Source organism: Mchenga conophoros, linkage group LG18, assembly GCF_057382185.1.
Source record: "Mchenga conophoros isolate Kocher_MC1m ecotype Shallow Benthic linkage group LG18, M_conophoros_male_GT1.1, whole genome shotgun sequence".
Lineage (NCBI taxonomy): Eukaryota > Metazoa > Chordata > Actinopteri > Cichliformes > Cichlidae > Mchenga > Mchenga conophoros.
Window position 1 is genome coordinate 2,361,651 of NC_140543.1, and position 72,089 is coordinate 2,433,739.

General features: G+C 42.5%; 2 protein-coding genes and 2 long non-coding RNA genes across 6 annotated transcripts; 2 read left to right on the forward strand and 2 right to left on the reverse strand.

Annotated features, from left to right (window-relative positions):
• Window positions 1-12,130: 12,130 nt before the first annotated feature.
• Window positions 12,131-44,467, reverse strand: LOC146552848 (uncharacterized). Of its 3 annotated transcripts, none has more exons than XM_085254148.1 (4): window positions 44,330-44,467; window positions 39,271-39,405; window positions 16,661-16,773; window positions 12,131-16,053 (listed from the first exon to the last, which is right to left on the reverse strand). In XM_085254148.1, the coding sequence occupies exons 3-4, from the start codon at window positions 16,758-16,760 to the stop codon at window positions 12,449-12,451; spliced, it is 3,705 nt and encodes a 1,234-aa protein (XP_085110274.1). In that variant the 5' UTR covers window positions 16,761-16,773; window positions 39,271-39,405; window positions 44,330-44,467; the 3' UTR covers window positions 12,131-12,448. The 3 variants fall into 3 exon arrangements, with proteins under 3 accessions (XP_085110274.1, XP_085110275.1, XP_085110276.1); XM_085254149.1 differs by lacking the exon at window positions 44,330-44,467 and adding an exon at window positions 41,530-41,579; XM_085254150.1 differs by lacking the exon at window positions 39,271-39,405.
• LOC146552849 (uncharacterized) lies at window positions 18,628-21,808 on the forward strand. Its single transcript, XR_014889477.1, has 4 exons — window positions 18,628-19,786; window positions 21,279-21,410; window positions 21,528-21,627; window positions 21,746-21,808. It is a non-coding gene; the product is annotated as an uncharacterized LOC146552849 (long non-coding RNA).
• Window positions 21,866-23,507, forward strand: LOC146552850 (uncharacterized). Its single transcript, XR_014889478.1, has 3 exons — window positions 21,866-21,985; window positions 22,152-22,309; window positions 22,986-23,507. It is a non-coding gene; the product is annotated as an uncharacterized LOC146552850 (long non-coding RNA).
• Window positions 44,468-46,760: 2,293 nt separating the features above from the next.
• LOC146552851 (uncharacterized) lies at window positions 46,761-56,092 on the reverse strand. The gene is made up of 3 exons (XM_085254444.1): window positions 55,387-56,092; window positions 49,419-50,615; window positions 46,761-49,341 (listed from the first exon to the last, which is right to left on the reverse strand). Exons 1-3 carry the CDS (start codon window positions 55,484-55,486, stop codon window positions 47,243-47,245), a joined length of 3,396 nt encoding a protein of 1,131 aa, XP_085110570.1. The 5' UTR covers window positions 55,487-56,092; the 3' UTR covers window positions 46,761-47,242.
• Between the last annotated feature and the right edge of the window lie 15,997 nt (window positions 56,093-72,089).

Sequence of the window (72,089 nt, forward strand, 5' to 3'; positions counted from 1 at the left end):
TCACCCCCTTATGCTCTGTAACATACTTCAATTCAGCATAAAACATAACCCCCTTTGTCATATGGCTTCTTCTATTCCTCAATTACAAACACAAATGTATTTTATTAAACATTCACACCATTGTATCATTCATACAAAATAGCAAGCTGTTCTTCATTGCATATGTTTGTGTTCTTAGCCAGGTTTAATCTCTATCTCTGCATTAAACTCCATGAGCTTGTCTTGTCTTTATAAGGTTAATGCATTTTCTGTTTGTGTATGTGAATTTGCATATGGTGCTTTTGCAGTGTGTCAGACTCCTTCATAATTTTGCCTTTAAACAGTCAATTTTCTCCTCCCCAAATTTACTAACCCAAATTCTGATTTCCTACCTTAAATAGCAGCATTCCTTGTCCTCAGCCAGAAGGTAGGGCTCCACTTGCCACTTACCCCCTCTGCCTCAGCCCAGCGGCCTTACCCGTCAGGTCCCGTCTTCTTACTGAAGCCGAGTAATCGTGACTGTGCCTGCCTTAGGTTGTCCCAGGGTTTCGAGGTGGGATCTTACCCGTCATGGGCTATCCAGCCTTCCATACTCGCCTGATACGGGGCCCAAGTGGGCAGGGGAGGGAACACACTGGCTCTGGAAATTAAAGGAGTGTAAGCTGCTTCCTTCATTGCATCTTATATTAAACTATCTCACTTCTGACTCCTTCCTAGAATAATTTCACATATGGCACTTTGTGTATGTGTGTTTTCTATTCATTAATGTAATTGTCAGTTATTTTCTCTCCCGGTCAGGGAACCACATTATTTTCTCTCTTCATTTTACCTTCTTTTGTTTGTTTGTAACGTTCTACTTTAGTTCTACTAAACCTTGATGTAAAAACAATACTCCCTTATTTCACGCACACACTCTGCATTTTGCCTACGCACACACTTCTCTCTCAGACTTCCTCTGTTCACACATCACCTTGCACTCACTCTACTATCAACTTTCATAGTGTTATTATTATTTAGTATTTTGTACACCTCACACAGAATCATTCAAATCGAGTACTCACAGCATTCACATCACAACCTTCAACTTTCACTTTCGATCCTGCAAGACGCAGAGATGGACATCTCCTTCACCTAACATAAAACTAAATTACCATATCAACATACAATTACTGAAATTCAAACTCAAATACACCGTTTGTTTTAATAAAGTCAAAGAGTAAACAGGTGTACCAAGTGTATGTACTTATGTGTTTTAAACTGAAAGAAAAAGAAACTCAAACTCTTATAACATCACTCATGCCTCTCTCAAATTAAAAACACTTTCAAACTTTAAAACATCCTACTTTACATCACCCAAGAAATACCTCTCACACCTTTATTCATCATGTCAAAGCTTTCTCCATTTTGCACAGCCTGCCACATGTTTAACAAAAAAATCGCTGCCCGAGAAGGCTCCCACATATCAAGGTGGTCGTTCTTACAAATTTCCAGCAGACCCTCAAATAAACAAAAACAACGACCCAGTCAGGCTTCCAGTTCAGCCTCCTCAATTTCTATGCACACCGAAAACTCATGGGGAGATTCTTCTGTCTCCCCGTGTCCTACACAATTCACCTCCAAATGATCCCCTACAATTGAAATTTCAGTGTGGAATGACGCAGAGATTAACATTCCCTTATTTATTTACTATATGTAACCTGAATTTTTCTCTCTCTTATCAAATAACAAAGGTTATCTTTAAAATTTGTTATTGAACTACTAATTAAGTTGCTTTTTATGGTATCAATGGTAAACTACCCCTAAAAAGTCCACTTCATTGCGTGTTCATTGAGATACTTCTATTAAGGCTATTTAACAAGTTCAATTTACACATATTCATTAATCTGTCACGCTTATTAGTGGCTCATGGTTACTTAAAACCTATGTCTGACTTGACCACAGAGTTAGAGTATCATTCAATCCTCTCAGGATGACCACTCCACTTACTCTGCATCCAGTCAGCTCATGAATTAACAACACTTGCAGACTGTAACCCTTTTATTTTTTGTTTATGCCTTCAAATCCACCTTAAATCTTCTTACCTAAACGTTGGTTTTAAACACAAACAATTCTTATATTCTATTTTGAAACGCTGTCACCATTCATATATTTACAATGTTATTATTTACTAAGCCAGCATTTTAATCGCAGACATTTATCCACATTTGCAAACAATAGTTATAGGGCTGAATAATCACACAAAACCGAAAGCATAGTCCTCTCATGCGCTCTGCATCAGCTGCCTCATTTGCATGCACACACACTCTTCATCTAAGAATAGCAGCAGGAAGTCAGTGCATTGCTGACTCGACCCACAGAGATCTTTTTTATTACAGAGACGTCTTATATTTACAACTGCACAGATTTTAAACCTTTTAACACCTATCGAATTTCGACAAATTTAACATAACAGTCTAACCGATAAACTCCCTGAGTTTTTTGCGATCAATTAACCAGTATCAAGACTTTAACTGTTTCTGGCCTCATTTCTAAAATCCCTAACTCAATTTAAAAGTGTCCAACACCCAAGGTCCAACCTTTGCTGCCCAAAAAAGCGCAGGTACCGTTCCAAACGGTAAGGAGACTCTAACTCCTAGCTTAATTCCAGGATGCCCTGTACCCCACAGTTAAGCCACACTGAACTATCCCTCTTCGCCGAGAGGTCAATGTCGCGCGTCCACGACAAGGAGGGAGCGTAACCTCTGGGCTCTGCGCTTCCTAGCAGACTCGAACTGCCGTTCTAGAATAATTTATAATACTTTGAAACAACAATCAACACCCAAAACAAGTGTATAACTGAGGCAGGTGCAACCTAGTGGTCAATGGAGACTCCAACTCACAAAATGACCGCTCAGGTCCACTCTTATGACCAAATTTGGACTCTAACCAACACAATAACCAATTCCCTACCAAACTACTTGAGACTCTAACTCAATTTCTTTGGGACTTCAACCCAGTATTTAAACTTTTCTTATCAGACTCTTAACTGCTTTCATTTCTTCTTAGCAGAACTCTAACTGCATCAACTCATGAAATTTTCATCAAAATCAAAACAGACATCCACCAGTAACTTCAGTGAGTAGACTTAAATTTTATCATGTCCAATTTGGCACACTTTGGAAATAATTCAACAGGTAGTGCCTTACCTTTTGGATAAGCCGGCTTATGCCCACTCACTTCGACCACTGGAATTCATGTCTGCCCGTCAGACCACCTCAGAGACCACCAAATTTCTCCATCTAAACCTCCAATTCTCCCTCCTCAACCACCGGACGAAGCCCCCAAATGTTAAGATTCAAAATTGAGGAGGGAGAGTACAAACCACTCTTGGTCCAGTAGGTCTTGGTCAAACAATGATTTTAATGAATACACGCGTGGGAAGACACTCTGTACGCAGACAGCCAGTAGTCCTCGACTCAATCAAAGCATGAACAGATATTTTATAGCATCAGGGTTTGTTTACTGACGCCCCTTCATACGTCACAGACAGGATATATACATACGTCAAATCAAAACCACAATGACCTTTTAACACAGTTTAAAAGAACATCGTCTTCCATCTTCATAACAGGTGCATCCTGTCACTGCCGGATGCTCGCTTGTCATCTTGACACCTCAGCAGCAGTTCTGCGACAAACTGCTCTTTGCAACATCAGCAAAACATAATTAAACTTTCCCCCATAAATGAATCTAACTAAAAGTGTGTGTGTGTCTGCGTCTGTGTGCTAACCACAATTGCACCCTGTTTCACCTCGCGACTAGCTCCTGACCCCTCACCAGACAGAGAGACAGAAACCACTCTCGTATGTGTAATAATCGAACTGAAACTATGGATATGACTTTTACTAAATAAATGTTTTAATCAAGAACCTCTACTAAACATAATAACTGTGTGCATAAGCATCTTAAGGCCTTCTTCCTGTGACTTTTAGCCTTTCTGAAAGACACACACTGTTCAACCCCTGAATGCAATATAAACTCCAGATTATATTATTAATGCAATGGTAATAATGACAATTATTTAACAATAGCAGTAAAATAATTTCCCTGCTCCACAATGGCCAGTGCTCACTTTTTGTGACTGGCGTTGAAGGGATTTACACAGATGATGACATTGCTAGTGTTTTTTCAGTAAATGGTAAAGTTTCTCGGATAGTTCGAATTCCAGATGAATCAAACCAGCCAGAGGGTAGAGTCCTGATACAATATTTGTCCGATCAAGCCATTTCCAAGATCAACCCCCAGATCTTAGGCGACTTGCCGAGCCCCAAGGATCCTGCTATCGGTTGGTCTGTCAAAACCATTCGAGATGTTGCTCAGGAAGAGGTAGGCAAGGAGTTAGCTCGTAGATATTTAGAAGAACTGAAGGCTGTTGGAGATAGTGGTAAAGCAGGTTTCTTGAGTGTTATTCAGAGTGAGGTCAAAGAAGTTCGACATAACTCTGAGATTCCTGACACACAGCCACACACAGCTCAGGATGGTGACACATCCCTCCATGACATTGTAGCTAGTGATCATGATGAACCTAATCACTACACACAGACCCACAATGCACCTGATAGTGCTGTGGTGAACCCTGTTAATATCGACCGCAGTCTCCTTAACCCACCTCAGATTCAAAAAGTTGTCGTTGAGCACGTTATCAGAAATGACTCAACAGCCCCGTGGTCTACACAAACCAGACTGCGCACCTTTTCTGGCCGTGCTCCTAGGCCCAATGGTGAGGTAGACTATGAAACATGGCGCACACAAGTGGACCTTCTTGTCAGTGATTGCTCTCTTAGTGATGTGCAAAAGGTTAGGAAAATACTTGAAAGTTTGCTAAGTCCAGCAGCCGATGTTGTTAAGTTGCTTGGTGTGAGTTCACCACCCAGGGCTTATGTTAGGCAGCTCGATTCCGCTTTCAGTGTTGTAGAGGACGGAGAAGAGTTATTTGCAACCTTTCTCAGCTCCAACCAGAATAGCGGAGAAAAGCCCTCAGCATATTTGAACAGACTCCATAGCCTCCTTACTCGAGCTATTTCTAGAGGGGGAGTCTCTGTCGAAACTTTGAGCGAACACCTACTCAGACAGTTTATTAGAGGCTGCTGGGACCAGAGTCTCATTATAGCTCTCCAACTAGAAAACAAAAAGAACAGTCCACCAACATTCCCAGATCTACTCCTGATGTTGAGGACCGAGGAAGGTCGTAGATCTGCAAAGCTAGACAGGATGAAAAAACATCTGGGTGCTACAAAAGCAGCTGTACATGCCCACTCCATTTTTGATGTACCCTCCTATGATGATGAGCCCGTTCCAACACAGACTGCAAAGCAGAGCGAAGCATCTAAGCTTGAGAGGAGAATGGATGAGCTTTCAAAGCAGGTAGAGAAACTGAGTCAAAGGTCCAAGAATTCTCCTTTTGACAGTGAGCTTAGTGCAGCGTTAAAACAGAGACAAGAAGAAACTGTTAAACTTGAAAGCAAAATAGATGAGTTGTCTAAACAACTCAGAGAGCTCACTCAGAACCAAAAATGTCCTAAAGAGAATAATAGTGGCAAAGACTTCCTTACGGCAAGAAATAGCAGCGCCAGGAGACCAGTTAAGGTTCCCTCTATGCCAAAAGCATGGTTCTGCTTTAGATGTGGTGAAGATAACCACATTGCCGCTCGATGCCCAAATGAACCCAACCAGGCACTAGTCCGCCAGAAGAATGCTGAGTTAAAGGAAAAGCAAGGAAGGTTCCAAGCCCAACAGGTTACTGAGCCTTTTGCTTTAAACTTGTAGCGGCTCCTGCTGTGGGACGTCCAGGAGCTGAGACCAGCATTAGTCCCGCCTCAAGTGACCAAAGAATTGGTGTTCAGAGCAAAATAAAGACCCAGACAACGGTTCAAGATTTCAGTTCCCAATCCCGCTTGCCACCCGGTCTGATAGGTCCTCGTTGTTCAGCTTCTGTTTTGGTTGAGGGTGTGCAATGCAACTCTATCATGGATAGTGGTTCACAAGTCACTACAATCTCCGAATCATTTCACAAGGATAAGCTGGCACATCTCCCCATTCAGCCCATTCAAGCATTGCTTGAGATTGAGGGTGCAGGTGGACAGCACGTTCCCTACCTTGGTTATGTTGAGACCCACATCACTTTTCCTCACAACATTACAGGCAAAGAGGAAGAGTTTGTTGTTTTGGCTCTTGTTGTGCCTGAGTGCCATTTTAACAGCAGAATACCAGTTTTGATTGGTACCAATGCACTGTTAAGACTCCATGATAAGTTATCTGAACGTGACGGTCCAGATTTCCTTCACAGACTGTGTTCCAGAGATGTAGCACTGGTTCTCCAGCACTTGGCTAAACAAATGGATGATTGCCACATACACCCAGTGAGGTTGCACGGGAAAGTACCAGTCACCATCCCTGCTAACCACAAGTGCTGTTTAATGGGCGATGTTAGGCTGAGAAAGAACACTCCTAACGTAAGTTTCGTCCTTGAACCAAATGAACACGACAAGTTACCTGGTGGTTTATTTCTTGAAACTGCTTTGATAGACATCCCTTACAAAGCTAAGAGTAAGGTTCCAGTCGTCTTGCAGAACTTGAGTGGGCATAGTATTGTATTGCAACCAGGAAGTACAGTTGCCCAAGTATGTGTAGCCCAGCACATTTCACCCCTGGTGCCTGTTTCAAATGCTTCTTCTCATGACAAGTTTGATGGAGAGAAGCTTAAGTTTAATCTTGATGAGTCACCCATCTCTGAAGAATGGAAAGAGCGCATCACCACCAAGCTCAAGTCTATTTCAGAAGTGTTTGCGGTTGATGATCTGTCTTATGGTCACACCACTGTGGTAAAACACCACATTCGGCTGAACGATGACACGCCGTTTAAGGAACGGTCGAGGCCCATCCATCCAAGTGACAGAGAAGCTGTCAAGCAACACCTCAAAGAACTGCTTAATGCAGGGGTTATTAGGGAGTCAGAGAGCCCCTACGCATCTCCAATAGTAGTTGTGCGTAAAAAGGATGGTTCAATCAGGTTGTGCGTTGATTACCGCAAGTTGAACGCACGGACCATTAGGGATGCTTATGCCCTCCCAAACATTGAGGAGACCTTCACGGCCCTTAGTGGTGCCAAGTGGTTCTCGGTCATGGACCTCAAATCAGGCTATTATCAGGTTGAGATGGCCGAGGAAGATAAAGCTAAAACTGCTTTTGTCTGTCCTCTTGGGTTTTATGAGTTTAATCGCCTGCCTCAGGGCGTTACAAATGCCCCAAGTACGTTTCAACGACTGATGGAGAAGTGTGTTGGGGATTTGAACTTGAGTGAGGTACTTGTGTTTTTGGATGATCTGATTGTGTTTTCAGACACCCTGGAGGAACATGAGGTGAGACTCATGAGGGTGCTGAACCGGTTGAGGGACTTTGGGTTGAAGCTGTCCCCAGAAAAATGTCATTTCTTTAGGCCCTCGGTGAAGTACCTTGGCCATGTGGTTGATGCCCAAGGAGTTCACACAGATCCTGATAAGATCTCAGCTTTGAAAACATGGCCTCGTCCTACAAACAAGAGAGAGTTAAAATGTTTCCTAGGCTTTGCCGGTTATTACCGGAGATTCATTGATGGATACTCAAAGATCGCAAAGCCTTTAAATAGTCTCACGGCTGGTTACTACTCACCCAAAAAGAGGGGTAAAGTGTATCTTGGAGAACATTTCAAACAACCATCAAACATTAACTTACCTTTTGGAGAGGAGTGGACACCTGAATGTGAGAATGCGTTTAAGACTTTGATTGAGAGACTGACATCGGCACCTGTCCTTGCTTTTGCCAACCCACAGCTACCATATGTCCTGCACACTGATGCCAGTCGTGAAGGCTTGGGTGCAGCGCTCTACCAAGAGCAGGACGGGAAGCTGAGAGCTGTGGCTTATGCAAGCAGAGGACTTTCCAAAAGTGAGAGAAACTATCCCACTCACAAGCTTGAATTTCTAGCTTTGAAGTGGGCAGTTTGTGAGAAGTTTAACAGCTACCTTTATGGCGCTAACTTCACCATTGTGACAGATAACAATCCTCTCACGTATGTACTGACATCTGCAAAGTTAGATGCTGCTGGTCATCGCTGGTTAGCTGCGCTGTCTACTTATCAGTTCACCGTTAAGTACAGGGCCGGTCATGCCAATCGCGATGCAGACGGGCTGTCCCGACGACCACAAGCTCCTCCTTTTGAAGATGAGGATTTCATCAAAGAAAGGGAGAGAGTTGATGACATGAAAAACCGTCTTCTAGAGGTGAGCAACGAGATGAGTCACGAGGTGGTATCTGCCTTATGTCACCGCCATCTTGTGGTGTCAAAGATCGAGCACTGTTCAAATCTAGAACAACCTTTGGCTGTAGAGTCTCTTGCTGTTGATCCCTCAACAGTTGCGGATGTATTTGGAGAAGACACATTACCATCTATGACAAGCTCTGACTGGTATAAAGCTCAGAGGGATGACCCGGTTGTCTCACGTGTCATTACCTTCGTTGAAAGAGCTCAAAAGCCCAGCTTCAGAGAAACAAACCTTGAAGTTCCTGATGTTAGGCTCCTTCTCAAGGAGTGGAGAAGACTCGAAATGAGAGATGGAGTATTGTACAGGAAATGGACAAATAGAGACAACACTGTATGGCAGTTAGTCCTACCTGAACAGTTCAGAGGGAAAGCGTTGCGTGGAGTGCATGATGAAGTTGGTCATCTTGGTTTTCAACGAGCACTGCATCTTGCCCGTTCCAGATTCTATTGGCCAATGATGACAAAGTCTGTAGAAGAGAAGTGCAGACAGTGTCCACGCTGTGTCAGGAGGAAAGCAGTGCCTCAGAAGGCAGCGCCTCTTGAAAATATTATAGCAACTTACCCGCTTGAACTCGTCTGTATGGACTATTTGTCAGTTGAGCCAGACAACAGAGACACCCGGAACATATTAGTTATCACTGACCATTTTACGAAGTTTGCTGTGGCAGTGCCAACTAAAGATCAGAAGTCCAGGACCATTGCAAAAGCTCTGTGGGAGAACTTCATAGTTCATTATGGGTTTCCCAGTCGTCTACTCAGTGATCAGGGTAGAGACTTTGAATCTCACACAATCAAAGAGCTATGTGCGTTGATAGGAGCAGACAAAATCCGCACTACACCTTATCATCCTCGCGGAAACCCGGTGGAAAGGTTTAACCGGACGCTTCTTGATATGTTGGGTACGTTGGAAGAGGAAGACAAATCTCACTGGAGGGACTTTGTTAAACCCTTAGTTCATGCGTATAACTGCACGAGGAACGACACAACTGGTTTCTCTCCTTATGAACTGATGTTTGGCAGACAACCCCGACTACCCATTGATTTAGTCTTAGGTATCCAACCTGAAAATGCCAACCATAAGTCTCATTCAGAGTATGTGAACAACCTTCGTCAACGTCTGGAGGAGAGCTACACCCTAGCTGCAAAAAACTCCCAGAAGATCGGAGAAAGGAATAAAGTTAGGTTTGACAAGAGGATTAGAGTGGCCGAGCTCTGTGCAGGTGACAGGGTTTTGGTTAGGAACATGAGTGTCAGAGGTAAACACAAAATCTCAGACAGGTGGGAACAGAAAGTACATGTTGTGGTTAAACGAATCAATGATGGCCCTGTCTATGTTGTGGAACCCGAGTTGGGAGACGGACCAAAACGCACCTTACACAGGGATCTCCTTCTACCGTGTGGGTTCTTACCTGTGGAAGAAATAGCAGGGAGCAGATCTCATGGGTCCTCTAAAGGGAAGAAACTGAGAAACAAAGCCGAAAGAGAAGTACAATCTTCTGATGACCCTGATGGTCAGGAAGATGAGGTATACAGTGATGAGGACGAAGTGTGTCCAGCTTTTGCGGTTCCAGAAATAATAACCAGAGGTCCTTTTATCCAGACTGAAAGGCAGGTTATCACACCTCAGCTGTCCACTGGGGATGTGCATTCTAGGTTGCCCCGTGCAGAGCCACAAGACGAGTCACACGCACGAGAAACACCCAGTCATGTTTCTGAACCTGAGCCTTTGTTACACTCAGAAAGCAATGAGGTGACCACATCTCCCATTCCATCTGATGAAGGTCCAGGTTGGGTTGTTATTGACATTCCTGAACAAACAGAACCTGTTGAAATGAATCAAGAAAGCAGCGACACTGCTGAGCAGAGTTCAGAGCCAGAGACAGTAGAGTTGCGGCGTTCTGGGAGAGAGAGACGCCAACCTCGTAAACTAACTTATGATGAGTTAGGTGAGCCTTTAATTTTGGCTCTCAGTTCCTTTTTGTCAGAGTTTCGCAATTGTATTCTCTCAGAGCACTTTCCTTCACACACCTGTTAAGTCAAGTGTGCATGCAGAGACTCATGCACTTTAGAGGGGGAGAGTGTAACCCAGATCATTGGTTGAGTATGGGATTTCTGATTATTTGTGGTCACTGAACGCACCACTGTGCCGTGCGCATAGCCACTCTCTAGTCCAGCTACAGAGTTTTTCCTTCCGTTCATCCGATGAGGCGCATGCTGCTCTCGTGCCCTCTACGAGCTGGAAATTCGGGAAAAAGTCTTGTAGCGGTTACAAACGTGAAGCGGAGCTGAGTCCGACAGCATTCGCCATTACACGAACTCCTCTGGCTGGTTTGTTTGCCCTTTTGGTGCCCTGGATCCTACTGGATGAACTGCCTTGTGGAAGTCCTCATCTGATGACTCTGCCGAACCGTCCTGGCAAATAGATGGTCGTTGCTGCTTGCTGGATGCTATTATTGGATGCTACACCGTTCCAACAGAGCGGTAGGAACAATTCAAAGGGCCCCAACGATGCGCTTTATTTTTCCCTGAGCTCAGGTGATTTTCTTTTGGCCAAAGGACCTTAAAGGATACATATTTGTTTTTATTTATTTATTTTATTTTTCTTATGACACTGAGTGGAAAGACACTACAAAAAAAAGGGGTTTATTATTTAAAATTGTGTCTAATAAATGTGTTTATGCTAAGTAAGTGTGGTGTCCATTGTGTGCTGGAAGCCTTATTGTTCCTGTGGTGGAGCAGCTACTACCAATCTCCTTTACGAAACTAGCTTCTGACAGGATATAGATATTTGGGATACATTTGATTTCTTGTAACCTATTTTTAGAGAAACTGTGATTCTGGGTTAAACATCGGGGTGAAATTGATGACACCGACACCTAGTGAACTGCCCAAGGTCAACAGTCCTGATTTCCACGCATTAAAGGTTTGGCGTAAGTACAGATTGCGTTACACATGCAGGCATTATCTGATGAGCTGACATGTTTAAGATGAAGAACAAAAATCTTCAGGTTCGGCTTTTTTCCAGCTCAGCAGTCAGACTGAAGCAGATCAGTGATGCTGACTGAGAGGCCTGTTCACCAAAATCATCCTGCAGGTCAGCTTTTTATGTTAATGAGAACATTACACTCACAAACTCATGATCATGTGACCATGATCTTAAAGCTAATCCAGCAGGTTCGAGTAATTATTAATGAATCAGAGCTCAAATTATATTATTTAAAAACATCAGGACACCTGCTAACAAATGAGAGAATATGGACCAATCAGCTTGCTGAATTCTGATCTTAATAAAGTGACGCTGTGTCAGAGTGAGATTTTAGAATTGACATTTGTACTTATAGACTCTAAGCATATATGATTGTGTTTCTAACTGTTTACATACTGATAGAAGGTCTCATCCTTAGTAAGACTCTGTGTGCTATGAGATGGGAGGACGTTCACTCCTTTTTCCAGAGTGTTCTGGCATACCTCACATACATCCGAGGGTCATGAGAGAGGTTGTATCTTCTGTTTCTGATATATGGTACGGCAGACACATCTGTATCTGTTTGAGTATAAGAGCCTTTTCTTTAGGTGGACCGCTGTTTTGCCCCTGCAGTGGATCGTCTCTTTGTTCCAGTAAAGGGTTTTACTTAGATAAAGCTAACACACCGGCAGCACGAGTGCTCAGGAAGCAAATGAAAATGAAGCTGTAAATGTGTAAATGACACGTGTGAGTTAGTAAAACTACGTCCCCTCACACAGAGGATAAAACAGCTGCTCTCATATGTGTTATATAAACATTTGCTGTGTTTTATGAAGCAACAGAAAAATCCAGGAAAGGAAACAAAAAGTAAAATTACACTTTTTTAATAAAAGCATAAAAATCAACACAATAAAAAGTCCATTAACATCAACATCAGGAGTCACTGAGAAAATAAACTTAATATTAGATCAAACGTAAAGAATATAAAGAAGCTGAAAGGAAAAAGTCAAAAGTTGAACATTTTAATGTCCAATAAAATATAATTACACTTCTATGTTAAAGATAAATCAGTTTTAAAATGAGATTTTATCAGGAAGCAAACAGTAAATATGAGGTTTTTTTTTTACATGTGTCGTTTGTCTTCATCGACTGAGTTCAGATCTTTATCATCTCAGTTCAAAGTGGTGAAGGAGTTTCTCGCCTTGCTCTATTTTAGCCATGAGCTCTGCTTTTTCCTTCATGGACCTCAGAGACTGAACTCGTTGCTTCCAGCCTGATTTGCCCTCAGATTTCTCTTCTTCAATAAGCATGTCGATGTACTCTGGAGTGGACAGAGGGTTTGGCTTCAGTGCTATCTCTTTAAGTCTGTTCAGACACTTGGAAGATCTCTCCATCAGTTTCACTACGTCAGCCTGCAAACTTTTATACTCAGCATTCAGTTTATCAATCACTTTCTGAACAGTCATCTTCTCTCCTGTGGCTTTGAGATATTTTTCTTGCAGATCTTTTTTTGTTACTTTTTCTTTAACATCTTCATACTCCCATCTGTACTTCTGACTAAAGTGTACATTCCAAATACATTTGCCTGGACACTGAGTACAGTATCCTCCTGGTCCCATTGCTGTGCACTTTTTATATGCATCCTTTGGACAGGGACAGGGATAGTGACAGGTGACATGACACTGCTGACAGTTGGTGATGTAGTTTCCAGTCCCAGAAAGGTCCACATAAACAGGCTTTTTGACAGTAACTTCAAATTCAAAGTTCTCATTTCTGCTCATCTCTGCTTCATATTCTTTAAGTTTTTCACTCGTCTCTTTTATCTCCTCAAGCTTGGCTAACCCAGGTTTCACCTGTTCCTGCAGATTCTCAACTGAAATCTCGAGCTGCTTTCTTTCTCTGAGGACTTCCTTTGTCAGTGTCAAGCTTTTAGGTTCTATTTTATTCAGAGTGGCAAAAAACCTTTTCATGCTTTTTGTCCCCATCTCCCAAAACATCTGATCAAAGTCTCCTTCATCATCATCATCACTCATTCTGTCTCCTTCAGCTGATTTGTTATTTGCAAACAGCGCTGAGTTATTGAATTTGAAGTGAGCCGGCAGCCCGTCTTTTGTTTTAGGACATGGGACTCCTGCAGCATTGATCACCTCGAGAACTGGAGGTCGCTGACCGTCTGCAAATGTCACCACAATGCCAATGTTTTCTGCCACATCTTTGCCAAAGATTGAGAGCACTGAATCAAACACATAGTTCTGTGTTGGTGTGAGTCGTGCTAAAGCAGCCTGAGCTACAAAACACACAGCATCGATTTCACTGACACCATGTGAGGAAGTGAAGAGATTATGTAGCTGCTCTGTGATCTCTCCGTCTCTTTCTATGCCTCTTGCATCTCCAAAGCCTGGAGTGTCAATAATGGTCAGAGAGAACGGGATTTGAAATCCATCCTGGTGGTTGATTTTGTAAACAGTGACTTCAGAGGTCTGACTGTGAGCTCGTGATGTTGGCTGATCCTCATTAATTAATTTAAACCTGAAACTGTCCTCCCACTCTACACCAACAATGTAGTTGATCATCCCATCGATCAGAGTGGACTTTCCTGATCCTGTCGCTCCAAAAAGCATTATTGTACGATTCTGCCTCGTGCTTTCCTCTCCAAAGTTAAACTTCCTGCATCCATCTATGTACATGTGTTCTTCTGTCAGAGGCAGTTTGTAAACTGAGGGGGAATCTGATTTGATCTTATTACTTTTACGTCTGAGAAGTTCTGTGAGGCGGTTAAATGTTGTGCAGACTTTAACAGTGATGCTTTCTTTGCTTCTTCCAGCTGAACCACAATCACATCTGACCCTGACTGCATATTCTGTCTCTGTCTGGAGACCTGAAAGGATCACCTTTTCACCTGCTGACTGTGTTTGGTTCCACTGCAGAGCTTCCTCATTATCATCTGTTTTTGAATACTCCACAATGTAACCATGTATCTGCACATCCTCTCCGAGCTCAGCTGGTTTCTCCCAGCTCACTGATATCTCAGTTAAATTTGGTTCAAGTCTAAGTTTTGCAGGAGGGCTGCAGGGTAAGGTTTTAATAGAAACTTGATTATCCGGCCCGACACCTGCTGAGGTCACTGCTCTGCATCTGAACACATACTCTGTGTTTGGCTTCAGATCTCTCACTGTGACTTCTTCAGCCTTTGCTTCTGTCTTCTGCTGCCATCCATCCTCTCCACTGACACAGTACTCAACAGAGTAGGAGGTGATGTTCTCTGCTCCAAATCTGGGTGGAGAAATCTTCAGTGTCACACTGTTGTGGTTTATGTCAGCTGCTGTCACAGTTTCAGGCTTTGAAGGAGGCTCAAAGTTCTCACTGACAGCAAATCCACCTTCATAAAGGTGGATGCTGGAACCTTCCTGTGTCTCATTAGTTAACCCCACTGTCAGGAACCTAATGTTCTTGTTCTCCTTGTTGGCCTCTGCAAAATCACTGAAGAGTTTTGCTTTTCTCCTCATTTCAGCCGTTACTTCTTTTGAGGCGTACCATTGTTCCTTCTCTACATCATGAGTGTGAGGATCTTGAAGGTCTGGGTTGGTTTTTCCTCTTAAGTATCTTGATAAACCTGAGAGGTACGGTTCATCCTTTCCCAGAGAGGTGAAAACAAAACACACAACATGCTCTGCACTCAGACTTTCCTTGTACAGATCATTTTGAGACGAGATGATTTTGGTGTTTTTCATCATCCTGGTAAAAGACATTAAAGTGTAGATTTCTCTCTCTTTACAATCCATCCACTCGTTCAGGCTTTTGCTGCTGAAAGGTGAAGAATGTCTCTTCTTCAGGATCTCTGCAAGCTCAGCTTCCTCTTCTCCTCCTCCTCCTCGGATTGATGGAAGCTTCTTGGCCAAAGTCTGTTGGAATTCCAGCTTGAACTCAGAGCACATTTCTTTGAAACTTTTAAGCTTTTTACCAATCTGTGGGAACTGCTGTGCAGAGCTGGTTCCCAGTACATCATTGTTCCTCATTTCCACCTCACTGAAGTCCTCCAGGACTGTCTGTGCTTCTTGAACTAATCCTGTACTGATCTGACGGACGAGTTTAGCAGCAGAAGAATCTAAAGCTGTCAGTGGCAGCAGCCAGACCTTCACTGGTACAGCTTTGTCTCCCAGTAATCCTGGCAGGCTTTGGTAGACTTCTACTGCATCTTGAAAGGTTGTTGGTGGTTTTGGAAGACAGAAGTCTCCATAAAATTTACAGGAGAATTTATGAACACTTTCTTTGTCCTTCTCTTCCATCTTCAGGGAACCTTCACCCTCTACAGAAAGTAAGGGAATCTTCTTGATGGTCACCTTCAAGTTGCCCTGAACATCTTGATGATTTTCCTGTTCAGAAACTTCACGGTCAAACACAAAGAAAGCTTGTGCTCCATAAAGAATAGCTGTGACTACATGTGTTGCTAAGCCTTGATCAAAAACATATGGATGCTTCACGTTTCCTCTTCCAAGATGATTCATGGACAGCTCCTGGATCTTTGTGGTTGCCTTGTACTTCAGTGTTACTCTGGCCTGATTTCTGGAAGATTTACTATCATTCAGATATTTGGCAGATCCATCAACCTGAACCAGTCCACCTAAGAAACTTGCCTTCAGTGAAGCATCAACATTCAGAGCTGAAGATTTGTCTGAAATTGATTCAGATGCAACAATTTCAAAATCATTAGAGGCCTGTGGTCTTTCTCCAACATCTTTCATCAGGTCATCACGATCCCACAGAGTCATTCCTGCAAAAGAAGAAGCAACAAAAGTACTACCAGGACTCCATCAATTAAATCACACTCTAAAATAAATGTTAAAAAATGATTTTAAAAAATGTGAATTTTAAAATAAATACACAGAGTGGTGTGTTTCTATGAGCAAACTTGTCAAACTTTTGCTGTTGATTTTTTCACGACTTTCCTTGTTGTGTTTTTTCATCTCTTTTTGTTTATTCACCAAAATGAAATAAAAAAAGTAAATGAAGCACAAATCTTTTGTTTGTCTGGATGTACCAGATTAACTGAGTTCTTCCAGATGAAGAGTTCAGGCTCTGCATCTGAGTTTTCAGTATTTAAGATAATGACAGTAATAATGTCAAAAATGGCAGTTTGGATTTTCTTGAGGGAAACGTTCTAATAACTAATTTAGTGACGCCGCTGTCAAAAGACTGCATGTCACTTTCATTTTTTAAAGCCAGTCGACTGTAGAATATATATATATATATATATATATATATATATATATATATATATATATATGTATATATATATATATATATATATATTATATTATATTATATTTAAAAAATGAAAGTTTGTGATGCATCAAGAATCTTTACATGTGAATTCTTACCAGGGACGAGCGCGTCACTACGACAGTCGTACAGCATCCCGACGCTGAAAGGCCGACCGAGCGCTGCCACCTCCATCGCACCGCCTGATGTACCGTCCATCCTTCAGTCTAACCTGGAAAACACAGAAAAAGATGAGGTGGTTTTTCCGATTCCTCTTCTATCCAGCTGTTTGTTTTTATACCCATTACTATAACTGACAACATCTGGAATAATTCCACCTGGCACCTCCTGGGTGAGACAGTGACAGTGTAGTAGGTTGTAAAATGCTGCACGTTCAGTTTTACGGAAACAAACTGTTTCTGTTTATAACTGTCAATAATACCTCTTATACATTTACATACTATGGTAAAACCTTATTACATCAGTAGATGGTGATCCTGCACAGCTGTGGATCCACTGGAAAGCAAACAGCTGCAGGTTCAGGCATTAAAACTCTTTATTGATCCACAGCTACTGCAAAGCTTCATTTGAAATGCTTCTAAACATATTTTTATTAGTTTTTCTTCATAAGTATCGTATCGTTGGCAGTAGGTCATTTCCAGAAAACTGTTAATCTAAATATTTTTAATTAAACTGAGTTTATTTTATATAGCACCAAATCACAACAACAGTTACTTCAAAGTGCTTTACATTGTACAGTAAAGACCAGAATAATACAGAGAAAACCCAACAATCAGACCCTCTGGTGTATAAACTATTGCTGTCAGCGTTGATCTCGCCAAAATGATGTAAACGCCATAATCGCATTAACGCAGAAAATATCCGTAAGAAAGTTGACGTGGATCGCCCCATGCGTAGGGCTGCACGGCGTGCACGTGTTTACGAGCTTCCGGAGATTTGCCGCGTTAATGTGGTTATGGGGTTAACGTCATTTTGACGAGATCAACGCTGACAGCACTGGTCACTTCATTGTCATTAGTATTTAAACAAATAAAAACCTTACTCTGTGCAATACTGTACTAACTGCCACTCAAAATTTTGTACTGTTCAGTTTGTACTGCTGTTCACTCATGCCACTTTATCTCATGTGCAATATCCCATTTGCCCCCCCCCCCCCCCAATAACATGTCAATGGTTACATTCCTATTTAAGATTTCCTTTATCTATTCACAAGTGTGTGTGTGTATTTCCTGTTAACTTTTTTCTTTTTACTATATTTTATAAACATTTTGCTCTTACTGTTTTTTACTTATTATACTGCTGAATTACTGTCTGCTGCTCGTCAAATAGATTTCATTGCAATGTTGACCCTGTGCTAACTTGCATATGACAAATAAAACTGAAACTGAAACTGATAAACACATAAAATGGTAACTGAAGAAAAAACACTCAACGCATCATGGGAATCCTCTTGCAGGTTAAGCCTATAGGAGTGTAACTAAGGGAGGATTCAGGGTCACCTGGTCCAGCCCTAACTATATGCTTTAGCAAAAAGGAAAGTTTGAAGCCTAATCTTAAAAGTAGAGATAGTGTCTGTCTCCTGAATCCAAACTGGGAAAAAATGATTGACAAAAATTCATTTTAACAATCAGATGAAACAAAACCTCTTTGTAGAACAAGCACAAATATATAATGTGCATTTCTTTTCAACACTGATGCGAACATATCATACACAATAATAGAAGAATAGAATAGAAGAATAGAATAGCCTTTATTGTCATTGTACAGAGTACAACGAAATTGGAGTGCCACTCCCTTGGTGCAAGTTTCAATAATAAATATAAATGTAAAATATAAAAAGTACAATAAAACAATCACAAGTACTCAAACAATAGTAAGTACGATATATACAGGATAGCAGCATTAATATAATGACAGTATGAATAGCAGCATAATATAATGGCAGTGATGGTATGGTATAGCTAAGCAGGTTCAATTGTTTTTGTGCTTATTTACTACGGTGATAGCTCTGGGAAAGAAGCTATCCCTGAATCTGTTTGTCCTGGTTTTATGTGACCTGTACCGTCGGCCTGACGGTAATAGTTCACTGTAAAAAAAGTCAGTAAAATATACAGCAAAACACCGTCAAATTCCAACGGTAATGGAGCGTAAAATCAAAAACTTCCTTTTACTGTATTAAATAGATTGAATAACCGTTAATTGTGAGACTGGATAAAACTTTGTTTTTTACTGTAATAAAATGTTGAAATTATAAATATTTTCTGTGAAAACAAATAAATATGCATACATTTTACAATTACATATTGTAATGTTGAAAATGTCTGAAAAACTTAGATTTTACGGTATTATTTGAGTAAAACTACATCTTTTGGGGTTGTGCACATTGGAATTCACAGTATAAAGCTGTAGATTTTTAAGCAAACAAAAACATTCATTTTTACAGAAACAAGATGTTAAAAAATAGGGTCCACCGTAATAATACAACCAGTACATACCATTAAAAAAAAAGCAAATATCAGCAGTGAAAGACAATAAAACTGATAGTATTTTTTTATTTTAAAATTCAGATACTGATATACAGATTAAAAGTTAGGCCTGCAGTATATCATTGTTAACCTTCTGATAAAAAAATCAACAGCAAAAGAAGATGTTAAAAATAAAGTTTATGGTTGTGAATAAAATTGATTTCAATAATCTTTTTTAATTATTATTTTAAAACAACTTTATGTTGTTGTGTTTCACGCCATATTATCAGACCACCTTAAGTGGGTCGGCCTTAAATTTTGAATTTGTGTGATCGCTGTTGATTGGTAGCTAAACTGCTGGTAAACTGTGTACAGACGTTTTACGTTCGAATTGCAGAGAAAAAAAATCTGGTAGCAACATTGTGCAGTATGAGCGAACCATTTCACCAAAAAAAGGGGAAGCAAGGTAAGACGTGGCTGCAGCGGTCTGCAGACGTGACTTCTGATCAAATTCGAACCTCCTAAAGAAACAAAGAGCGACGTTACATTGCGGGATGACGTCACCTGAAAATGACCAATAGCGCGGCGCGCTGCTGAGCTGTGTGCCAACCGCTCTTTTTTTCATGCAGGAGACTCAAGTTGGCTTCGCTAACGGACACAGTTTTGAACTCGTATATTAGCGCCATTTATTGCTGCTTGGACCACAGCATCTTCGGAATTTGTAGACATCCTGGCAGCTTACAATTAGTTCGAGGTGAGGTGAGTACATGCAACTTCAAGTTATCTCTGTTATAAAAATCCACCAGCCCAGCGTTTATAGATAATTTTAGCAGTTCGTTTTTTATGAGTGAGGTTGTGAATTTAGTTAGCATTTGTGAGTTGAGTTAGCATTACTGTTGCGAGGGAAGCATTGCTCTGGATTAGTTTCTGTATATGGCGTGCTTAATTCGCTAGGGAGGAATTACCAAAGTACATGGAGTTATGTTAACGTGTAATTTCTGTGGTAAGGTAGTTCAGTCATCAAGGGGCTACATGCTTTATTGTAAACTGCATCGGAATGAGCCACGTTGTTTCTTTCGGTGTATTGAAGCAGGCTGCAAGCAGACATACACCAGGTATGGCGCGTTTAAGGCTCATTTTTACCGAAGACACTGCCCCCACCCATGTCACTGGTGTGGTGGTGGTTTCTTCGTTTACATGTGCAATGGCGATGTGTGAACGTCAGTGTCAGAACTCTAAAGAGTTAATAGCTCATCTGAAGAGCCATATTGTGGAAGGACACGTGGTCACTTGTCCAGTAAGAGGATGCACAAATACCTTTAGAGTTAAATCATCTTTTACTGCTCACATGTCACGTAAACACAGAGTTTTCAGACAGCAGCATTGGTGATTTATATAGAGAGTCTGCATGTCAATCATCATCTGTTCCAACCACATCAGATGACTTTGTACCCTTGATTTCCGAGCCTGCTGCACAGTCTATTACACATGAAGATAACATGGAAATGCCCCCTGAATTCTGTGATCTTTTTCTGAGAAACGTTTCACTATTCTACTTAAAATTGCAGGGTCAGTTTCTACTGCCTGCTTCAACCATACAGAACATTGTAGAGGAAATGCAGAACATGCATGAGTTGGGACAGACATACAGTTTGGGTAAACTTGCATCACTGTTAAAAGATGACACATCATTATCAGAGGAGGACATCAACAAAGTCTGTGAGTCTGTCAAAAGCTATGATCTTTTTTCTGCATGTCATACCGGGCCATTGAGGACAGTGCACTCCAGAGCTCAGATCTTTAAAAAAGCCTTCAACTATGCGGAACCAAAGAAAATATTTTTAGGGAGAGATGAAAACAGAAAAGATAGGTTTGCCTATTATGTGCCTTTAAGAGAGACTTTGAGATGTCTGCTAGAGTCTGATCTGTGGCAGAAATCAGAAGAGCCCTCTACTGAGCCTCCTGCTGATGTTCTGTGTGACATAAGTGATAGTAAGCTGTTTTAAATAAAATGATTTTTTTGGTCAAAACCCATTGACTTAATTGATTTCTATCCATTAACATCTTACATGAAGTATGGGTACCAAATGGTTCCACTGAAACACAGTGTGCTGTCACAATAATGGTGCTGTTAGTTTGGTACTTACGAAACACTGTATAAAAGTGTAGTATCAAGCAAGATCAGCTTCATATTTTAAGACCAAAGGTACCACTTGGTGTAAATTGACCTTTATTCACATTCTTTTATCAGACATCTTGGAAATGGGGGACAGCATAAGGAGTTCCATTACTAAGGTGCTGCCGGACCTGTCTGCCTCAATCCTTGAAATTGTACTGGAGGCACTACAATCATTAGGAGTGGAGACATCTGAGAAACAAACCAGTAAGTATTATGATTTCATTGCACAATAGCCATGAAGGACTTTCTGTTTTTTCTATTATGCTTTGGCCAAGGTCCAAAAAGTACAATTAATCTATTGTTTGTGATATTGTTTTACAGCACCAAATATGGAAATTTCAAGCCAGGCCAGCATATCGTCTCCATCTGTTTTAAGGTTTAAGGGTGGTGGCACAGCTAAGACCCAAGAGTCTCTTTCAAGGTTAGTAAAGTAAACAGATTCAAGAAGATATTTTACACATTTCTTTGTCGTCTGTCTCTAAATCTTATTTTGTCTTTATTATGATTAAAAAGGTTTGTTTTGTTCCTGCCCTTTTCAGACACTGAATTTGAGCAGAAACCATAAGGATACTCAAAGGACCTGTGACTCTCAGGAAATGGTGAGATTTCAGGTCATAATCTTTTTTTTTCCATTAAATTAATTTTCCTTTTTCCCTTTACAATATTGCTGTTTTGTTTTTGTAAACAGCATCAAATGAGAGGGACCGATGAAGCAGTTTCAAGACAATGGCAGGAAAAAAATGCTGAAGATTGAAACAAACCTTGGCTGGAAATATTTGGTATGTGTTTTACCGTAAATCAAATTGTTGAAAAACATTCAGCTACACTGTAACACAGGGAAACTTGATTTGCACTTATTTTGTTACTTTAATTTCTTGTCTCATTATTTTTGTCAGTTATTATTGTTTATGGTGTATGCCCTTCTTGTTTTCCTTCTGAATGCAGAAGGTATCTAGCCAGTCCACAATGAAAGCTTCGTTGCACCCAATGAGTCTTCTGGCAGAAATGATGGCGGCTGTATTCTTTGGTTTCCCTAAACATCACACCCTGCCTGTTTATACGAGGCTCTTCAATTAAGTCTGCACCCAAAGATTCAATAAGAGGTAAGCAGTGGTATTATTCAAGTTTTGCTAAAGAAAGATGGACAGGAGACACTAATCTTAATCAGCCGAGCTCAGGTTCATGTCCAGGTGAGCAGTTTCATACGCTATAAAATGTAGATTGAATGATAGGTCTCATCACCATGCATTCAGCCATTAACTTCAAGTTCTATGATAAATCAATACGAAACTTAAATACGTTTTCCAACAAATTATGATTGTGATTAGGGCTGCGTTGTCTATGTATAACTTTTACATAAGTAGATTTAAAGTATAACTATTGCCAAAACGCAACCTGGGCTGTTTTTTTTTTTTTTTTTTTATTTTTATTTTTTTTTTTACTGTATCGATTTTGATGCGCTCAAATTTATGCCCCGGCCCCCTAGTATTCCCATTCACTGGCTATTGACCACAAAACAAAATCACGGTCAATCTCAAAAACGGCTTGTTTGTCATAATTATGCTTTTAGATATATGTTTGTCTTGTTTACAGTAAAAAAAAAACAAACTGAAAAAAACAGCCCAGGTTGCATTTTGACAATAGCTATCCTTTAAGAACTGTATATTTTACACTTAAGAAATCATTTATCATTAGATCTGGTTTTGGCAGCACGTTTTGTTCATTTCTGTGCATTTTGCTCAAGCACTGATCAAACTTTGTCCATTTTTTTTGCTGCAGAGGGGATCCTGCCAGTCCAAAGTGAACTCCTGATGGACATTGAAGTACTCCTGCAGAGCTTGTATCTTCAACACCATGCGCATTAGAAACTCCACCGAGTCCTTTCCTTCACCAAGGCAGGACCTAGTGACTCATTACTGTTGATAGGTCAGGGGCAGGTAATATTTTGTTTCATGTTTATTCATTCCTCCATGGATTACCAGCCATATATATGGACACATGCTGTATTCTCAAGATCTATGCTGTTTTGTAGGAATAGAGAAAATAATATGTTTAGTCTGTTTTCAAATGGTATGTCAAATTTTCTCATTGTTTATCAGTAATATTCTCTACCTTGGTTGTATATGAGCATCTTTAGATTTTTCTATATTTAGCGGTTGCAAATGTAAAATGTACGGTAAACCATTTATGTTCCTCATATTGTACTGTATTTTTAGCGGTAAAATACCGGCAGCTGTGGTTGCCAGGAATTTACCGTAAAATGTATCTGGTCAAAATAAAATGCTGTAATTTGTTATACAATTTCACTGTGTTTTTTACTGTCAAAGGTTTTAATAAGGTTTAACATATTTCTGTTATTTTTACAGTTATTTACAATAATAGGGTCTATCCTATTACTGTTAAATTAACAACAAATTACTGTAAATATTATTATATTATTACTTTTTTTTTTACTGCAAATATCCGTAAAAAGCTATGGAAAGTTGCATTTTTTACATTAAATTGCTGTATAATTGACAAATATATTTGGTTTTGTCTATCATGATTTTGGTAAAATAATACGTTGTCTACCTTAAAAATTAGGGTTACAAAACCAGTATACCGTATTGTCTTTTACAGATTCCACATTTTTTACACGGTATATTCCTGGCAACCACAGCTGCCGGTATTTTACCGTAAATTTGACAGATTTTTTTTTACAGTGTTCAAACAGTTGGTTGCTGGGGTGAGAGTAGTCCTTGATGATATTGCCAGCTCTGCTGAGGTACCGAGAGTTTGCAGTGACCTCCAGGATGTGATCAAGATGGCGCCGAGTATGGCAGCCTCGTCGCGAGCTCCCCCAAGCAACGGCTTTCTTCTGTGTTTAATTTTACTTTTCCTTTATTTTTTCACGAGCAGCACTTGTCTCCTTGTGTACGACCGACAAACCTTACTGGACATAAAAGACGGTCTTTCTTATAACTTTCCGGAGTTCAAGTTTTGCAACACGGATGCTCCGTTTGCAGACCCCCCATTCATCTCACCTGAGACGCCTTTGTTCTCTGGCCCTGGAGGCCGCAAACGCCGACGCAGAGGGAGAAGATCTGGCGTTCTGGTTCGACTGAGACGGCGCACTTACAGACCACCGTTACCCAGTTTATTACTGGCTAATATGCAGTCTCTGGAGAACAAGCTGTTCGAGCTTCGGGCACGGCTCTCATTCCAGCGAGAGATGCGGGACTGCTGCGTGATCTGCCTCACAGAAACCTGGCTATCGGACAAAGTACCGGACTCCGCAATACAACTACCGGGGTTCTCTGTGCACCGCGCGGACAGGTCACAGGATCTTACTGGGAAAAGCAGAGGCGGTGGTGTGTGTTTCATGATCAACAACAGCTGGTGTGATTATGCGAACGTGCACCCGGTCAAATCCTTCTGCTCACCGGACCTGGAGTACCTGATGATTAAGTGCCGGCCATTCTGGCTACCGAGGGAATTTACAGCAGTGATTATTACGGCTGTTTACATTCCCCCACAAGCCGACACTGACCGTGCACTCAGGGAACTGTACAGCGCGATCAGCAGCGAGGAAACCGCACACCCAGAGGCAGCGTTTATCACAGCCGGAGACTTTAATAAGGGAAACCTGAAGAAAGTCTCACCAAAACTCCATCAACACATCCTTTTCAACACACGTGGAAACTGGCTACTCGACCACTGTTACACCTCTTTCCGGGATGCGTACAAAGCCCTCCCCCGCGCCCCATTCGGCCAATCAGATCACTGCTCCATCCTGCTCCTGCCCGCCTACAGGCAGAAGCTGAAACAGGAAGCTCCAACCCGGAGGGCGGTGCACTGTTGGACGGACCAATCGGAGTCTGCGCTGCGGGACTGTTTTGATCACGCGGACTGGGAAATGTTTCACGTGGCCGCCAGAGACATTGATGAATACACAGACTCAGTCTGCGGATTTATCAGGAAATGCGTGGAAGATGTCGTCCCATCCAGAACAGTTAAATCCTTCCCAAATCAAAAACCCTGGATTAACGGAGATGTTCGCGCGGCACGGAGCACCGCCTTTGCCTCCGCGAACACATCGGACTACAAACACGCACATTACCAACTCCGGAAGACGATCAAAGCAGCCAAACGTGAGTACAGGGACAGGGTGGAGCAACAGTTTGACAACCCGCGGAGTATGTGGCAGGGACTAAACACGATCACAGACTTTAGAGGGAAAACCAGCACACCGCAGACCACGGCCTCTCTGTGTGAGGATCTAAACGTATTCTACGCTAGATTCGACGCAGCGAACACCATGAGACCGGACAGTGTGCGCACCGCGGATGACGTCAGTGCGCACACTGTGTCTGAGGAGGATGTGCGGAGGTGCTTCAGGAAGGTGAACGCACGCAAAGCTACTGGTCCGGACGGGATTCCCGGCCGCGTCCTCAGGTCATGCGCGGCTCAGCTGGCTGGAGTGTTCACGCACATCTTCAACCTTTCCCTCTCTCTGTCTGTAGTCCCAGCCTGCTTCAAAATGGCCACCGTCGTCCCTGTACCCAAATCCTCCACCATCTCCTCATTGAACGACTGGCGACCTGTAGCCCTGACCCCCATCGTAAGCAAATGCTTCGAGAAGCTGGTCAGGGACTTCATCTGCTCTGCACTACCCGACTCACTGGACCCTCTACAGTTTGCATACCGCCACAACAGGTCCACTGATGATGCCATAGCCCTGACACTACACACTGCCCTGTCACACCTGGAGAAGAGAGACACGTATGTGAGGATGCTGTTTGTAGATTACAGCTCAGCATTCAATACCATCGTTCCCTCGAAGCTGGACAGGAAACTGCAGGATCTAGGACTGAGCAGCTCCCTCTGCAGCTGGATCCTTAGCTTCCTGTCTGACAGACGCCAAGTGGTCAGACTGGGCAGCATCACCTCATCCCCCATCACACTGAACACTGGTGCTCCACAGGGGTGTGTACTGAGCCCTCTCCTGTACTCACTCTACACCTACGACTGCACAGCCACTAACAGCTCCAACATCATTGTGAAGTTTGCGGACGACACTACAGTGGTGGGTCTTATCACCAACGGTGATGAGACGGCTTACAGGGAGGAGGTCAGCGCCCTGACCCACTGGTGTCAAGACAACCATCTCACCCTCAACGTCGCAAAGACAAAGGAGTTGATAGTGGACTTCCGGAGGTGCAGAGAAGTACACACCCCCATCACCATCAACGGCGCTGCTGTGGAGAGAGTGAGCAGCTTCCGGTTCCTTGGTGTACATCTGGCTGAGGATCTTACGTGGTCAGTACACACAAACAAAACAGTGAAGAAGGCGCAGCAGCGCCTCTTCTTTCTCAGGAGACTGAAAAGATTCGGCATGAGCCCCCGCATCCTCAGGACCTTCTATCGCTGTGCCATTGAGAGCATCCTCACTGGATGCATCACCACCTGGTATGGCAACAGCACCGCCTACAACCGCAAAGCTCTCCAGCGAGTAGTGCGGTGCTCTGAACGGATAATTGGAGGTGAGCTTCCCTCCCTCCAAGACATCTACAGGAAGCGGTGCCTGAGGAAAGCGGGGAGGATCATCAAGGACTCCAGTCACCCCAGCCATAAACTGTTCAGACTGCTTCCATCAGGAAGGAGGTTCTGCAGCATCCGGTCCCGTACCAGCAGACTGAGAGACAGCTTCTTCCATCAGGCCATCAGACTGCTGAACACGTCATAGACACCTCAGCTTCACTACTGGAACTTCAACATTATGCACTCCACACTGTATATAAATGCCACTTGTTTTGCACATATTCAACTCTGTATATTTTATATATTTTATTATTATTATTATTTTTATTTTTTTATTTTTTATTTTTTTTACTATTTAATTTGTAAAAATGTGTATACACACACACACACACACACACACACACACACACACACACACACACACACACGTAGGAAAATAGTTAGTATACACATCCAGAAATGCATACACTATTATATATTGTACATATATTTATTAGTTTCAGGTTGGCCATTCTTGTATTTTGCTCGTTTGTGTTGTTGTGTTTGCACATCTCTGTTGCTTGTGGGGCTCGCACACAAGAATTTCACTCGCATGTGCTGTACCAGTGTGCCTGCACATGTGATGTGACAATTAAAAAAAAAAAAAAAAAGTGATTTGAAGTGATTGGGCAGAGAGCAGCCAGTGATCTTCTGGGCTGTGTTGATGACCCTCTGCAGTACTTTCCTGTCCGCAGCTGAGCACCCTGCATACCATGATGTTATGCCGTACGTTAGGATGCTCTCTATGGTGGCTCTGTAAAATGTCACCAGCAGCCTCTCCTCCAGGTTGTTCCTCCTGAGCACTCTCAGAAAGTGGAGACGCTTCTGGGCCTTTTTAACCACCGCCGTGGTATTTGCAGTCCAGGAGAGGTCATCAGAGATGTGCACGCCCAGAAACCTCATGGAGTGTACCCTCTCCACACAGCTCCCGTGAATGTAAAGTGGGGCCGGGTCTGCTCTGCCCTTCCTGAAGTCCAAGATAAGTTCTTTAGTTTTCGTGGTGTTCAGTTGGAGGTTGTTATCTGAACACCACTCAGTCAGTCTGTTGACCTCATCTCTGTAGTCCGACTCATCCCCCCTTGAGATGAGTCCAACCACTGTGTGTCATCCGCGAACTTTATGATGGTGTTTGAGAGATGGGTAGGGGAGCAGTCGGATGTGTAGAGCGTAAACAGGAGGGGACTCAAAACACATCCTTGTGGAGACCCGGTGCTGAGTGTGATGGTGCTGGACAGGTGGGGGCCGAGTCTGACAGACTGTGGTCTATTTGTCAGGAAGTCCTTGATCCAGAGGCAGATGGGGGTGGAGAGTCCCAGGTGAGACAGTTTCTGGACCAGGATCTCCGGGATGATATGATTGAATGCTGAGCTGAAGTCCAGGAAGAGCATTCTCACATAGCTTCCTCGGTGCTCCAGGTGACTCAGCGCAGTGTGGAGCGCTATGGTGATAGCGTCCTCGGTGGAACGATTTTTCCTGTAGGCAAATTGGTGGGGGTCCAGAGTGGGAGGCAGACCGGCCCTGATGTGCTGACAGACCAGTCTCTCAAAGCACTTCATCACTACAGGCGTAAGTGCAACAGGCCTGTAGTCATTTGGGCTGGCCACAGCTGACTTCTTGGCGATGGGGATGATGGTGGAGGTTTTGAGGCAGGGTGGGACGGTGTTTGATGACAAGGAAAGGTTGAAGATTTTAGTGAAGACTCCGGTCAGTTCGTCAGCACATGCTCTGAGAACCTTTCCATGTATTCCATCAGGACCTGCCGCCTTCCTGGGATTCACTGACCTTAGAACACACCTCACTTGGTGCTCCCTGAGTGTTAGTGTGCCAGTGCTGGGGGCGGGTGGAAGTGGTGTGGCAGCTGAGGGCTTGGTCGTCTCAAAGCGGGCGAAGAAACGGTTTAGATCCTCAGCCAGCGAGGCATCAGTCCTAGATGTCGCCTGGTTATTGCTTCTGTAGTTGGTAATGTGATTGATCCCCTGCCACATTTTTCTGGGGTCGTTGTCAGCAAAGTGATCTTCAATCCTCCTCCTATAGGCAGCCTTAGCTTTCCTGATGCTTCTACTCAGGTCTGCCCTGGTCACCCTATATGCAGCCCTGTCCCCTGACTTGAAGGCGGTGTTGCGGCTTTTTAGGAGGGATTGCACTTCACTATTCATCCAGGGTTTTTGATTTGGAAACACCCTGACCCTTTTGTTGACGGTGACATTGTCAACACAGTTCCTGATGTACGAGAGTACAGTGTCCGTGTACTCCTGGAGGTTGTGGCTGGAGAATAAATCCCATACAGTTGTTGAGAAGCAGTCCTGCAGTTGAGAAAGGGCTCCTTCAGGCCAGGTTTTTATTGTCTTTGTCTGGGGCTTTGTTTTTCTCAGCAGGGGGGTGTAGGTGGTGGTGAGGGACATGCAGAGGTGGTCAGATCCAGCCAGGTGGGGGAGGGGTGTCGCATAGCCTAGCGTCTGAACCCGACCGGCATCCCCTCTTCTGCTTTCTTTCCCTCCGTCGCCTTCTACGCTTGCTGGGCGGGCAGACCATCCACGGTGACCCTGGCGGTCTCGCTATCTCCTCCAGGATTTTGTGTTCGCTGATAGTTGCCAGAAACAAACAAACTATATTTAAAACCGAGGTCAATTAGGTTCTGGCGACTGTAAGAGATGGCGGCGTTGCAAACATTCAAAAATATCCACATTAAAAGTAAAAACAAGCACCAAACTGGAGAGCTAAGAGCCGCTGCACCCGTGCGCGCCGCCATCTTCTTTTACAAAAGAAATATAACAAAATAACAAAAAACTAATATAACAATAGTTCAGTAAATGTAATCAAAGGAGAGTGTGAGTCACTCTCGCTCGCACTGCTCCTCTCATTGGTGAGAAGACAGAAAGCTGAAGTTTCAGTGGTCTAAGTCAGTAAACCACAAGGTTGCCAACTGACTGGTTCTTATACAGCACTTTGTATTCTGAGCACTGAAAGTGCTTCACACAACTTGTCTCATTCACCTGCTCGCACAAGCACTTTTTCTGCAAGTATTTTCTATCTAACATTCATACTCCAGTGGATGCATTGGAGAGCAACTTGATGTTGCCCAAGAATATTTGGCATGCAGACCTGCGGATTAGTCGGTGACCTCCTGAGTTACAGCCACACCGAGATTGAGAGAGACAGTATTTGAAACTGTAAGAATGACAACAGGCAGTTTAAGCTACAGCGTCTCTACAGCTGATGGACATTTCTTTTATAAAACAGCAGCTCGGAGTTCATTTGGCTGATATAGTTTTGTGGTACGAACGTAATAAGCAAATTATAAAAAATAAATAAATGTCTGAACAGGAAATAACCTGAAAATGCCTTGTAAGATAAGATAAGATAAGCTAAAACTTTATTAATCCCTCGGGTGGGTTCCTCTGGGAAATTCGGTTTCCAAAAGCACAGCACCGACAGAAGTTACAGAATATTATATATATATACACACACACACACACACACACACACACACACACACACACACACACACACATATAAATACAGAGACAAATATAAATAAAATATACGAAGGGGATAAATAGAATAAATAGGAATAAAAATACAAGTGAATTGCACATTTCAAGTATTGAGGTCTATTGCACCGTTGACTATTAACAAAAGGTATTGCACAGTGAGGTGAAGAGGCACTACAGCTTAGTTGTTCCCCCCTCCTTTGTCCTCCTGTCTCCCCTCCCTCTCCCCTCCAGAGAGGAGTTAAACAGTCTGATGGCGTGTGGGACAAAGGAGTTTTTAAGTCTGTTAGTTTTTGTTGTGACTCACAACAAAAAATATAAAAAGAAATCTTAGCGATGAGGAATCAGGAAGATCTAAAACAAACAAAACAAGTCAAACCACATACTCACAGCAGAATGAAGTCCCTGACAGGAACACACTCCACTCGCTATTGTTCCTTTGGGAAGGTCAGGAAGAACTCTGATTTCTCAGAAATGGTCTGAGCTAGGGCTGGGCGATATGACCCAAAATTCATATCTCGATATTTTTTAGCTGGATGGCGATATAAGATATATATCTCGATATATATATTTTTTAAAGCCATAAAGTAAGAACAAAAAGAGAGTTCTTAGTCAAAGCTGTGTCCCAGATGTCACACAGGCACTTTTATTAACATAACATAGAGCAGATGTACATAAAATTTACTCAAAAATAAATTATGAGCATTTATTAAATAATAATGCTCCATAAATAAAAGAAAACAATGTTGTTTTTGTGCATAACAAAAAGCTCACAAATGTGCAGTCAAAATGTAAACTAAAAGACGATCACTATAACAAGGACAGATTTCACAGCTGCTCTGTTCCCAACTTGACTGACAGCCTGGAGTTTGAAATCCGCTTCGCAACCACGTCTCTTAACAGGTGCCATTTATGGTCCTTATACACAGTAGGGTAATATTACGTTGAAGCACAGTAGGTATCACTCCGCGAGGCTCAGCCGTAATGCTCCGACAATCCATCAAGCGCTGCAGCTCCGTAGCTTACCAAAGTCGTACTAAAACATTTTTTGACAGATTGCTGAGCACCGTGTTCCACATAAAATCGGTTCGCGGCCATCAAGCACAACCAGAATTCATACATAAGGCGCGCTGTCAACTTTTGAGAAAATGAAAGGATTTTAGTCCGTGCAGCACCTCTGGGCTGCATGGCGTTAGCGTGGTTAGCTCGTTAGCGTGGTTAGCTAGCTAACACGTTGACGCCGTCCAGCCCCACGCACGGGGCGATGCGCAGTAACTCGTTAACGGATTTGCCGTGTCCATCTTGTCGCTTCCTGCAGGTGAAGCGATGGGGGAGGAGGGGGAGTTGTGTTCAGTGAAGGAGAGGCGAGGCCGAGTAACGTTGCGTAAAGACGGAAGTGGACGAAAGAGAGGCAAACTTGCGGCTCCGCAAGTATAATTATAACGTAACATAGACTATATCGATATAAAGGATATTGTCACATCTTATATCTCGTATAAAAATATATCGATATTTTTTAAAAACTCGATATATCGCCCAGCTCTAGTCTGAGCTTTATGCTGCAGCTTTAACCAGGAGGGAAAACCAGAGAAAAAACACCTTTACAAGCAGAACAGCTTATCTGAAGCTTTATAATCAGTTTAAATCTTGATTTGTTGGTGCACTAAAGAGAAAAAGCCCAGAAAACTGAAAACAAAAGTGACTTGATTCTATACATTTAAGAGTTTCTTATGCTTTGACTGCTGTTACTGAATTATTCCATCACAGTATTGCATCATTTCTTCAACAGATTTGACTCAACCATGAGACAGTCTACAACATCGGCTGCAGACTCACCCACCCCCACTGCTGCTGTTCCACCTCAGACACCTCAGACACTTCACACCTCCTCTATTCACCCTGCTCACTCCCCCCCACCCCCAACAACAGCATCCAATACACACTCAACACAAGGCTCCAGCCTGTCTCTCTCAACCACCCAGGTTAGGAGGGAACTGAGGAGGATTAATGGCAAGAAGGCAGCGGGCCCAGATGGCATCAGCTCGAGGGTCGTCAGGTCCTGCGCGGACCAACTGTGTGGGGTGATGGAGCACCTCTTCAACCTGAGCCTGAGGTTGGGAAGAGTCCCACAGCTCTGGAAAACCTCCTGTGTTGTACCAGTGCCAAAGACTTCACGCCCCAAGGACCTCAACAGCTACAGGCCGGTGGCTCTGACATCCCACCTGATGAAGACCCTGGAGCGGTTGGTCCTGGCTCAGCTTCGGCACCTAACAAGCTCATCACTGGACCCACTTCAGTTTGCCTACCAGCCTGGCATTGGCGCGGATGATGCCGTCATTCACCTCCTACATCGTTCCCTCACTCACCTGGAGACCGCTGGAAGCACTGTGAGAATCATGTTCTTTGATTTCTCCAGTGCCTTCAACACCATTCTTCCCTCGGTTCTGAAGGACAAGCTGGAGAACTCTGGAGTGGACCATCACCTCACTACCTGGATCCTGGACTACGTCACCGACCGACCACAGTATGTGAGGACTCAGGGCTGTGTGTCGGACAGGGTCGTCTGCAGTACGGGGGCCCCACAGGGAACGGTTCTGGCTCCGTTCCTCTTCACCATCTACACTGCAGACTTCTCCCACAATTCCACCCAGTGCTTCCTGCAGAAGTTCTCTGATGACTCTGCAATAGTCGGCCTCATCACTGATGGGGACGACAAGGAGTACAGAGGACTGACTCAAGACTTTGTGGACTGGTGCCAGCTGAACTACCTCCAGATCAACGCCAGTAAAACCAAGGAACTGGTGGTAGACTTCCGCAGGCACAAGCATTCTCCACTGCAACCACTGAACATCCAGGGTATGGACATTGAGGCTGTGGACAGCTACAGGTACCTTGGTGTTCATCTGAACAACAGACTGGACTGGACTCATAACTCAGACGCCCTCTACAGGAAAGGGCAGAGCAGGCTGTACCTGCTGCGGAGACTCAGGTCGTTTGGGGTGGAGGGCCCACTCCTGAAGACCTTCTATGACTCTGTGGTGGCTTCTGCTATCTTTTATGGTGTGGTCTGCTGGGGCGGCAGCATCTCTGCTGGGGACAGGAAGAGACTGAACAGGGTGATCCGAAGGGCCAGCTCTGTTCTAGGATGCCCTCTGGACCCAGTGGAGGTGGTGAGTGACAGGAGAACGGCGGCTAAGCTGTCATCCCTGTTGGACAACGTCTCCCACCCCATGCAGCAGACTGTGACAGCACTGAGCAGCTCCTTCAGTGGGAGACTGCGGCACCCACGGTGTGGGACGGAGAGATTTCGCAGGTCTTTCCTCCCCACTGCTGTCAGACTCCATAATAAAGACTTTAACTGATCAAGCACACACATCCATACATATGCAATAACACTAAGTGCAATAATCTTTTCTGTCATCGTTGTATTTTTACTCAGTTGTATATAGTATTTGTATTCGTATTCTATTTTTATCTTATTGTATATTTTTATTCTATTTTATTCTACTGTATATAGTATATTATTTTATTCTATTCTGTACAGTTGTGTACTGTATTTATTCTTATTGTATTCTAATTTTTGCGTCATAACTTTTGCACTGTCCACTTCCTGCTGTGACAAAACAAATTTCCCACGTGTGGGACTAATAAAGGTTATCTTATCTTATCTTATCTTATCTTATCTTATCTTATCCAGTATTAAAGACCTGCTGGTTTCACACTCAGGACCTTCCACATGTTAGAAAACATGGACGTGCACTAACAACGATGGACACAAATAAATCTGTGAGAGCAAGTTGAGGTTATTCATGTTACTAAGACTGTATTTAAGGAACACCAATTAAATTATATGTGTGAAGTATGTACTTATAAAGTATTGTTGAATTAGTTCTTAAATATATTTCAGTTCTTACTATGTTTCAACTGCTTCAGAAAATGATTCATATAAAATTTCACCTATTGAGCTTCTCTCGGCCCTTTGAGGTGGAAACATTTTAAAGTAACATTATTGCATGGGCTGCATGTGTATCCTGTTGGTTCGTAACAATTCTGAAATTGAACGTCTGCGATATCGTTCCACCACCGTGACTCCCACAGAGCTGTTAATGACAAGTTACAGAAGCTTCTCTGGTGAAACCTGCAGATTTATTAGTTCCTCCAAAAACAAAACTGGAAATATTCAGAACAATAAATTTGATGCAGTCTGGTCTCTGGTAAAAACAGTTTCTTCAATGACAACATATTTAACATAAAAACAAAACGAACATAAAACAAACCTGATGGAACTCAAACTTGAATTAACAGCCAGCATAAAAAGTGAGTTTTAAACGCGATTTGAAACGCTGTATAGACTCTTAAGTACAAATATTGAGTGGCAGACGTTCCAGAGTCTAGGCGCTGCAGCTGTGAAGGCCCCATCTCCTTTATTGGGCTGTACTAAGATCTCAGTGCTCTATTGCGGTTATATGTGTTGAGGAATTTGCTTAAGTAACTGCTCGCCAGATCATTTAAAACTTTGAAAGTAAGTAAAAGCATCTTAAAATCAATACAATATTTTACAGGGAGCCAGTGTAAATTTGCTAAAACTGGAGTGATGAGTTCAGACTTTCTAACACCTGTTGGAAGACATGCAGCAGCATTTTGGGCGAACTGCAAGTGATGGAGAGATGAGTGTTAAAGACCAAAGTAGAGAGAATTGCAGTAGTCCAGTCTAGAGGTGATGAAGTCATAAATGTTTTACTAGGTCTTTAGGAGGAAGATGAGGCTTCGCTTTGGCAATTTCACATAACTGATACAAACTGATTTCGACAACTGTGGACACTTGTTTCTCTAATTTGAAGATCTATCTAAAAACACTGAGATTTCTTACAGTGTGGAAGTGATGACAAGCAAGAGGACCGAGCGTATCAGTTAACTTATCCAAAGGGGCATCACTTCCACAAACAATAACTTCAGTCTTATTTTCGTTTAGGGTGAGAAAGGTCTGTGATAACTGTCTAAGATGGCGCCGCGTATGGATGCCCTGGTGCTTCAGTGCGTTACTTTTGTCTTGTTTTTGTGCATTTCTTCTGTGTCTGGGCACTCCTCTGGATATTCTTACACCAGAGAAGAGCTCCTTAACTACAGGACTACAACGCCTGTGGATTTATTTCCAATATTTGTCGCATCTGCGGCAGATTTACTGCAGACTCTGACCAGGAAAGTGAGACGTCGAAAGAGAGGTAAGCGAGCCGGCGTACTCGTGCGTTTGAGGAAACGCGGACTGAGAACGGCCCTTCCTGGGATCTTCCTTTCTAATGTACGCTCACTCTGGAATAAGATAGACGAACTGGCCCTGATGAGAAGCATGAACAGAGACTTAGCCTCCTCCTGTGTCTTATGTTTTACGGAGTCGTGGCTCAGTGAGGACATCCCGGACTGCGCGCTCAAGCTGGAGGGCTTTCATCTGCTGCGCGCGGACCGGCAGGCCGCTCTCTCCGGTAAAACCAAAGGTGGAGGTGTCTGCTTCTACATCAATAGTGGCTGGTGCACAGATGTAACAGTGATTGCCCAGCACTGCTCTCCCTCTCTGGAATATCTTTTTATTCACTGCAAACCGTTTTATTCTCCGCGGGAGTTTGCTTCATTCATCCTGGCCGCTGTTTACATCCCGCCAGACGCGGATGCGCGAGCAGCTCAGTGCGCACTCGCAGAGCAGATTCTCCACACGGAGCGGACATTCCCGGACTCTCTCATCATTGCTCTTGGGGACTTTAACAAAGCCAATCTGAGCCATGAGCTTCCGAAATACAAGCAGTATATTAAATGCCCGACCAGAGAGGAGAGGACATTGGACCACTGCTACAGCACGATCAGCGGGGCCTATCGCGCGGTGCCGCGCGCTTCACTCGGACTTTCTGACCACGTCATGATCCACCTAATCCCCGCGTACAGACAGAGGCTGAAGCTCTCCAAACCTGTCGTGAGGACCAAAAAACTGTGGAGCAACGAGGCTGTGGAGGAGCTTCGCACGTGTTTGGAGACCACAGACTGGGACACATTGAAGGCTGCTTCTAACAGCTTGGACGAGTTTACGGACACTGTCACCTCCTATATCCACTTCTGTGAGGACAGCATTGTGCCATCACGCACCAGGGTGAGTTATAACAATGACAAACCCTGGTTTACTCCTAAACTCAAAAAGCTGTGGCTGGAAAAGAGAAAGGCGTTCAGAAGCGGAGACAGGGACTGCTACAGAGAGGCCAAGTACAGGTTCACTAAAGAAGTGGACATTGCTAAACATCAGCACTCTGAGAAGATGCAGCAGCAGATCTCAGAGAATGACTTGGCCTCTGTGTGGAAAGGTTTTAGGAATATTACAAACTACAAGCCTAAAACCCCCCACTCCACTGATGACTTGCTCTTGGCCAACACCCTTAACGACTTCTACTGCCGTTTTGACGAGCCATCAGGCAGCCTTCACACCTCCAACGGCCCCAACAATAGAGACACTTTGGACACTCATTCCCCCACCTCTCCCCCCTCCATAGAGCCATCACCACCTTCAAACACTTCACCTACAACACCCCCCTCCTCACCCCACACAAAAGAGGACTTCACACCACCTCCTCCCACCACAACTCTTCATATTCATGAAGCAGATGTGAGGAAGCAGTTTAAGAATCTGAATGCTCGGAAAGCTCCCAGCCCAGACGGCGTGTCTCCTGCCACCCTCAGACACTGTGCAAACGAGCTGGCCCCAGTGTTTTCTGGCATCTTCAACTCCTCACTGCAGGCATGTCATGTGCCTGCCTGCTTCAAGTCCTCCACCATAATCCCTGTCCCCAAGAAACCTAGGATCACTGGACTAAATGACTACAGACCCGTGGCTCTGACATCTGTGGTCATGAAGTCATTTGAGCGCCTAGTTCTCTCCCATCTCAAGACCCTCACGGCCCCCCTCCTGGACCCCCTGCAGTTTGCATATAGAGCCAACAGGTCTGTAGATGACGCCATCAACATGGCCCTACACTTCATCCTGCAGCATCTGGACTCCCCAGGAACCTACGCCAGGATCCTGTTTGTGGACTTCAGCTCTGCCTTCAACACCATCCTTCCAGACCATCTCCGAGGCAAGCTTTCCCAGATGAATGTGCCTGATCCCATCTGCCGGTGGATCACTGACTTCCTGACGGACAGGAAGCAGCACGTGAGGCTGGGGAAGAATGTCTCGGACTCCCGGACCATCAGCACCGGCTCCCCTCAGGGCTGTGTTCTTTCTCCTCTGCTCTTCTCCCTGTACACCAGCTGCTGCACCTCCACCCACCAGTCTGTCAAGCTAATCAAGTTCGCAGATGACACCACCGTCATTGGGCTCATCTCTGACGGGGACGAGTCTGCCTACAGGAGGGAGGTTGAACGTCTGGTGTCCTGGTGCAGCCACAACAACCTGGTGCTGAATGCCCAGAAGACAGTGGAGATTATTGTGGACTTCAGGAAGCACACAGCCCCACTCCCCCCCATCATCCTGACTGACACCCCCATCACCTCTGTGGACTCATTCCGCTTCCTGGGTACCACCATCACCCAGGACCTGAAGTGGGAGCCCACCATCACCTCCGTCATTAAGAAAGCCCAGCAGAGGATGTACTTCCTGAGGCAGCTGAAGAAATTCAACCTGCCAACACGGACGATGATGCAATTCTACACTGCAATCATCGAGTCCATCCTCACCTCCTCCATCACCGTGTGGTACGCTGGAGCCACTATCAGGGACAAACAGAGACTGCAGCGTGTTGTGCGCTCTGCTGAGAAGGTGATTGGCTGCAGACTCCCATCTCTGCAGGACCTGTACACCTCCAGGACACTGCGGCGTGCAGCTCGGATCTCAGCTGACCCTTCTCACCCTGGACACAGTCTGTTTGACCTGCTCCCCTCAGGCAGGAGGCTCCGGTCCATTCGCACCAGAACCTCTCGCCATAAGAACAGTTTCTTCCCCTCTGCTGTTGGACACATGAACAATAACCACATGACTGTCCCCGCCACTAACACATGACCCTACGCTGTGTCACTGCATCATTTCATGTCTGGCACTGATCACCACCTGCACTCATGTATATATCATGTATATATCTATCTACTTAGCACTCTTAATTCTTATTCTCATGTATATATCTCATGCACATATCTTTCTTTCTACATAGCACTTTAATTCTTATTGTTTGCACTGAAGCACCGCAGCAAATTCCTAATGTTGTAAACCTCAACATCTGGCAATAAACCCATTCTGATTCTGATTCTGATTCTGATACATGATGTTAAAGACCGGTTAAGCAAAGGCTGCAGTGGGACAGAGACATCCATCAGTATTATAAGGTCTTAAATGGTCGATTGCTTCCTTTAAGACTGAAAAATTCCCAGGCTCAAACTGCAGAAAAACAGCAGAGAACTTAGAAGGCAGATCTAGGTCTAACACTGCCTGTGAATGTGGAGACCTTAAAGATGAGATTTTGATAAATGGAAAATGGACTGGTTCTTTTATAGCACTTTTCTACTCTATCATGTGCACTCAAAGCGCTTTACAGAACTCGTACAGTCATCCAATCACTCCCATTTACACAAGCACTTTTTCCTCAGCTGTTAGCTAGTGCTTCTTAACTAACATTCACACACACATTCATGCTCTGATGGATGCATCGGTAGGCAACTTGGGGTTAGTAGTAGTTAGTTAGTAACAGCTGACTCTGTTGTGTTTTCAGTGGCCATGAGTACCATTCACAGAAGGTTCAATTCAATTTTATTTATATAGCGTCAAATCACAACAACAGTCACGTGACTGTTGTTGTGATTTGACAAAGTGAGATTATTTGAAAAAGCTGATGAAGGTAAATGATTTTTAGTAAGAAAATTAAAGGTTTCAACTGTTTTCTGTTATAAGAAAAAAAAAACTGACTTGATATGAATACTGATTAAGCTTTTATTCAAAAGATAACTACAGTCAGGAAGCAAATAAAATATGTAACCACAGTACTCACTGCACACAGGAGTTGGTCTCTCAGGTTGTTCTGCCTCTGACGTCTCTGTAAGGAACAAACTTTGCCCACCTTTGGCTTTTATAGGACATACAGAGAGGAGGGACTGATTTCTCAGGAATGTGTGACCTGCTTCCTCTGTAAACAGGGAGAACCACAAGTCACACTTGTTATACAGGATTTACAAAAAGGAAAGAAAAAGACTTTTGAGAACAGCTTAAGCACCCACACTGTATTATGGCAGTTTAAATTTATTCATGCTTAGTTCATACATATACATGTCTCATTCTTGAAACTTTCTCATACTCTTTTCAATTTAAAGTTCAGTTTTATATGAATATACACACATGTATTTGCTGTTTTAGACTTGTAACTTTAACTTTTTAATTTTGAACTAGGGAAGATTTATTCGTAATCCTGAGCTGCTGCAACACTTGAATTTTAGCCTGTAGGTGTGAATAGACTGTGGAGTCCTGGACCAATGAGCTCGTCTATGTTCTGCCATCTGTTTTTGCAAGAGGTTGTTTGTACACTACATTACTCTGTGTCAGGGGACCAGTGTTCCAAATTAACTGGTGATGTTCACACAGATGTGTCACAGACTTTTCAGGAGCCCTACTGACTGATCTGTGACATTTGTGAGGTTGATTTAAACACAGTCTGCATTCTTCTTTCTCTTGACCAATAAAATATTAAGAACTTTCTGGAGTTTACCCGGTGATATCCCCATGTTGTGGAATGTTTTTATGGCATATATACCTGTATACACCGACATATACTCACATATATACTATGCAATTACCGTAATTGTCGCGCTACTTTTTGCACAAGCTTTGAACCCTGCGGCTTTTAGTCAGGTGCGGCTTTTCTATAGATTGTCCATGATTTTTGTGATATCGTAAGACGATTTGTTTTGTTTGTTCCGCTGTTGTACGGCACTACGTTGCCTGGCGGAAGGATCGGGGTTCAAGAGTGGTATGTTGGTCACATGTCCATCCGCCAGGCAACATAGTGCCGTACAAGTAGCGCGAAAAACAAACTTCAAAGTAGCGCTACGCGTTCAGCGGGAGTCGTGGATGACGAGCGGCGATAAACTTGCGAAAAGCAAGTTATGCTCAACTCCACCGGTGGATTCTGACAGCGTGGAAAAGTGTGAAAACATCCACGATCACCAACGGATTTCGAAGGGCTGGACTGCTGCATGATGAAGAGGAGGACACCGCCACGGCCCTTCAGAGGGTGTTCAACTCTGACACTGACAACGAGGATTTCTTTGGTTTTGAAAGTGACAACGAAGGAAAGAAGCTGAGAGTGGATGACGAAGCCACCCTGATCCTGTTCGTTTCCGACACTGGAGAAGAGGACTTTGGTGGTTTTAGTGCGCAGGAAGATGGTGGTGAATGACTGACTTTTCTTCTTGTTAAAGCCGTGTCACTGCACCTGAGCCTAAAAGGTAGTCCGAATCTATTTTTCTGGTGTGCTGCAGGTTACTGTTATGTACTACATGTGCAAATATGTACCCATAACTTGTTTTTCAAAATATTAATAAAAGGGGTGTGTCTCCAAACAGCCATCTCTTTCCTGACAATTCCCTTTGTGCATATTCTCTTACATATGATGAGTCAACATTGAAACACCTGCGGCTTTTAGTCAGGTGCAGCTAATGTATGTACAAAACAGGATTTTCCCCTGATTTTAGCTTGTGCGGCTAATATTCAGGTGCGCTTTGTAGTCCGGGAAATACGGTATATATACTCGTGTACACTATATACACCTACACCGGAGTGTTTATATAATGGAACCACTGTGATATGCATCTAACCTAAATCTTCAAATCACAAGACCCATATATTTAGGTCAAATATTATTTACAAATATATTAATAAAGTCTGTGCCACTTGTTGTATGAGCACCTGTTCATCAGTACTGTTTGAAATGTAGTTGTTAGGGTCAATAAGTAACCTCTGATCATGTTATGGCCAACGGTGACAAGTCCAAGCATAGGGTTAAATAAACCTGACCCTGCCTCTCTGCCCGTCTTTGCTGCCAAAACGTTGTAAACAACCCGTCTAACAAATATACACTGAACAAAAATATAAACGCAACACCTTTGTTACTGCTCCCATTCCCCATGGGATGGACGTAGAGACCTAAAATTCATTCCAGATACACAATATAACCATCCCTCCCAAACAGTGGTCACAAATCAGTCCAAATGTGTGGTAGTGGGCACATCTGCTATATTGAGATAATCCATCCCACCTCACAGGTGTGCCACATCAGGATGCTGATCTGACATCATGAGTAGTGCACAGGTGTACCTCAGACTGCCCACAACAAAAGGCCACCCTGGAATGTGCAGTTTTTTGCGCTATTGGGGGTCTGGGGACCCAGAACCGGTCAGCATCTGGTGTGACCACCATTTGCCTCATGCAGTGCAACACATCGTCGCATGGAGTCTATCAGATTGTCAATTGTGGCCTGTGGAATGTTGGTCCACTCCACTTCAATGGCTGTGCGAGGTTGTTGGATATTCGTGGGAACTGGTACACGCTGTCGTATACGCCGGTCAAGCACATCCCGAACATGCTCAATGGGTGACATGTCCGGTGAGTATGCTGGCCATGCAAGAACTGGGACATTCTCAGCTGCCATCTGCCCTGAACAATGTGAACCATGATTCATCCGTGAAGCGCACACCTCTCCAACGTGCCAGACGCCATCGAATGTGAGCATTTGCCCACACAAGTCTGTTACGGCGACGAGCTGGAGTCAGGTCAAGACCCCGATGAGGACGACGGGCATGCAGTTGAGCGTCCCTGAGACGGTTTCTGACAGTTTGTGCAGAAATTGTTTGGTTGTGCAAACTAATTGTTCCAGCAGCTGTCTGGGTGGCTGGTCTCAGATGATCTTGGAGGTGAACCTGCTGGATGTGGAGGTCCTGGGCTGGTGTGGTTACACGAGGTCTGCGGTTGTGAGGCCGGTTGGATGTGCTGCCATATTCTCTGAAACGCCTGTGGAGACGGCTTATGGTTGAGAAATGAACATTCAATGCACGGGCGACAGATCTGGTTGACATTCCTGCTGTCAGCATGCCAATTGCACGCTCCCTCATTGCTTGTGGCATCTGTGGCATTTTGCTGTGAGACAAAACTGCACATTCCAGGGTGGCCTTTTGTTGTGGGCAGTCTGAGGTACACCTGTGCACTACTCATGATGTCAGATCAGCATCCTGATGTGGCACACCTGTGAGGTGGGATGGATTATCTCAATATGGCAGATGTGCCCACTACCACACATTTGGACTGATTTGTGACCACTGTTTGGGAGGGATGGTTATATTGTGTATCTGGAATGAATTTTAGGTCTCTACGTCCATCCCATGGGGAATGGGAGCAGTAACAAAGGTGTTGCGTTTATATTTTTGTTCAGTGTATTAAACAAATATGTAAGACTGCTTTCTTCCATTTGTGCAACATCTCTAAAGTTAGAAATATCCTGTCTCAGAGTGACGCTGAAAAACTAGTTCATGCATTTATTACTTCCAGGCTGGACGACTGTAATTCATTATTATCAGGAAGTCCTAAAAACGCACTGAAAAGCCTTCAGCTGATCCAAAATGCTGCAGCAAGAGTCCTGACAGGGACTAGAAAGAGAGCAGATTTCTCCTGTTTTGGCTTCCTGTTAAATCCAGAATTCAAAATCCTGCTCCTCACATACAAGGTCTTAAATAATCAGGCCCCATCGTATCTTAATGACCTTGTAGTACCATATCACCCTATTAGAGCACTTCGCTCTCGCTCTGCAGGCCTACTTGTTGTTCCTAGAGTATTTAAAAGTAGAATGGGAGGCAGAGCCTTCAGTTTTCAGGCCCCTCTTCTGTGGAACCAGCTTCCAGTTTGGATTCAGGAGACAGACACTATCTCTACTTTCAAGATTAGGCTTCAAACTTTCCTTTTTGCTAAAGCATATAGTTAGGGCTGGACCAGGTGACCCTGAATCCTCCCTTAGTTATGCTGCAATAGACGTAGGCTGTCGGGGATTCCCATGATGCATTGAGTTTTTCCTTTCCAGTCACCTTTCTCACTCACTATGTGTTAACAGACCTCTCTGCATTGAATCATATCTGTTATTAACCTCTGTCTCTCTTCCACAGCATGTCTTTATCCTGTCTTCCTTCTCTCACCCCAACCGGTCGCAGCAGATGGCCCCGCCCCTCCCTGAGCCTGGTTCTGCCGGAGGTTTCTTCCTGTTAAAAGGGAGTTTTTCCTTCCCACTGTCGCCAAAGTGCTGCTCATAGGGGGTCATATGATTGTTGGGTTTTTCTCTGTATCTATGAAGCGCCTTGAGGCGACTTTTGTTGTGATTTGGCGCTATATAAATAAAATTGAATTGAATTGAATATGACTCAACTATAACTTTGTTTGCTACCATGATTTTTTTTTAATATAGTTGTGAGTGGTAATAACATATAAATTGAAGAACACAGAGTGAGATGCACATTTTGTAGTCCATCTTCTGTCACTGTAGTTCCTTCTCGTTTTTAAGTCCTTAAAAATCCTCCTTAATACCTTTCCTTCACCTTGTAATGTTTCCCACTGTGATGAAGAAAAAATGTTAAGGAGAAGGAGGTACGAGGTAATTTTTGGACTGTTCAAAGCGTGCTCTGACCACTCAGCTATCTCTTTCCTGAGGAAATCTGACTGCTGGACCACACCCTGTAACTTTCTCTCTCTCTCCTCCCCAGCAGTTTGTTTGTTTCGGTTTCTGTTTGCTTTTTGTTTTCCACAGACTATCACTGACACTCACACATTAGTGACACAGCCATCCCACATTTGGGATTAAATAAATAAACTCCATTACTGTGTGGTCGTCCTGTTTTATCTGAGCTGATTAATGGCAGCACTCACTTTCAGTTTCACTCGCTGGTTATAAAACACTGACGGGATGAAAGCGTTTCACTCCCTGAATGACGACAGACAGTCTGACTGACTGAAATGCCTCTTTAACTGATCAACCGGGATCATTTATCATTCATCATGATGACCCACAGTGTACTCACAGCAGAGGTCGTCGATCCTCTGAAGTTGTTCTGTCGTCTGCCTCTTGGTCTCTGAGAGGAAACAACTCCAACCGCAAACGGTCTGATATCTGCGGCTGTAAACTCTGCTGCCCCCTTGTGGCACCAACACACTGCAGCTGCTGCTGCTACTGATCATGACAGACGAGACAACATTCAAGTAATATTAACAAGCACATTAATTAAACATTACTGAACAGATTGGAGCACAAAGAGAAAAAAAACATTGAAATTCAACTTTCATCTTCAGGAAATGTTTTTTAACACTCACAGTTTCACATCTATAAATCTGACCATAAATCTGTCAGAGGATGTCAGATAAGACCGTAGACCTGAAGAAGCCAGGAACGTTCTACTAGACATCAGCAGGAAGCTCGGTGAGAAGGTGACAACTGTTGGTGTGATTATTTAGTAATGGAAGAAATATCAAATGACCATCAGCCGCTCTCGGTCTGGAGCTCCATGCTTGCCTCATGGGATGATGGTGATCATCAAACCCATGGCCACACTCTGAAGTCGCTGCCAGACAAAATGTGGTGGCCAGGGTTTGAAAGCATTAAATGCAACAGGGATAATTGGACTGCACCACCGCTTCCTGCTGAAGGGGGAGAATGTGTGTTTTCTTTAATGTAAAAACAAAGTAGTTGCCCTTAATTAAATATTTGAGTTTAGGGCTTAATGATTTTCTTCTTTGGTGTTTAGTTTATTATCAAACCAGACTGTACTGCATTGTTTCTTGTTTACAGTTGTGTTTTGTTTAGTTACCCCTCATGTGTCATAGTGGTCTGATCAGCCATTAGATATACCCTTGTGAGTCATTTCCTGTTTAGGTCAGTTATGTTTGTTTGGGCAGTCAGTTGGTTTGTTAAGTTGTGGTTTTACATGAGTTGAGTTTTGTTTCTTTTACCTCTTTTATGAGCTCAACATTTATTACTTTTGTAAATATAATTTTTGGTTTAAATGCCAACCCTATTTTTCAAATAATTTCTGTGACTCCTCCTGTTTTCAACTCGGTCCATCACACAGGTCCAAGCCAGCTAAGATCAGCAAGAACCCTGTTATCATGGTTCCCAAAAGGTAGATACTCCTCCTGTCCTAGATCGACCGTCCCGCCAGGCACATGACCCTCCAGTTCCTCCACCTGTCCATCATGTATCTGGCAGGGAATGTCCCTCCAGGATAGTCGGGCTCCCCCGACCTCAGGCTTCTCGTTGAGAAGAGGGTGTCAATTGGATTCAGGACCAGTTGATCAAATTATAATTATCAAACTACTTGTTAGTCAGTTTAGAGTATCTGAAAATGAGGGACTGTGAATAAAAATGTCTGTAATTCCTAAACAGTTACTGGACGTTTTTTGTAAAGATTACAATTTCTCACACGCTGTGTTCATCTGTCTTCAGACCACAGCTCTCTGTGTTTCTTCTACCTCTGATGTTGTTCAGTCACATTTAACTTCAAGTTGGTATTAAATGCAGTGAAATCTGTTTTCACACAGCAGACAGTGTAGAAGCATGCAGGCATTATCTGATGAGCTGACATGTTTAAGATGAAGAATAAAAATCTTCAGGTTCGGCTTTTTTCCAGCTCAGCAGTCAGACTGAAGCAGATCAGTGAAGCTGACTGAGAGGCCTGTTCACCAAAATCATCCTGCAGGTCAGCTTTTTATGTTAATGAGAACATTACACTCACAAACTCATGATCATGTGACCATGATCTTAAAGCTAATCCAGCAGGTTCGAGTAATTATTAATGAATCAGAGCTCAAATTATATTATTTAAAAACATCAGGACAACCTGCTAACAAATGAGAGAATATGGACCAATCAGCTCACTGAATTCTGATCTTAATAAAGTGACTTCCAGCTGCTTCCTGTTACAACAGGTCACCACAGCGTGCAGCTCCTGACACGATAACAAAGGGATTCATGTCTCTGTTTAATCAAACGCGACTTAATGACAGGACTGGCTGAATAAATGTTTGAACTGTGAACAAACGCTGTGTCAGAGTGAGATTTTAGAATTGACATTTGTACTTAGAAACATAATCATATATGCTTAGAGTCTATAACTGTTTGCATACTGATAGAAGGTCTCATCCTTAGTAAGACTCTGTGTGCTATGAGATGGGAGGACGTTCACTCCTTTTCCAGAGTGTTCTGACATACCTCACATACATCCGAGGGTCATGAGAGAGGTTGTATCTTCTCTTTCTGATATATGGTACGGCAGACACATCTGTATCTGTTTGAGTATAAGAGCCTTTTCTTTAGGTGGACCGCTGTTTTGCCCCTGCAGTGGATCGTCTCTTTGTTCCAGCAAAGGGTTTTACTTAGATAAAGCTAACACACTGGCAGCACGAGTGCTCAGGAAGCAAATGAAAATGAAGCTGTAAATGTGTAAATGACACGTCTGAGTTAGTAAAACTACATCCCCTCACACAGATGATAAAACAGCTGCTCTCATATGTGTGATAAACATTTGCTGTGTTTTATGAAGCAACAGAAAAATCCAGAAAAATCCAGGAAAGGAAACAAAAAGTAAAATTATACTTTTTCAATAAAAGCATAAAAATCAACACAATAAAAAGTCCATTAACATCAACATCAGGAGTCACTGAGAAAATAAACTTAATATTAGATCAAACGTAAAGAATATAAAGAAGCTGAAAGGAAAAAGTAAAAGGTTGAACATTGTAAAATCCAATAAAATATAATTACACTTCTATGTTAAAGATAAATCAGTTTTAAAATGAGATCTTATCAGGCAGCAAACAGTAAATATGAGGTTTTTTTTACGTGTGTCGTTTGTCGTCGTTGACTGAGTTCAAATTTTTATCATCTCAGTTCAAACTGCTCTCGACCTTTTCTTTGTTCTTCTTTGTGATCACATGAATGTTCAGTGAAGGAGTTTCTCTCCTTGCTCTATTTTAGCCATGAGCTCTGCTTTTCCTTTCATCTCCATCAGAGACTGAACTCGTTGCTTCCAGCCTGGTTTGCCCTCAGATTTCTCTCCTTCAATAAGCATGTCGATGTACTCTGGAGTGGACAGAGGGTTTGTCTTCAGTGATGTCTCTTTGAGTCTGTTCAGACACTTGGAAGATCTCTCCATTAGTTTCTTCCCTTCAGCATGCAAACTTTTATACTCAGCATTCAGTTTATCAATCACTTTCTGAACAGTCATCTTCTCTCCTTTGGCCTTCAAGTACTTTTCTTTCAGCTCTTTTATTGTTCTTTTCTCTTTAACGTCTTTATAGACCCATCTGTACTTCTGATTAAAGTGTACATTCCAGTAACATTTGCCTGGACACTGAGTACAGTATCCATCTGATCCCATTGTTGGACAGTATCTTTTATCTGCATCATTTGCTATGGTGCATGGATAGTGACAGGTGACATGACACTGCTGACAGTTGGTGCTGTAGTTTCCAGATCCAGAAATGGCCACATGATAAGGCTTTTTGACAGTAACTTCAAATTCAAAGTTCTCATTTCTGCCGATCTCTGCTTCATATTCTTTAAGTTTCTCACTCGTCTCTTTTATCCCCTCAAGCTTGGCTAACCCAAGTTTCACCTGCTCCTGCATTTTCTCAACTGAAATCTCGAGCTGCTTTCTTTCTCTGAGGACTTCCTTTGTCAGTGTCAAGCTTTTAGTTTCTATAAGACTCAGAGCAGCAAAAAAACTCTTCATGTTTTCTGCCCCCATTTCCCAAAAAATCAGATCAAAACCTCCTTTATTACCCTTCCTCCAACTGACTTCTTCAGATGATCCTTTCTGCGCAAACAATGCTGAATTATTGAACTTGAAGTGAGTTGGAAGTCCGTCTTTTGTTTTAGGACATGGGACTCCTGCAGCATTGATCGCCTCGAGAACTGGAGGTCGCTGACCGTCTGCAAATGTCACCAGGATCCTGATGTTTTCTGCCACATCTTTGCCAAAGATTGAGAGCACTGAATCAAACACATATTTCTGTGCTGCTGTGAGTTGTGCTAAAGCAGCCTGAGCTACAAAACACACAGCATCGATTTCACTGACACCATGTGAGGAAGTGAAGAGATTACGTAGCTGCTCTGTGATCTCTCTGTCTCTTTCTATGCCTCTTGTATCTCCAAAGCCTGGAGTGTCCACAATGGTCAGAGAGAACGGGATTTGAAATCCATCCTGGTGGTTGATTTTGTAAACAGTGACTTCAGAGGTCTGACTGTGAGCTCGTGATGTTGGCTGATCCTCATTAATGAATTTAAACCTGAAACTGTCCTCCCACTCGACACCAACAATGTAGTTGATCATCCCATCGATCAGAGTGGACTTTCCTGATCCTGTCGCTCCAAAAAGCATTATTGTACGATTCTGCCTCGTGCTTTCTTCTCCAAAGTTAAACTTCCTGCATCCATCTATGTTCATGTGTTCTTCTGTCAGAGGCAGTTTGTAAACTGAGGGGGAATCAGATTTGATCTTTTCACTTTTATCTCTCAGTTTTTCTGCCAAACATGTTTCTTTGTTTCTGCCACTTGAAGTTGTTTTAATAGAAACTTTATTAGCCGGCCCGACACCTGCTGAGGTCACTGCTCTGCATCTGAACACATACTCTGTGTTTGGCTTCAGATCTCTCACTGTGACTTCTTCAGCCTTTGCTTCTGTCTTCTGCTGCCATCCATCCTCTCCACTGACACAGTACTCAACAGAGTAGGAGGTGATGTTCTCTGCTCCAAATCTGGGTGGAGAAATCTTCAGTGTCACACTGTTGTGGTTTATGTCAGCTGCTGTCACAGTTTCAGGCTTTGAAGGAGGCTCAAAGTTCTCACTGACAGTAAATCCACCTTCATAAAGGTGGATGCTGGAACCTTCCTGTGTCTCATTAGTTAACCCCACTGTCAGGAACTTCATGTTCTTGTTCTTCTTGTTGGCCTCTGCAAAATCACTGAAGAGTTTTGCTTTTCTCCTCATTTCATCTGTTACTTCTTTTGAGGCGTACCATTGTTCCTTCTCTACATCATGAGTGGGAGAGTTGTGGTGGAAAACATTAAAAATGAACATGAAAATGAAACTGAACAGACTAACCAGGAGGTTTGGTTGGTTTCTTTGTTGGTTTTTCCTCTTAAGTATCTTGATAAAGCTGAGAGGTACGGTTCATCCTTTCCCAGAGAGGTGAAAACAAAACACACAACATGCTCTGCACTCAGACTTTCCTTGTACAGATCATTTTGAGACGAGATGATTTTGGTGTTTTTCATCATCCTGGTAAAAGACATTAATGTGTCAACTTCTCTCTTTTTACAGTCCATCCACTCGTTCAGGTTTTTGCTGCTGAAAGGTGAAGAATGTCTCTTCTTCAGGATCTCTGCAAGCTCAGCTTCCTCTTCTCCTCCTCCTCGGATTGATGGAAGTTTCTTGGCCAAAGTCTGTTGGAAATCCAGTTTGAACTCAGAGCACATTTCTTTGAAACTTTTAATTTTTTGTTCAATCTGTGGGAACTGCTGTGCAGAGCTGGTTCTCAGTACATCATTGTTCCTCATTTCCAGCTCACTGAAGTCCTCCAGGACTGTCTGTGCTTCTTGAACTAATCCTGTACTGATCTGACGGACGAGTTGAGCAGCAGAAGAATCTAAAGCTGTCAGTGGCAGCAGCCAGACCATCACTGGTACAGCTTTGTCTCCCAGTAATCCTGGCAGGCTTTGGTAGACTTCTACTGCATCTTGAAAGGTTGTTGGTGGTTTTGGAAGACAGAAGTCTCCATAAAACCTGCAGGAGAATTTATGAACACTTTCTTTGTCCTTGTCTTCCATCTTCAGGGAACCTTCACCCTCTACAGAAAGTAAGGGAATCTTCTTGATGGTCACCTTCAAGTTGCCCTGAACATCTTGATGATCTTCATGTTCAGAAACTTCACGGTCAAACACAAAGAAAGCTTGTGCTCCATAAAGAATAGCTGTGACTACATGTGTTGCTAAGCCTTGATCAAAAACATATGGATGCTTCACGTTTCCTCTTCCAAGATGATTCATGGACAGCTCCTGGATCTTTGTGGTTTTCTTGTACTTCAGTGTTACTCTGGCCTGATTTCTGGAAGATTTACTATCATTCAGATATTTGGCAGATCCATCAACCTTAACCAGTCCACCCAGGAAACTTGCCTTCAGTGAAGCATCAACACTTAGAGCTGAAGATTTGTCTGAAATTGATTCAGATGCAACAATTTCAAACTCATTAGAGGCCTGCGGTCTTTCTCCAACATCTTTCATCAGGTCATCACGATCCCACAGAGTCAATCCTGTAAAAGAAGAAGGAAAATTTTACTACCAGGACTCCATTGATTAAACCACACCCTAAAATAAGTGTGGTCCCTCTGATACATGTTCTTTGAGATCATTACGGTCCCACAGAGTCATTCCTGTAACGACAGACAGACTTCATTTAATCCCACACTAGGAAAATGAAAACAGAAAAAAAAAGATGAGAAGAAAAAAAGCCAAAATACTATACTGTGTACAAATTGTCACTATATACACTAAAATACCATAAGGTTGCCATTATTATTATTATTATTATTATTATTATTATTATTATTATTATTATTATTGTATAAATAAAGTGCAGTGGGAGTAATATTAATACACATGTATTTTTTAAACAGTATTTAAAAGAAGTAGAACTCAAGTTGAGCTTCCTGAACACGGAGATCATTATAGATAATAAAATTATTGCAACAGTCTCTTCATGATGTATAATCACCAGTGCTGATAATTTGGAACCTTATAAACCACGTATGTCTAATCTCTCTTGTCCATAAATCCTGAGTCAGTTCATAATACAGTTCCTTTATCAACTCCTTAAACATATTATAGGCAGAGTGATCTTCTTTTTTCATGGGTAACAGCACAGCAACAGCTGAGATCTCAGTCGTTTCTGTTCTATGTAGTTTAACCTCAACAGCAAGAAAGTTTTACACTGATATATCGTGTGAGCTAGAGGATCTGGGGATCGATTCACCAGTCTAACAAAAGATTCACTCCTACATCTTATCCACAGCCTCCCTTTTAAACGTTCCTAAATAATATTATTTATTTTTAAAAAGTACATAGTACACAGTTGTCTAAGGAGCTTGCAAAGAAAAGCGTCTGGACTTCTTTAAGTTGCTTGAAGACGTTTCACCTCTCATCCGAGAAGCTTCTTCAGTTCTAAGGTCAAATGGTGGAGAGTCCCAGATTTAAGCCCTGTGGGAGTATCCCCCCCACCACCTGATAGGGACATGGACCCCCTAATGATCCTCTACGTAATCACACAAGTCAAGGTGTAAAAATGGGTGTGAGTCACAATCAGCCAGGGTTTCGGGTGAGCTCAACCTGAACCCACCCCATCACATGATTTCCTGAGGTCAGATGGCCCAGGATGTGAGTGGGCGTTAAGGCGTCTGGGAAAGACCTCAGAGCTGGATTATAGATGGCAGAGAGTTGGTGTTGTAAGCCCCGCCCTCTGTTCAAAGATGGTCGCTCACAGTGGACATAGATGGCTTCATTTACTCCTCTTTCAAACTATCTGTCTTCTCTGTCCAAAACGTGAAGAGCCACCTCGATGAGACAAGACCATCTCCAAAGGACAAAGTTCACTCCTTTGAGGATGCCAGTGTCCATGTTTTCATTCAAGGTATTTCATAGAAAAGCAACAAAAACAGCACAAAATATAGGAAGGAAAAATATCTCATATTTTTGCTAAATCTTCAACTTCATGTGACTTAAGTGGATGAACAGGAGAGAAGCTTGAATGAGTAAAAACAGGAGGGTCAGGATCCAGTAAGTTGTTAATTTTTATTATTTGACAAAATAAAATCTTTGAAGTAAATGTTTTGCTCCACAGCTTTCAGCAATCAAGATCTGGAGTGGAAGTAAAAAAAAAAGGCTAGCATAATTACTGGGATGGGATGAACTGTCTCACCAGCTGACAAATAGGATTTACTGTTCTAGTATGTTTTTGCAGAAAGCAGCTTTGGCATCGCTGGATCTGAATAATGGGGCACATTTCCCATACAGATATTCATAGTTCCAACCAGCAGTGTAGTGTTGTGCCTTTCTCAAAGGAAAAGTGGAGACAAGGCAGGAAGGTTAAAGCTGAGGGGACGAGGTGGAGATATTTGTTTTGTCTCTTTAAAAAAATGTCTTCCAATCCAACTAAACTGCGTATATTCTGAGGAACATTCAAACATATCTAGAATTTCCTTCCTGTTTGGGAAACTTCACAACACATATATATTCCCCTCATCTCTACAACTAATCAACAAAACACTAGTAGAAAAACTTCTGTTAACCAATGATCTGTTATTAAACTGAATCACATTTTGGTGCAAAAACTAAATGGAGAAAAAAACAAAAACAAACAAACAGAAGTTTTCCTTGAAAAAAATAAATAAATAAAAAGACTTTCAATTAACTTTAATAAAATTAGATTAATTGTAGCAGTTTAACTGACATTTGAATGTTGTATATTACAGATTTGCAGGATGAAAAACAAACTACATGAATGTGATCCATGGTGTTTTGCGGTGTTCTGGATCATTTCACTTGTGTTGATTATGAAATGTTAAATACTGTAAATCCACCGTCTCTAAAATACTGTGATTACCTGCATGCGTTTTGTATTTTATATTCCTTGTTGGCTTTGAAAGAAAAACTCCTACAAATGCACATGATCTATAAAAGTGTCACGGCCTGGGGGTTCAGCTGGTCGCTGATCAGCTGTCTCTCCCTCTTTCTCTCTGGTCCTCTCTCTCGCCGGGGCTGAACTCATTATGGGTTCACGCCCTCGGAGGAAGAAACACCTATGCCTCATCAGTGTGGTATTTAAGACGGGAAGCAACGGCTGTTCTTTGCTGGATCGTTATGAGAATCGCGTCAGTGAAAGTCGAGTGCCCCAGCAAGTATTTTCCCATGCAGTGTGTGTTTAGCATTTAACAAGCGTCTCTTTGTGTACAGATTCCCTGGACTGTTTTCCTGGTGTGCGAGTGGATTCGTGTCTGGATTGTGTGGAGAGAGACGAGCGTGTTCCCCTGGATTTTACCCGGAGCCCTGCCCCCCTCACCTTTTGTAAATAGCACTGCCCCGTATCTGTGTATATACACTCATTGGACATTGTTCTGTAATAAATTCTCTTGTGTACATCATCCCCGGAGTCCAGCGCGTGAGTCCACCTTGTACGTCGTGACAAAAAGTAACTGCATCCATGTCCTTTGTCTTAAGGAAGAGGCACAGTGTCAGTTTTAAAACGGAAAGACGTAGACACGGATGTTTTGGTGGCTGGCCTTATTGCTTTGTATTTGAAAGAATTTCTCTTTCACAGCATTAAAGGAGAATATTTAATTCAGTCACACAAACATGATTTTCTAAGGTTTACTAAGTCTAATGCTAACTTTTGATGCTGAAAGAAGCACATATTATTTTGATTGTGGGGTTTGTGATAGTTGGTGTATAAGTGTGATGGGTCACAGCTTTAAGTCCTGTAACTCTTCACTCCATCCTCACAATGAGTGTTTAGAGATAAGTCCTCTTCTGCTCCTCAGGGATAATACTCGGATTATATTGTAACTTGAACTGAACTAAAGTGTGTTTCAGGTTTTTAGCTGGATTTCTGCACACAGATTACATACCATACTAAAATGTCAAAATGCAGCTGTTAATTAAACTGAGTTTTATCAGTTAAATGTCTGAAATACATAACATCAACTAATAAGTTCCTGCCACCTCACAACCTGCAGAAAAACAAGCACAACTTGCATAATTACACACTGCACAGTAACTGTGTTAATGAACACAGTTACTGTGGGGCGATCGTGGCTCAAGAGTTGGGAGTTCGCCTTGTAATCGGAAGGTTGCCGGTTCGAGCCCCGGCTTGGACAGTCTCGGTCGTTGTGTCCTTGGGCAAGACACTTCACCCGTTGCCTACTGGTGGTGGTCAGAGGGCCCGGTGGCGCCAGTGTCCGGCAGCCTCGCCTCTGTCAGTGCGCCCCAGGGTGGCTGTGGCTACAATGTAGCTGCCATCACCAGTGTGTGAATGTGTGGATGACTGGATATGTAAAGCGCTTTGGGGTCCTTAGGGACTAGTAAAGCGCTATATAAATACAGGCCATTTACCATATTTACCATTTAACAAAGGGAGGGCTCAGCGTTTGAAGGTAAATAATGTTTGATATTTTTCTGCACATCCTACAGGTTGTCTGATTTCAGGCCTATATGGTGGAATAGTTTGTAATAATGCAGCTCTAATCTGGATAAATTCTGCACCCACCTGTATCTCAGTCCTCAGGACCTCACACAATCTTTCTAACAGAAGAGTTATCCTTCATCTCAAAATCATACTGACTCTTCTTCAGCGTCGTCTCATTTAACTGCCACACTGTTTTCAGAGAGAAACATGTAAAACCTGTTTGACTATATTATTTTGTTTGGACATAATTTGCTTCCTCATTGGCTGCTTGTGTCTGAGCCACTAATTTGAGCAGCTTTTAGTAATTATTGAAATGAACCGACTGCATCTTTGTATATCATTAGGTGGATTGTTAAATCACCCAAAGGACTTCCATGGGCAAAATGCGTCATCAACTACTTCCCCCACAAAACTGATTGAGTGCCTCTTTGGTAAATGCCAACAGTAGATTTTTTTTGTGTGTATGTTCTGTGGTTTTGTGTTGGCACAGACTGTTACTAAATATTGTTTTTATTAACTTTCTTGCATGAAATATTCTTAAAGTGAGAACTACATTTCAGCACTCCATATTTTACTTCTGGATAAAAATGGCAGAGCATCACTACATTATGTTCCAGCAGGCCCACCCCTCTGCTCATATTATAAATTTTGTCCCATGCTGATACTTTCTTGTTCTCCACTGACTTCTTTTCTCCCACTGTACCTGAACTAGCAGACACTTGGTGTTTTATCAGCACCTGATTTGTTCAACAAAGCTGCAAAGTATTTCTTGGCTAACTGTGTTGTCATGTCACTTTTTTCTTTTCTGGAAAAAATATATCTGTATAATCTATATATTGAATTCTTACCTGGGATCAGTGAGTCTTTGCGGCAGTCATACAGCATCCCAAGACTGAAAGGCCGGCCGAGTGCCGCCACCTCCATCGTACTGCCAGATCCAGAGTCCATGGCTCAGTCTGAACAGGACCAAATGAACAGCTTGTTAGTTTGTTTCTCTTCTGTTTGTTCATGTTCTCATTCGTACTACTAACCATCCTCACACTCTTTATTCTTAGCATATTTAACTCATTTCTCTTTGTCCTGCTACAAATTTACTGAATTTGGTTGATGCTCCGCTCCTTCACAAAATATTTCTTCAGGGCTACGATCTTTTTGCAGTACTTTTACTTCATCTTTGAAACAGACTTCGGGTTAGTATTCAGACCAAGTGTTTGTCAGTCATTCTTAAATTTGGTTTCTTACACTTCATTAACTGTCCTAGTTAATAAGGGTTTAATGTGAGATTTAAAAGAAAAATGCTTTACTAACTTACTCTTAATAAAATTATTATTGTAAACATCTAACATATTGTTTAATAATTCTAATTAGCTCCCTTTAAATGAGAAAAGCCTAAGAAAATTCTATTTGTATGTCAGCTTTCAGTACATTTCCTGCCAGTTGAAGTTCTCATTTATATAAAAGTAACATTTCATTTCTCAGTTCAAGCTGTGTGCGTTGGATAAAAATTTGCTTGTGTTGGTAAAAAAGTTACTGTTACAGTACTTTTCAGTACTGTACAGTACTGTACAGTACTGTACAGTACTGACTGTGGCTGGAGAGCTAAGTCCTCAGTTTGAGTTAGATATTAAAATAAAAATAGTATGCCGTCAGTGGAAAGTTATTTGCCTTACACAACTTTACTGCTTTATTTTTTAACCTTGGTGTTTACCCTTAATTTTTATTGTTGGGGAGGAACTCTGATACGAGAGTTGGATGTGATAAGCCCGAGAGAGATACTTTTGCTTTCGTGTCCTAAATTTTTATGCTTCACCTTGTTCTCATAATTAATACACAGGTTATGCAGATAATATTAAATTATTTTCTTATTGCCCAACTTATATATTTAGTAAGAAATTCCACATTAATCAATTCATGACAATCGATGATACATTGTATAAAGCTGCCATCCTGTTTATGTGTCTGTTTAAACATGCGCACTGTTGACCTACAGATTAATGTTTTTCCTTTATCTCTGCTTTATTAGCATTTAACTTCTTACATTCTGCACTCTAAAGCATCTTCAATCTTAAAAGCCTCTCCTCTACTTTTAACATAAGAAGACAACACATTACTGTAACTGTAGCATCAGTTCATTGGCTCCTAGAATACAGTTCAATATGCATTAGTAGTTTGTCCATTATTATAATACATAACGGACCCAGAGCTAAGTCCATATATGCACTTCCACCTGGAGACAAAAAGAAAACCTTGGTGTACTCACAGTAGAAAGCTGTGGGATCCTCTGACCTCATCCTGTGCTTTCTGCCTTTATAATCTCTGCAAGGGACAAACTCCACCTGACCTTTACTCATTAACAATAACCATAAACCTCGGTCTTTACCCGTAATTGTTATTGTTGGGTGTGATGGACTGAGTTGAAAACAGGAGGAGTCACAGGAATTATTTGAAAAATAGGGTTGTCATTTAAACCAAAAATTATATTTACAAAAGTAATAAATGTTGAGCTCATAAAAGAGGTCAAATAAACAAAACTCAACTGAAGCAAGAACTGAAACGTAACAAACCAAATGACTGCCCAAACAAACATAACTGACCTAAACATGAAATGACACACAAGGGTTTATATAATGGCTGATCAGACCATTGTGACACACAAGGAATAACTAAACAAAACACAATTGTAAATAACAAACAAGCAGTACAGTCTGGTTTGTTAATAAACTAAACACCAAAGAAGAAAATCAAAAACCATTAAACCCTAAACTCAATATTTAACTAAGTACAAATACTTTGTTTTTAAATTAAAGAAAACAATAATAATAATGGATTGGATTTATATAGCGCTTTTCAAGGCACCCAAAGCACTTTACAATGCCACTATTCATTCACTCTCACATTCATACACTGGTGGAGGCAGCTACGGTTTTAGCCACAGCTGCCCTGGGACAGACTGACAGAAGCCAGGCTGCCATATCGCACCATCGGCCCCTCTGGCCAACACCAGTAGGCGGTAGGGTAAAGTGTCTTGCCCAGGGACACAACGACCAGGACAGAGAGCCCGGGGATCGAACCAGCAACCTTCCGGTTACAGATACGCTTCCCAACCCCCTGAGCCACGGTCGCCCCAAATATTTAGTATTTACTGTTATATTCACATAGATCATCGTGATGTTGTTTATTATGCTGCTCTTTTTTTTTCTTCTGCTTGTTTCCCCTTGTTTCTCAACAGGTGATCCAGGTGAGTTTAGACGCTCTCCAAGATTACATCGACCGCTTTTTCCAAGATTTAGTAATGAAGAAGGCCCAGAGTGCATCTTCCCCGGCCAAAATTGAGACACCGTCATCGAAGAGATGTCGCCTGGCAGACTCCCCCGGCACAACATCGCAACGCGGAGGCAACGGTGAAAAGCTTCATTAAAATCCACCTGAAGCTGCCGGAGGACACCGTAAAGAACATCGATTTCGATAGAGTGCATCGCTTGGGGGGCGTGCGGTCGCGGACCGGGAGACCACGGCCTATTGTGGCCAAATTCAGTCAATTCAAACAGAAGGAACAGGTGAAGAGTCGCGGCAGAGAGCTGAAAGGAACGGACTTCAGCGTGAACGACCAGTTCCCCAAAGAGATCCTGGAACGACGCAAGGTCCTGTTCCCAGTTCGACGTAGCTTCATCCAGAAAGGCTCCCGTGCTGTCATCGCCGTGGACCGGCTCTACGTGGACGGACAGCTCTACCGCGACCCCGGCACCACACCGTGGTTATACTGACTGCACTCCAGATAAGAACCCGCTACACTCTTTTCTTATTCATTCACACTTTCTCCTTTAAAATGTGTTTAACCTAGTAATATCAATATGATGTCATAGCAGATATAACACCGTCACCCTCCGTCATTGCTTTAATTGGAATGTTTCCGTTTCGTTTCCTTTTTTTTGTTGTCGCTCACAGTTCATGTGGTTTCTTTCTTTCTCTTGTCTTTCACTGCTGTGGTCACCTACTTCCCCACTCACCTACAAACAACACCCTCTATTTCTCCATATTTTCACAACACGATCACGCAAACACATCAGCTCAACGGCAGCACATTCACAACAGCCTCACAGCACGCACAGACTTGCAGGACACATAAGCAAGCCACGCTTGTTCATATTAGTGAATATTCACACACATAGTCAGACTTATGGAGCCTCTCACCACACTTCTTTTTCTCTTTCTATTTACAAACAAGGGATGTTTCCATATTCTCTCCACCTGTCTAAACGAAACACCCAGCATACATCATTAAACATACACGCACAATTAAGGGCATGCTGAGGTTTGTCACATGGAATGTAAATGGAGCTGGCACCAGAGGAAAGAGGTTAAAGATATTTAACCAGCTTAAAAAACTACAGGCAGATGTTGTTTTATTACAAGAAACTCACAAACCTGTCACAGGTTTAAACGAACTTACAACACCTGAGTTTCCTAACGTGTTTGCAGCCTGTTATAATTCTAGACAACGGGGAGTAGCAATTTTAATACATAAAAATGTTAATTTTACAGTACTCGATACAGTTATAGATCCAGAGGGTAGATTTCTAATTATTAAACTATCAATATTGAACAAAAAACTATGTATTGTAAGTATATACGGTCCAAATGTTGATGAACCCTCATTCTTCCACGGATTTTTTAGTGCACTCTCTGAACACCTTGATTGCACACTCATTCTTGGCGGTGACCTCAACCTTGGACTAAATGAAGACATGGATAGGCTCAACACAACAGGAACTCAGCGCAATTGGCAGTCCACAAATATAATCAAACAGTATATGAGCGACTTTGGTCTTTGCGATGCATGGCGCTCTCTTCACCCCACCAGTAAGGAATATACTTTTTTCTCGCATGTTCATCACTCCTACTCTCGTCTGGATTATTTTTTGGTCAGCAGCTCACTGCTGTGTGACATTTCAGACACTGAGATTCATCCTATAGCTGTCAGCGATCATGCTCCTGTATCTTTAACACTAATGCACAAGAATAACACTACGCCAAGAAAAAACTGGAGATTTAATATATCACTACTTAAAGATGAAGACTTTATTAAATATTTTAAAAAAGAGTGGACTTCATATTTAGACTTTAATGACACTCCCGAAACATCAGCTTCTGTTCTATGGGAAGCAGGGAAAGCTGTGATGAGAGGTAAAATAATTTCTTTCTCATCACACAAAAAGAAAGAAGAAAACAAAAATATTCAGGAATTAGAAAAAAACATCAAATCACTAGAAGAAGCCTACGCGTCCCACCAAGATCAGGAAACATTGAACAAAATATGCAAAACAAAACTAGAATTAAATGAAATTATTAATAAAAAAACACAATTCCTTATACAAAGACTTCGCTTGCAGAATTTTGAACACAGTAACAAATCAGGTCGATTTCTAGCTAACCAGCTAAAAATAAATAAAGAAAAAACAACTATATGTGCTGCTAAAGATTTATCGGGGAACACAATATATGATCCTGGAAGAATAAACAACATTTTTAGGGATTTCTATGAAACTTTATACTCACCACAAATAAACCCATCTAAAAATGAAATTGATTTGTTTCTTGACAACGTAACTCTTCCAAAATTACTAGACAGTCAAGCAATGGAACTGGATTCGCCACTGACGCCAGGTGAACTCCAGGAAGCCCTGATAAGTATGCCCAATAATAAGGCTCCAGGTCCAGACGGCTTCCCTGCAGAATTCTACAAAGAATTCTGGACAATTTTGGCACCAGTATTCCACAGCATGTTGCAGGAAATCGAGGAAAAGGGCAGACTACCACCAAATATGAATTCTGCCAACATTAGTCTCCTGCTAAAACCAGGCAAAGACCCTTTATATCCCTCAAGCTATCGTCCAATTTCTCTTTTAAATGTAGACCTTAAAATAATCTGCAAAGCTCTCTCAAAGAGATTAGAGAAAATGACCCCCCTCTTAATTCATCCTGACCAAACTGGTTTCATAAAAGGTCGGCACTCCTCAACAAACACTCGTAGATTACTTAATTTAATAGACTACTCATACGATAAAAACATCGAAACCATAATATTATCTCTAGATGCAGAAAAAGCATTTGACAGAGTTAACTGGAAATTTTTATTCGCAACTTTACACAAATTTGGTTTTGGAAACTCTTTCATAAACTGGATAAGAATATTATACAATTCCCCAACAGCTCGTATCAGAACAAATGACCAGACATCCTCCAGCTTCTGTCTCCTGAGGGGCACCAGACAGGGATGCCCACTCTCCCCTTCACTTTTTGCAATTTTTATCGAACCTCTAGCAGCAGCATTTAGACAGGCTACAACAATTAAGGGCATAAAATGTAAGAACATAGAACATAAAATCAGTCTCTATGCGGATGATGTGTTGCTTTTTCTGCAAAACACACAAACCAACCTCTCTGAGGTAATTACTTTAATAAACTGGTTTTCAAGAGTTTCAGATTATTCAATTAACTGGCCAAAATCTACAGTTCTCCCCATTAACTGCTCCTTCCATAATTCTTCCTCTGCCCCACTGCAATCCGGAAATATTAAATATTTAGGTATTAATGTCTCTCCTAAGCTTTCAGACTTAACTAAACTAAACCACATCCCACTTCTAAAGAAAGTAGAAGGCGATCTGACTAGATGGAAATCTTTACCCATATCACTCATGGGAAGGGTCGCCACTATAAACATGATGATCTTGCCAAAAATAAATTACTTATTTTTGATGATCCCTAACAAACCATCACAAGATTGGTTCAGATCTCTGGATTCATATATTTCCAAATTCCTTTGGAAAGATAAACCCCCGCGTATTAGGTTAAAAACGCTACAAAGAACCAAGGATAGAGGAGGATTAGATCTGCCTAATTTTTACCAATACTTCTTAGCCAACAGGCCAGGGGCGGAGCGTGGGGGTGGCTTACGGGGCTTAAGCCCGGGTTGTTTTGTCAGAAGCCCGGGGTATTTTGGAGTGTAATTTTTTCATAGTTAGATGCCTGGCTGACAACTGTATAAAACAAAAAGTACACACAATATTCGAAGCACATAGTGCACACTGTGGGAATTTACGACTGTGCGTGAATCCCCCCCTGATATTGGTATGATCCAAGCTCAGGCACTAAGCGACTGAGCGAGGGGGCGTGGGCAGCTGCTGCCCGTGAGTGCGCTGTTGGAGAGACGGAGCCAGCCATACTAAGGAGAGCTTAAGTTTGACCAGGTACCAAAGCAAATCATTCGTACCGTACAAATAATGTAAATATGACGGTGCATCACGAAAGATTGATATCAAACTGATCACTTGACCAATATTACGTTACTTGCTCTTCAAGTGAATCAACAAATGGCGAAATGAAAATCCGAACAAATGCTATTTTTTTTAGAGAGTCTTAGCTTACGTGTGTTTATTTCATATTTTCAGTTCTTACCCTCCCCGACTAAATCGGTTTCAGTTATGTACTGAAATATAAGAATGGACATTAGAGGCTTCTTTCAAAGAAAAAACTCAGGTAAATGTTATTTTATATATTATGCTTTGTATGTTGTTCAGTATATTTCTATGCAAAACAAGAGGGATTTCAGTACACAGCAGGATATTCACATTTGTAACCAGATATTTACACTTTAGGGAGAAAACATAAAACATTTTTACTGTACAACATCAATTTAGATTAAACTTTTGTTTTAGATAAATATTGAAATATATTTTGAATTAGTTAAATGTCAGAATAAAGAGAGAGAGATCTATTTTTATCACTTTCATCAAATTTAGGAGTACATGTACAGTAAGTTTATTGTTAATTAATAAGAAAACTCCAGACGATTCCATTCTGAGCTGAAGAAGCTTCTGATAGGTTAGTAGAGTCCATGTGAGTAAACTGGTGGCAGACCTGTGGATGCATATAAGGCAAAACACAGAGCCTGTTTCTTTGACATGGGAAAATCAAGAGATATCAACCAAAACACCAGGAAAAGAACTGTGGAGCTCCATAAGTGTGGCTCAGTTTTGAATACAATTTGGTGCCATTTGCAATTAAGAAATACAGACAGTTTCTCTCTTTACTCTTAAAGTTAACAAATATGTTTTTATATTTATCAATCTAAAAAAATAAACATTTAGTCTGATTTGATCTTACAATTAAAAAAGTGTTTGTGTTTTGATCTGAAGAGTACATAAATATGTGGTTTCAACTGTATATTTGATGATTGTCAGCACAAAGAGGGAGAGAGAGGAACAGAGAGGGAGAGAGAGGAACAGAGAGGGAGGGAGAGAGAGGGAGATGGAGAATGAGGACAGAACAGAGATGAACAAGAGCAGGTGAGACACACATGTTAGTCAAATGGTTGTTTACCAAAAGTATCACCGTATCATAGGTTCTCATGTATCTCGTACCTAGTGTTTCTTTTTAGGTTTGCTATTTTTCAAATTCTGTATTTATTAAGTTCTGCAGCTTGTTTGCACAACAAGGCTGAATAATTATATAAACTTTTCTCAATCTAAATATTGTACATTGGTAGAATTAAAAAAATAAGTGTAGTGCAGGTCTATGATGAGTTTTAGTGCTACTATCATCTAGTTCTGATTCTGGTTCTGTCTTGGTTAAGTCCTCAGTAGTCCTGGTTTTGAACTGTTGTAGTCCTGTTTTAATTCCGGATCAGTTCTGGGTCTGGTTGAATTGGGGTTTAGTCCTCGTGTCTTGATACAGCCCTGACCTTGTTCTGCCTTGCTGCTTAATTAAAAAACTAGTTTAAGGTGTCCTGCACATGTGATAAATATTTTTCCCTATATGAAGTCATTCTTTTTTGAACAAAAGTCAAAACAGAGCCTATTAATCTTTCAGTCATTTCTACCCCCCCCCCCCCCCCCCCCCCAAAAAAAAAAAAAAAAAAATCCCACATGCATACTACCCTTTAGGGCTAAGCCCCGGGTGTTTCAAATGTCTGGCTCCGCCTCTGCAACAGGCTTCAGTTCATCTCAGAATGGTTAAAACATACCTTCTTAGTTGAGCCCTGGCTAGATGTTGAACAGGCACTATGCAAGGATCTAGAGATTTCAGACCTACCATTTATTAGCTCAAACATCAAAAGACATGAATGCTTTAAAAGTATCAACATCAGCTTTTCTCTAACAGCATGGTGGGAGTTTCTAAAAATAACGGAGTCTTCATTAATTCCATGCAAATGTACACCTATCTGGAATAACCCTGACATATTACAAAACAATAATATGATTAATTTCCCAGAATGGAGTTGTAAAGGAATTAAATACTTAGAACATATATTAGAGGGAACAGAATTTATTCCATTTGACAGACTAGTTGCACAATATGGGATCAACAAGACAAGGTTTTTAGAATATCAACAAATTAAATCCATAGTAAAAAAGAAATTTAACCTCAGTCAAGTTGAATTACAAACACCACTAAGTGCGGCACATTTTCTTACTCTTAAATCCCCCAAATTATTATCTAAAATATACAGAACACTTTCTAAATTAGATGAATCAATATCCCTTCCTATTGCAAAGTGGGAAGCAGATTTATCAGTCAGCTTAGACCAAAACTTCTGGTCTCAGATTTGCTTAAAAACCTTTAAATTAATTAAAAATCCCAGTCTGCAATTAATACAATACAAAATACTACATAGAGTGCACTATACAGGTTATCGGATGTTCAAGATGGGCTTTACATCTTCCAACAACTGCTCACACTGTCAAGGCAATACACCAGACAATTATATCCACGCTCTTTGGTTCTGTCCTCCAGTGCAGAAGTTTTGGCGCGAGATATGTGAAGACTTATCGAAGTGACTGAAATGTAACATTCCAACCTCCCCCTTAGTGTGTTTGTTGGGCAGCTTAGATAATGTCACTACAGAAAAGAATATAGCCCATATGGTTTTCACTGCCCTATGCATAGCCAAGAAAACAGTCCTCATGAACTGGAAAAATAAAAATAATCTTAATTCTAACCAATATAGAAATTATCTATTAGATTACATTAGTCTTGATACAGCCTCTGCCACCACATCAGATCAATTGCTCTGGGCTCCTTTTATCAGCTCCATCACCTAATGGGGGTGGGGGGTCATAGTTTGGTCCCGCCTTCACTGTTGTGATTGGTGTGGGGGTAGGGACAGGCTTAGGGCGTCGGGGGGTTCCCCGGAGGCATCTTCCTTGGGGGGCTCAACCCGGGGTAGCGGTCATGTCCGGTTGGGGGCTCTGTTGGCTCTCAGGTGACTGTTTCCTCGCGGCTGCGTGCAGCGGGGCTAGGGGAGGGTCTGTGCTGACGGACGTGGGTTACTGACCTGGTAGCCTGGCTGCCCCTGGGTGGGTCCGGGATGGGCGTGAGGTTCTGGGGGCGCTCCGTCTCTGGGCTGGGGCCCGGGCCGGGCCTCGGGGGCTTGGGTCCTGGTTGGTGTGTTGCCGGGGTTGTGGGCGGGTGGGTGCATGGGGGCCCAGCCCTGGAGCAGGGTGCCGCCGGTGCGTCGAGCCACCTGGGGGGCTCTTCAACTGGTGGGGGAGATGGTCACATCTGCAGGAGCTTTCCTCTCTTCAGGGACTCTCTCTGCAGGAGGGGGAGATACAGGAGAGGTGGAGGAAGATCTCAGCCTGGGCGTTTACTGTCTTATGTAGTCTGGAAGATGAGTGGATGGTGGGGTGGGTGCAGTTTTCTCTGTGGTGGGGTTGGGTGAACTGTCCCGGGCTCTGTGGGGCCGGGAGGCGCTGCTGCACTGGGCCCCGGTCTGGATGGGCCTGGGCCCTCTTTCCCTGGCGGGTCGCGGAGTGTGGGAGTGCCTACTGGGGTCAGCGGGGGAGCTGGCCCCAGGGAGGGGTTACCTGCCCCTCCCTTCCTTCCCTCCCCATCTCCAGCTGCCTCCCTCTTCCCGCTCCACCACAACCACCCACACATGCAGGGCCTTGGAGTAGGGGTATGTCACCAGGGTGCAGAGGAGGCTACCCCCCCCCCTCTGTCCCCTTCCGGCTGCCTCTGCCTCAATTTTATCCCACAACTTAGACATTCACATTATTCACACTCTCATTACACATACATATAGGATCTTGGGGGTGGGCACAATCACGGAGTCCATATTACCATCAGGGTGTACACCTCACCCCTGGCGTCATTGCCCACCTCTCAATTTTAAATACACGTAGACATTGAGGGCTATCAGGAGGGGCTATGCGCTTACCTGCTGCTCTCTGGCAGGTAGCTCCAAGCCCTCCTGGGTTTTAATTGCACCTTAGAACACACATGCATCAACACTACAATGAGCGGGTGGAGGGAGGTTTGGAGTCTTCTCCCACCCCCATTCTCTGCGACCTGCTGGAGCAGGGGGGCTAGGACTAGGAGGAGGAGTTGGCCGTCCGACTGCGGTCTGGAGTGTGGGGCCTCCCTGCTGCTACGGAGTCGGGGTGGTCTGCCTCCCCCCACCGCAGGGAAAAGGGTAACACCACCTGGGTCTGGGTGCAGTTCCCCCCCCTCCAGGGGCGGGGGCACCTAGACCCGGTTCGTAGAGTACGCTTGGGGAGTGTGATCGTGTGTACAGCGTCTCTTTATGTCTGTCTCCACGTTGGTTGAGTGTGGAGTAAGTGCATATGAGAGCATGAGGGTGGGAATGGATGTTTGTATCTGTGTGTGCCTGTATGTCTGTGTCTATATGTCAGGTTGGGTATCAGACACCACCTCTCTGGGGACACCTCAGGCCCTCCAAGGTTTGGAGGCCTATCTCCACCCACCACCACTTCCCCTGCCGGTGGCGGACTCCCTCAGGTGTCGGTGTGTTGGTGGTTCTTTGTGTCCGGGGATGGGCGTCCAGGTACACACCGGCTCACTCCTTGGCGGCCGCTTATCGGGGCCTGGAGCCTGGGGCTCGCTCGGGCCACTTCGGAGGTGGGGTGCCCCCGGCCTCTCGGCCTGGGGCTCGGTCACTCAGGCACAGCTGGCTGCCGGCGGAGCTCACGGGCGCATCACTGCAACTCCCCCTGGCTTCTGCTCCGCGGCTGCTGAGTGAACCCTCATCTGGGACTCTCCTCAGCTCTTACTGGGACAGTGGCGCGGCTGCCCCTCTGTTGGTTTTCCATGGTCTCTTGTGTTCTGGGGGCCTCTGGATGTCTGGAGTTTTGATCTCCTCCATACCTGCTTCATACCCTGGAGGACGGGGCTGTGGCCCCCCCACACCCTCTAGCAGATCGTTACATGGAGAAACCTTTGGAATACAAGTACGCTGATCCACACAGGTATGCACACGGGTGTTCACTGCTCATAGACTTAAATTACACCTTTCTTGGCTACTACTTCGAAGCACATCTGTCCTGCGTGCTGCACAACAACATTGAATATTTAGTATTTACTGCTGTTTACACTTAGCTAGATTAATGCGATGGTGTTGTGTTTAGTATGTTGCTTTTTTGTTTTGTTTTTTTTGCTTGTCTTCTATTCTTCTCTCAACAGGTGATCCAGGAGATTTTTATTTTTTTTCTCCCCCCCTTTCTCACTGTCCCTCTCCCCTTCTGTTTTTCCTTTCCTTCCTCTTTCTTTCTCCCTTTCCTATCCCTCACTCATGTCTGTCCCGTCTGTAACATCTGAAAATAAAATATAATAAATAATAAAAACAAAGATCGACCAAATGGACCAATACGGCAATGCCACGAAGATCCATTTGGCAAAGTAAATCCATTGGGTATCCTTGTTGGTCTTCAGACAACAATTCTGATGGCTAAAGAACCAAATGGGACAGGCAAAAAAGAAAAAAAAAGAAACAAACGTCAGCGCGAACTATCGCATGTCCGCCATTTCCTGCCCGAAACCGGAAGTTACGTCATTTTCGCAGAAAATGTAGTTTTTTACTTGTAGGCCTTAAAAGACTATACTGGTGTTTTTATAAGTCATGTTTGACTTTTCTGAATAGTTGCTGGGATGCTTAGAACTCGAATTGCACTGCTGGAAATAGTTTATTTTGATGCACCTGCTGCTTTCTTTGCAAATTTGCATCATAGGATTGTTTTTTTTTTGTTTTTCCTGCAGTATATAAAAATTGCTGTATCTCCAAAATAAAACTATGAAGATACTCAAAATAAATTTCCTGTTGCTGTAAACTATTTTTTGCAACTTTTTTGTATTTAAAGTTTTGAGGGATAAGCCTCTTAAATTTCTCCAAGTAGAAATATATGTAAAAACAACAAAAATGACTTTCAATTTTTTTGTAGTTTATTGCACTTTTTTGCAATTAATGTAGTTACTATGGACTTAATGCATACATATTATTAAAATATGGGCTATAACAGTTGTATTGATGTATAGCAACTTGAAATGCTCCCACAAATGGCTCTACAACATGTAAAAAAATAATATAAGCTCTGGCGGACTTGGTTCTATGGTAGGTCTTAAAGGGTTAAATAAATATCGTCAAATAATCGAGATCTCAATTTCAGTGAAAATAATCAGGATTATCATTTTTTCCATAATCGAGCAGCCCTACTCTGCCCTGCCCGTCGGCCTATCGTAGGAAGGAAAAATATATGTCAATGCTTTTGCATTCTATCGGGAATGTAGCTGGGTAATTATGTCATTGGCATCGGTGAGCCACTGTCAATATGTGACATATTGAAATCGTGTTCGAATTTGCGCTTGTTTTTTGCTTTCACTTTGCAATCGTGCGAACTGTGTATAGAGAGCGACAGCACTGATTGGTGAGTGACGATTATTTGTGCACCAATTCCTCTGACATCGTCTTATTAATCGTTAGCTTACTATGCAAACATGACAAGTGAAATCTCCCGCAGCTTAAACATATGAGAGGTTGATCGCGCAGAGAATCGCTGAGCTTATGTGAGTGTGTGTGTAAAAGCAGCAGGATATATATTTTAGTTCTGCTGAGCCAAATAAGACAGGTCAGGGTGAAGAAGTGACAGCCAAAGAAAAGCTTACCACAAAACGGAGAAGTTATGACAAATGAGACTATAAGGCAAAAAGAAAGTGCAGCTTTATGGTTTCATGGACAAAAGAATTTCTGTGGCTGCAATATGACGAGCTAAATAACCAGGGCTGCACATAAGTGGTCCGCAGGTGCGCATTCGCTGTCAAAATAAAAAACGCACACAAGATAAGAAGTTGCAATGCGTGTTTGTGTACATAAGATTTTCAGGAGGAGGACAGACATTTGTTTAGAACTCTTAAAGATGTCGAAGAAGCTCCTTTAAGCAATTACTTTGGTTTTCCTCCACCTCCAAAAAAATGTCAGAAGGAGTCCGAACCACAAAAGAAGCACGTATTCTCGGAAAAGTAGTACCAGGAGGTGAGCTGGCTTCAAACAAATGATGAACGCACAGAGATGTGGTGCAGAATGTGTGTGTGTGTGTGTGGGTGTGTGTATATATATATATATATATATATATATATATATATATATATATATATATATATATATATATATATATATATATATATATACACACCCACACACACACACACACACACACACACGTCCAACTTTCCTATGTTAAAATCATGTTTAATGCCTACTATAAGAACTGTTTTGGTCTCTGTGGACAGAGTCTCCCTTCAGATCAATTGCACAGTGAATTATTTGATATCATGTATGTGATACTGGAGTTAGTGGACAGCTGGAGTGATGGCTGTCATAGGGTAAGGGGTGGGGTTCACCCTGGAAAGGTCGCCAGTCTGTCGCAGGGCTAACACAGAGACAGACAACTATTCACACCCATTAACAATTTAAAATAATCAGTTCACCTAACCTCATGGATTCAAATTTAGGACCTTCTTGCTGTAAGCTAACAGTGCTAACCACTGTGCTACCTAAATCGATTACAAAAGCAAAAGAATTTAAAATAGCTTCAAATACTGAAACTTCAGCCAAGTGCTGCCAACTCCATTGTATCACCAGATTTAGAGTCCATGGCTCAGTATGAACTGGAAGTAATCAGAAACAGTTCGTCAGTTTTCTGTTCTCACTTTACTGTTGTCATGTGACACTTTGTGGCAGGCAGGATGTAGGACCTAAATGCAGGACTCAGGACATGGAAGGATGAACGAAAGGAGGCAGCTTTTATTGCACTGCATAAACTTGAACACTAAATACAAGGAAGAAAACACAACTAGAAACTAGACAACTAAGAACTCAGGAAACTAGAAACATAGAAACACAGAAGCTAGAAACTAGGAACTGACAAGAAGCAACAATGTGAACCAAGAGCACGGCAGAAACACACAGCACTGAGAGGGTACGACGTGACAACGGACATAGGGAAACACTGGGCTTAATTACACCAGGGAGTAACGAGGGAATGGGAAACTCAGCTGGGACTAATGTGACATAATGAGATGGAAAGGAAGCAAAACTGAAAACATTAAGAAAGGACGTGAGACTGTCAAAATAAAAGAGGAAACAGGAGACAGGCACAGAGACGTGGACTTGACAAGGAGACGCTAGACAAGAAACTAGATGAGGGATGTGTAACACAGGGGAGGCATAGAGGCAAAAGCAGAGAACTAGAAAGCAAAGAACTAGACATCAAAAGATATAATGAGAAACTAACTGAATCAAAGAATATTAATAATCAACAGCACTGAGTCACCAGACTCAGGACCATAACATCTGTTGCTGTTTATGTTTTTCGTTGTTTGTCCTTGAGGACGACCAAACTAGAAACCACATCACTTTTGACCATTTAAGGTTTTCTTAGTTTACTCATTTCCCGTTAAAAACAAAAACAAAAAAACAGTGTAGTTTATTTTGGTAGGGAAAATGTGTATTTCCCGACTCATTGAAAATGTGAGCTTGCTGTTGAAATTGGTTGCAAATACATTTAAACAATTTCACTACCAAAACAGATGATGTCTTTTATGCAAACTAAGAGCAACTATGGTAATCTGCTGGTGACCAAAGCAATTGCAGGGATGTTTTTTGTGCAGTACTCTTGTTGCAACAACCTGCAGCAAACACTCTTTTACTGGTTGGGGAATAAACATTGTTTCTCTAGCGACCAGCAGTTGCTATGAGATTTCACAGTTGTTATTACAAGTTTACTCCATATAGTTACTTACTATTAAAATGAATTTATGTCCTCAGTCGTGCTGAAACAGCTTCATAAAATTGCCACCTGAGAGTAAGAACAAAGGTTGTGAGGTCAAACATCTGTGAAAATCGTTGCTAAGTGATATTCATCAGGCTTGGTTTTATATTTAGTCCACACTATGGGACAGATCTGCTCATTGTCTGCAGCAACAAATGTTGTTGTTGTTTTTTAAAAGCTACTGTTGGTATTTAATAAAGAGGCACATTGTCACTGACAGGTGTGGACACGGGTATTTTATCAGCTTTATGATATTTGTATTTGTTGGACTTTCCATTTCCAGTATTTAGATGAATCAAACATTTTTAGTATGGTCTTTAGTATGCTCACAGTTTAGTGCAAATTATGCTTAACCCTCTGGGGTCGCTGGACGCGCCGGCGCGTCAAAATCACATGACCAATTTAAGACGACACAGCTACAAGATGCAGCACGTCAGAGTCGATGGGCCACGTAAAACCAGAGTTATGATAAAAAATACACGCGATGTTTTTTTTCTGAACAAAACAGTGGCGTTTACAGCGGGAAGAACGGTAAAAACGGCGTTTTCTACAGACATCGCTAGCAAACACTCTCGCTTGCGAGTGAAAAAAGAAAAAACACCCATTCCCTATTGGTGTTAGAGTTTACCATGTCAGCCAATCAAAAAAAATGATAAGGCAACATGTGACATTTGGTTGTTTAGGGAGAAGGGGAAGTTTTTAGGAGTGACACCCGCGACGGAAAGCGGGCGAGCGAAAGAAAGAGAGAGAGTGAGTTTTCATATGTGAGACATTAGTGACGTTTAGCGTGTTTGGAGGCTGTAGTTAGTTTGTTGTGTAGTTATTGTTTTGTATTGTGTGTCAGTTATACTGCTGAATTTCATATTTGCTCTAAAAAAGCCGTCAAAGGCAGATTCCAGTGTAAACGCTGTTCCAACATGGAAAACTGGACTGATGCACCTCCTGCTGTCAGACCTGCAGGTTTAGGCCTGTGCTGTTCTCCTCTGTCTTATACTGAACACAAACTACATATTTTGGACTGGCACAAATAATTTGTGTGCCTTCTTCTTTGATGCAACACACCTGATTGTTCAGTAAATAGATTTAAATGGTTATATAAAAAACGCCCGAGGCCTTGGCTGCATTTTTAGGTAAATAGTACCATATAACTTTGTTGTTTGCAAAACTTGTGCATAATTTTTAGAAATGTACAATTTCTATTTGCATTTCAAGTTGTGAAAATGATTCGTTAAACATGTTTGTGGGTTTTACAGTAAAAAATATAACTTTTTTCTACTCGGATTTTGAATTTTTTGTCTGAATTTAGATCAACTGTGCTAATATAGTATACCAAATGAAAAAATAACTCAAATTTCAGATATTTGAGGTTGTGCTGAAAATAATGATACCAAACAAGGCAAGAAAAACATATTTTAAAGGTGAAATATAGA

Bases quoted from the DNA above. Each gene is read 5' to 3' on its own strand.
- LOC146552848 (XM_085254150.1), bottom strand. From the start codon at position 16,760: ATGGACGGTACATCAGGCGGTGCGATGGAGGTGGCAGCGCTCGGTCGG. The intron at 16,054-16,660 runs GTAAGAATTCAC...CTTCTTTTGCAG, and splicing joins TAGTGACGCGCTCGTCCCTG to GAATGACTCTGTGGGATCGT.
- LOC146552851 (XM_085254444.1), bottom strand. From the start codon at position 55,486: ATGGACTCTGGATCTGGCAGTACGATGGAGGTGGCGGCACTCGGCCGG. The intron at 50,616-55,386 runs GTAAGAATTCAA...CTTCTTTTACAG, and splicing joins CAAAGACTCACTGATCCCAG to GATTGACTCTGTGGGATCGT. The intron at 49,342-49,418 runs ACCAAACCTCCT...ACTCTCCCACTC, and splicing joins AAAAACCAACAAAGAAACCA to ATGATGTAGAGAAGGAACAA.